The following is a 72,089-nucleotide window of genomic DNA, read 5'->3' as shown; positions in this document are numbered from 1 at the left end:
CTAGGGAAATCTAAGAGTTAATTTAAGCGGACCTAATTAACTTGGAACATTGTCATTCACAATTTATTGAAAGAACAACTGAAAATCAATTTAGGTTGCATATGTGTCATGTGTGGAGAAGAACCCTCTAGCTAGTCCGTCACCTATCATTTCACCTTAATTCATGCTTTTGTCAATTCTGTAATTTATTTAAGTTTAATTTACTTCTCGTAAAAACCAAACCCCCCCCCATTATTAAATTATATTATTAAGTTAGTTTTCATTGTTGTTAGTCTTTTAATTCAATTTCCGTCCATTTCAGTTCCTAGTGTCTAATTTGATTGTTTTCATTATATTGAGTCATTCTAAGTGTGTTTCGAGTTATTAGAGTTTTTAGCCTAGTTTTGTGTCCTTGAGTCTTATTTAATATTTTTAAATTAATTTAGAATAGATTAGCAATCCCTCCTAATCCTCGGCCTAGAACGATACCCTACTTACATCTATACTACAATTGTCAAAAAGAGGGTTTAATTTGTGTGTCAAGTAATTCTCGCATCAAATAATCCTACCTAAAACCTGGAGGGGCGCAAAACAGAAAGTGTGAGTGGGCAAAAATAAAGCTTTTCAAAATCATTTCATTTATCAAAAGTAGTAACCTCTCGCCGTAAAACCTGTATAATTTCCAGAAAATAGCATATACAATTATATCTCAAAATCATATTCAAAATAACAATCCATCGAATATACCATGTTAAATCTCAGAAGAAATAAGTAAGCTAGGTTCAATAAATCAATATCAAATAGCATGTCAGCCGGAGTCACCTAAAGTGACCTGTACGACTGGGTCCATAACTCATCAATCAAATTCTACACACGAGTCGGAACCACCTAAAGTGGTCTGTACGACAAGTTAGGTGTAAATAAATACACCCAAATGCTACGGTCACGTGAAGGCTGTGCAAAGTATCACAAGTCACCTAAGAGTCGGAACCACCTAAAGTGGTCTGTACGACAGGCTGGCACCTTCCTTGGATCCAAGGTGAGCGTGTGGTGCGGGAGGTGAACGAACACATGAAGGCTAGGCCCTGTCCTCGGGCGGAGCACTAACACCGGGGTGCAGGATAAATAGATCGAAATACATCTCAACACTAATATACTCATTACCATCACTACCATCAATATACTCATCTGAAGCTTACTTGAGCGTCCACAGCGTCGAGCAATAATATATATAACCATACTAATGCACAATTAAACACAGAGAGCATTTGACATGGCATTTCAAAGTATCAAACCATTTAATTAAGTTTTCTGGGAAAAATACCAAGTATATAGATATATACTGAGAACCAAAAGCCCACTCACAGATATGTGGAAGGGTTGTAACCCCTGAGCCTTACTTGACTGTGCTTGTCCTCAAGATAGGTCTCACCTATATGCGAAACAACTATTTCAACGTTATTTTGAAGCACATAAACAAAACTAGGTAATAACTTCTCATACCTTTCTCAATTGGGGTATTTGAATATACCACTGTGACCTCCTCAACCTCAGGAACATCCCTATATTTTTAGAAAAAATTTCCGACCACTCACGCACCGGCCAAGGCATGGCCAGACACGCAGGCACGTACGTGGCACACTGACGGATTCCCTAACGGCGTTAGGGAATATTCCGTTAAATATTAAAATATACCGTTAAATATACCTCACACTGTTAGAATATTTCTTCAACTTTGACGGAATATTCGCCTCCTTCTTCCTTGGTTCGCCAAAGTCCGGCGCCGGGGCCGCTGCGATTACCGATTTCTAGAAAAACTTCTAATCGTCATATCTTCTTCAATTCTTAACCAAAATTCATGAATTTTCTACCAAAATGAAGCTTGAGATGATAAGAACAAAACCTTACCACTTCGGTCCTAAATCCACCGGAAACTTGCCGGAAACGATAGTCTGGCAACCTCTGCAACTTACTAACTCGAGCTTCCTGAAGTAAAAAACACTTCAAATTTCTTCCATAAGCTTCGCAAAGACGTTCTAAGGCTCCCTAACACCCTAAAACTCAATGAAACCTCTGTGATCACGACGGGGTCACTGTGCACCTCATCAGGGTTTTGTATAACTCGAGTTTTACGAGTTCTCATGTCAAACCAAGGATATAAATGAACTCCTGAGCTCACAAGGAACACGAAAACCACCTCCTCGATGTCGATCCATGCATGAAAAGGTTGGTTGATGGATGATCCGTACAATTGTACAGGAAGTGGATGGAAGCCGGGGGAGAAAGAGAGAGAGTCAACGCGAGAGTGGTATGGGTGTGTGTGTGTGTGTGGTCCAGCTTTGGGCTACCAAACAACAACAAAAACTATTAACTTTAAGTTCTAAAAACTTAGGAATAAACTAGATTGGTCCAAAACCTAAGCTTAAACTACACCACCACACAATCTACTCAACGTCCAAGGGTATAATAGAAATTTCCACGCTCTCGATGATAAAATAATATATACATTCGGGACGGGATGTCATAACCTACCCCCTTAAGAAAATTTCGTCCCCGAAATTCCTTAGAATAAAGTACAACCGCTAATAACTGTAAAATATGCATGGATACATTTCCTGTATACGATCCTGTCTCCCAAATAGCCTCCTCCATTGAATGATTCATCCACAAAACTTTCACTAAGTGCACAATCTTATTCCTCAGAACCTTATCTTTCTAATTCAAAGTCATCATTAGCTCCTCATCATAAGTCAAATCTGGATTAATTTCCAATGGTTGAAAAGGTATCATATGCCATGGATCAGAAACATAATGACGAAGCATAGAAACAAGGAACACATCGTGCACTTTAGACAACTCTGGAGGTAACTCGAGCCTGTAAGCAACCTCACCGACTCACTCGGTGATCTAATATAGTCTGATGTACCTAGGACTTAGCTTACCCTTTTTCCCGAACCACACTACACCTCTCCATGGTGATAGCTTCAAAAATACCCCAATCACCCACTTTATACACTCGATCAGTGGCATGCCTGTCTGCTAGACTCTTTTGTTGATCCTGGGCCGCTTTCAGGTTATATTTAATTACCTAAATATTCTGAGTAGTCTCCTCTACAATCTCAAGGCCCACTAAAACTCTTTCACCAACCTCTGACCAACACAAAGTAGTACGACAAGACTTGCCATAAAGTGCCTCAAATGGTGACATACCAATACTCGAATGGTAGCTATTGTTATATGCAAACTCCATCAAATCTAACCGTTGATGCCAGGCGTCACCAAACTGCAATACCGAAGATCTCAGCATATCGTCCAACGTCTGAATAGTCCTCTCAAAGTGCCCGTCTGTCTGAGGATGATATGTTGTACTATAAGGTAACCTGGAACTAAGAGCCTCCTAAAATGATACCCAGAACTTAGAAGTAAATCTAGGATCCCGATCCGAGATAATACTAACCAGAACTCCATGATACTTAACAATTTTCGATAAGAACAATTCAGCTAATCGGCTTAAAGAATATTTCTCCCTCACATGAATAAAATGCGTTGACTTAGTAAGCCGATCCACTATCACCCAAATACCATCATAACCATTTTGTGTACGTGGAAGTTTGTATACAAAATCCATAGTAATATCTTCCCACTTCCATTGTGGCACGGGAAGTCGTTGCATCAATCCAAATGGCTTTTTCTTCTCAGCTTTGACTTGCTGACAAATGGCACACTTACTTATGTACTCAGCAATTTCTCTTTTCATACCCGGCCAATAATAAAATGGTCTAATAGTATAATACATTTTAGTACCTTCAAGATGCTTTGCATATGCCGATACATGCGCTTCATCAAGAATTTCTTTCTTTAAATCCGCATTATTCGGCACATACATTCTTCCTTCCTGCATAAGCATGCCATCCGATTCTCTAATCCTTAGATCTTTCTTTTTCCCATCATTTCTTGCTTGAATTAATTCTTGGGTTTCCTTGTCATTTAACTAAGCCACAAGCACTAAATCAATTAAAATTGGTTTAACCTGGAAATTAGCAAGTAAAGCTTCCTCTTGATTTTCCACCCCTAACTTCACTCCAATGCACCTTAAATCCCCAAGAAGAGGAACATGACAAGCGTACAAAGCATTAATTCTCGCTTGAGGCTTCCTACTAAGTGCATCTGTCACCACATTTGCACGACCAAGGTAATAATCATTTGCGCAATCATAATCACTGAGGAACTCTATCTATCTTCATTGTCAAAGATTAAGATCCCTCTGAGTGAAAAGATACTGAAGACTCTTATGATTTGTAAAAATCTTACATTTTTCACCATAAAGATAATATTTCCAAATCTTCACAGCAAAGACAATAGATGCTAATTCAAGATCATGAGTAGGATAATTCATCTCATAAGGCTTTAACTGACGTGAAGCATAAGCAATTACCATGCTACATCAACACACATCCCAGACCATTCAAGGAAGCATCATTGTAGATCTCAAAATTACCACTATCATCAGGAAGCGTCAAAACATGTGCATGCGTGAGACAATATTTCAACTTCTGAAAACTCTACTCACAGTTATCATCCCACTCAAACTTAACATCATTCATGGTCAACCTCATCAATGGTAATGCAATAACTAAAAAATCTTTAACAAACCATCGATAATAACCTGCTAGGCCAAGAAAACTCCATACCTCAGTGATGGTTCATGGTAGCTCCCAATTCTCAACAACTGCTACCTTTTGAGGATCCACTTGAATACCTTGAGCAGATATGACATGTCTCAAGAATGCCACTTGATCTAGCCAAAATTGGCACTTGCTAAACTTGGCATACAACTGGTGTTCCCTCAATTTCTTCAACACCAAAGTAAGATGTCGAACATACTCTAATTCCGACTTAGAGTACACCAAAATATCATCAATAAAAACAATGACAAACCTACCTAAATATTGCTAGAATACTCAATTCATGAAGTCCATAAAAGTTGCAGGTGCGTTAGTCAACCCAAATGGCATCACAAGAAACTCATAATAACCATATCGAGTCCTAAAAGCTGTCTTAGGGACATCCTCACTTATCATCTTCAATTGATAATAACCAGACCTCAAATCAATCTTAGAAAACACACATGCCTTGAAGCTGATCAAATAAATCATCTATACGCGGCAATGGAAAACGGTTTTTAATCGTTACCCAATTTAATTGCCTATAATCAATATAGCCTTAAAGTCCCGTCTTTCTTCCTTAAATAAAACTGGAGCTCCCCAGGGTGAAGTACTAGGTTGAATAAAACCTTTATCAACTAATTCCTGCAACTGAATCTTCAATTCCCTCAATTCAGCAAGAGCCATTCGATAAAGAGTCAAAGATATAGGATCTGTACCTGGAAGTAAATCAATGGTGAACTCCACATCTTGGTCTGGCGGCAATCCAGGTAAATCATCAAGGAATATGTCAGGAAAATGCCAGACCACTCGAACATTCTCCACACTAGTATGAGTTTTATCATTCAACACCACATGAGCCAAATATCCCTGACAACCTTTCTGTAACAATCTTTTAGCCCTTATAGCAGAAATAACACCACGCCTCACCCTACTACACTCACCCACAAATGTAACCTCAGGCAATCCAGGACGATGGAAAGTAATTGTTTTTCCGTAATAATCTATATTGGCATGATTATAATGTAACCAATCTGTGCCCAAAATAACATCAAAATCAACAATATCTAATAGGATAAGGTTAGCTGGCATAACAACATCCTCCATTAACACGGGACATCCTGGATAAACACAACTAACATAACATCTCTCTCCTCTAGGCACAGAAAACTCTAAATCATACCCTAGAGGTGTAGGGTGAGGTTGAGTCAATTGAGCGAACGTATGAGAAATAACAGAATGCGTAGCACCAATCAATTAGTACTCTAGCAAAATGACCAAGAATATTCAACATACCCATGATCAAATCAGGATTATTCTGAGAATCTTGTAGTGTAAGGTGGTGAATACATCCTTGAGCCTGATGTCGGCCTCCACGACCTCTGCTAGTCTGACCACTACGACCTTGCACATTACGCCCCTGAACCAGCTGGCTGGGCTGCCTCGATGATCCTGCACTACTAGAAGCAACCTCCACGTACTGGGACTGTCCTTCAGGGTACCATTGTGATCCATCAGCTGAATATGGCGGATATGGCATATAACCTCCAGAATACTGGGGGTAACCACTCTGCTGATACGGGTCCTGAGGATATTGATACTACCCTGTAGAATAAGGAGCTACATCACCCTGATAATGATAAGCACCTCCACGACCCGTCTGGGCATAACCATTAGGTCCTGAAACTTGCTGGGTCGGTCTTGGGGGTGGTAAGGAAGGTTGCTGGGGACTCTACTGATTATGAAGACAATGCATAGCCCTATGCCCCATTTTCCCATAAGTAAAACATCATCTACTACCTTGCCTGCACTCCCCAAAATGTCGGCTATTACATCTATGACAAAACAGACTACCATAACCACCAAAATCTCTCTGCCTCTGTAAATGAGGACCTTCTGAAAATCTACCACCTCTCATCTGACCAGTGGAACTCATACCTCCGCTAGAAGAACTAGAACTAGGGCCACTCCTCTTAAAACTTTGGGTCTTACGAGTCCTTGAGATAATTGACCCTTACCTTTATCATCTTTCTTCTAATTTCCATCCTTTTTCTTTCTCCTCACTCTCACTAGGCATAATCTCTTAATCTTCAATCCGCAGTAGAATCTCATAAAACTCCTGGTAAGTAGCACAAGGAGTCATGGTCGCCATAGAACGCCATTTCTTCCGAGTACCCAATCTGAAACGACGAAACATCTTAACCGGATTAGCAGCAACCTTCAGATCATAGCGAGACAAATCAGTAAACCTCCTGTAGTACTCATTAGCTGTCATCTTTCCCTGCTTTAGGTGCGTGAATTCTTGCTTCTTGCGATCTATATACTCTGAAAGAATAAATCTTTTCTGAAATAACTGCTTAAAAACTTCCCAATCAGCAGCTTTCTAATGTGAAAATTAACTTGACACACAAATTAAACCCTATTGTTGACAATTGTAGTAAAGATGTAAGTAGGGATCGTTCTAAACCGGGGATTAACAAGGGATGCTAATAAACACAAATAAGACTTAAAAACACTAAATTAGACTCTATAGACTCAAAACTGACTCAAAACACTCAAAACAACAACAAACAATTAAAAAAAACTCAATTCTAGACCTAACAAGTGATTTTTACAAAAATAAACTTAACTTGACTCAAACGATTAAAAGAAAATAGATTATGACTAACAAGACTCGATGAAAGGGGAATTGTTTTTGATGAATTTAAAACTTAAAACAGAAACTTTGCATAAAACACTTTATAAAAACGAATTTGGTGAATTGTAAAGGGTGAAAGGCTAGTTAGAGAGTCATTCTCCACACATGACATATGCATACAAACCAATTTCCAGTTATTATTCCTTTGGACTATGAATGACAACACCCCAAGTTAACCATGATAGCACAAATTAACCATCAGATTTTCCTTAATTCATTGAATTGGATGGAATACGTATCGCAACCAAATTATCCTTATCAAGTTCCCTAACTATGAAAAGCATGTTAGAAAGCCATATCAAAGGTCATTATGTTCTTTGAAAACCATAAGCATTGACGAGGCATTCATAACTATGAAAAGCATGATACTCCTGCCTAGGATTTACTTAACACAATCATGACTAGTAACTTTTACTACTTGTGAATATAAGTTCATAATGATTAGGTGAAACTCCTTATACTCTAGCATCAAGTTCATGCATGCAAATTAAGCATGCATCCTCAATCAACATACATAAACAAGTTTTGATAACTCAGATAAGCAAATCACATTCAAGACTCAAGAAACAATAACTGGATGTAATCAATTCATATAAAACATATAATCATGGCTTCGAATTCACCTCTAACTAAAAAGAAATTAGTTCTACATGTTCATAATAATTGAAAAGCAAAGTAAAATAAACATGGAAACGAAACAAGGGAAGGAAAAACTTTGAAAATCTCCAATGGTTGCAGGTGACTTGCGACACAACCCTTGGATGGTGGCACAGCAAAAATCTCTTCTTCTCCTTCCCTTCCTTGTTGTGGCACTTGATGAATTTTTGTGAATTGGTGTGAATTGTGGTGTAGAATTATATGGGGGTGGTGGTCGAAATTGTGGTTGAAAACATGTATTTATAGGCTAGGGTTTTGCAGCACAAGGCTTGGGCCTCAAGAAAAGGGTCATAGCCTTATTAATTTCTGAAAAGGCTTTGCAATCCAAATCCACAAGGAAAAAGGATAAGGAGGTGCGACAGGAGTTGGAAGGAAAGGGAATGGAGTGCAAGGCAAGGCAAAGGCCTTCTAGAAGGAAAGAGGCGCCATGTTTTTGGGGTTTCTAGAAGCAATATGTTTTATGGCAGAAATTAGGACTTCTAGAAGGGGAATAAGTGCCACCTTTCTAGGGATTCTAGAAAGGGTGGTGCCGCATATATTTAAGGACAGGGATAAGCCTTCTAGAAAGGTATTTGTGTAGGTTTCTAGAAGGGACAAGGGGGAAAGATGCGGCACCTTTTTAGAGACATGTTGTGGCTTCTAAAACCAAGTATTTAGGTCCACTTGCAGCTGATTACTCATCTTCCAAGACTTGAACTAATTTCTCTATCTCTTTAGCACACTCCTAGCTTCATTTGATCTTCAAAAACATACATTCCTTGTGCTCCACATGCATGCAATCCAATCCAGCCCAAAATTGCTCTAAAATGCTCCAAAATGCGCTTTCTTGTTAACTTTGCCAATTAGACCTACAAACACACGAAAATAACTTAAATCACTTTAATAAACACAAACTAACTATGAAAATGCAAGAAAACAAGCTAACTAAGTCGCATAAATATGCTCCTATCACTTTCTCTGGTGATAACTGATAAGACTCCTGTCTCTACCAAGATGCAGGTTCCGGACCTAGAAACCAGGTAGTCGTCTCGACCCACCTATCAAGAGGAAGACTCCACTGACTCTGCATCACTCGGAAAGTCTTTTCAATATGATTGAGCCACTGCTCTGCTCCTTCATGTCCTTCATTACCCATGAAATGATTCAACTTCAGATTATACACAGTATCCAGATGTGTCTTTTGGGGAAGATGAAGTGAAGATTGAACAACATTAGCTATAGCTTCCCCTAACTAAGCAATATTAGGAAAACTAAGCTCAGCTGAATGACATGGCTCTCTACGAGGCGACATAATTCTGACAGAAGACACCAAGATAATTAAAACATTCACAAGATATGCAAGACTGCAAACCTAGGCTCTGATACCAAACTGACACACCCCGAACTAATATCGAGGCATGTTGGCCGTCACGTGAGAGTGACGTAGCCATGTGCAAAGTGTGGAAGCAATAATGATATAAAAAGAGCGAATAAATAAAAACTAACTGACTAAAACACTAAATGAGATAAGGTGAAAGTGTGATATTAAAAGTGACTACACATAACCAGAGCGTAAGTAACCTAAGTGCAATCCAGCAAGACGAATACTAATTATACAATACCAAAGATGGTCCTACAATAGTGATAATCTGTCAGAGCTGCCGTGAATTTCTCGTGAGCCACTAACGAGCACTCCTACCTAAAACCTGGAGGGGCGCAAAATAGAAAGTGTGAGTGGGCAAAAACAAAGCTTTTCAAAATCATTTCATTTATCAAAAGTAGTAACCCATCGCCGTAAAACCTGTATTTCCTAGAAAATAGCATATACGATTATATCTCAAAATCATATTCAAAATAGCAATCCATCGAATATACCATGTTAAATCTCAGAAGAAATAAGTAAACCAGGTGCAATAAATCATTATGAAATAGTATGCCAGCCGGAGTCACCTAAAGTGACCTGTTCGGCTGGGTCCACAACTCATCAATCAAATTTTGCATACCAGTCAAAACCACCTAATGTGGTTTGTACAACAGGCTAAGTGTAAATAAATACGCTCAAGTGCTACGGTCACGTGAAGGCTTTGGGAAGTATCGCAAGTCACCTACGAGTCGGAACCACCTAAAGTGGTATGTACGATAGGCTGGCACCTATCTTGGATCCAAGGTAAACGTGTGGTGCGGGAGGTGAATGATCACGTGAAGGCTAGGCCCTATCCTCAGGCGGAGCACTAACACCGGGGTGCAGGATAAATAGCTCAAAATACATCTTAGCACTAATATACTCATTACCATCACTACCACCAATATACTCACCTGAAGCTTACCTGAGCATCCACAGCGTCGAGCAACAATATATATAACCATACTAATGCACAATTAAACATAGAGAGCATTTGACATGGCATTTCAAACTATCAAACCATTTAATTAAGCTTTCTGGGAAAAATACCAAGTATATAGATATATACTAAAAACCAAAAGCTCACTCACATACATGTGGAAGGGTCGTAACCCCCGAGCCTTACTTGACTGCGCTCGTCCTCAGGATAGGTCTCACCTATATGCGAAACAACTATTTAAACGTTATTTGTAAGCACATAAACAAAACTAGGTAATAACTTCTCATACTTTGCTCAATTGGGGTATTTGAATATACCACCGTGACCTACTTAACCTTAGGAACATCCCCATATTTGTAGAAATTTTTTCCAACCACTCACGTGCCGTCACGCGCCGACCAAGGCACTGCCAGACGCGAGGCCCACGCACAGGCACGTGCGTGGCACATTGACGGATTCCCTAACGGTGTTAGGGAATATTCTATTAAATATTAGAATATACCGCTAAATATAACTGACGTCGTTAGAATATTCCATCAAATTTGACGGAATATTCGCCTCCTTCTTCCTTGGTTCGCGGGAGTACGGCGCCGGCGCCGTTGCAATTGCCGGTTTCTGGAAAAACTTCTAATCATCATATCTTCTTCGATTCTTAACCAAAATGAAGCTTGAGATGAGAGGGAAAAAAACTTACCACTCTTAGGTCCAAATCCACCAGAAACTCGCCAGAAAACCCCACGATAGTCCGACCACCTCTGCAACTCATTAACTCGAGCTTCCTGACATCCAAAACACTTCAAATTTCTTCCCTAAGCTTCGCAAAGACATTCTAAGGCTCCCTAGCACCCTAAAACTCGATGAAACCTCCGCGATCACGATGGGGTCACTGTGCACCTCATCGGGGTTTTATATAACTTGAGTTCTACGAGTTCTCATGTCGAACCAAGGATATAAATGAACTCCTGAACTCACAACACCTCCTCAACGTCGATCTGTGCATGAAAAGGTAGGTTGAGGGATGATCCGTACAATTGTACGGAAAATGGTTGGAAGCCGAGAGAGAAAGAGAGAGAGAGAGAGAGAGAGAGAAAGTCAACGGGAGAGTGGTATAGGTGTGTGTGTGTGGTCCAGCTTTGGGCTACCAAACAACAACAAAAACTATTAACTTTAAGTTCCAAGAACTTAGGAATAAACTAGATTGGTCCAAAACCTAAGCTTAAACCACACCACCACAAAATATACTCAACGTCCAAGGGTATAATAGAAATTTCCACGCTTTCGAGGATAAAATAATATATACATTTGGGACAAGATGTCACATGCAAGGTTTTATGTATATAAGGAACATTTACGCTACGTGTGACAGTTATATGTCTGATGGGTTGCTAGTTGTTAAGGTGCAGCTCTTCTTTGTTCTTTTCGCTCATATAGTCGCCCAACATTACCTGTTGAGAGTCAAGTCTCAACCATGCCATTAGCTTTGACACAAACTTGTTCCCAACCACCATTGCAGCCTTTTACGTGTGGTGTTATAGAATATGTCTTCTAAGTTAATATAACTTGTTCATGGTAGGAGGGAGAGGGTAGTATTACAAATTCAGTTATGAAAATAAACTCTTGAAATAAAAAATAAAATAAAAAATTAACGAGAAACTTGTACCTCAAGTGGATAAGCATTTATTTTATATATGAGATTGTATACCCAATTCATCCCTCTTGCAATATCGATCAAATTAAAAATAAAAAAAATAAAAAGCTTTTTGGTTTGGGCTGCTACTAGAAAAACATCTTGAAGATAGCATAAAATTTCACACATGTAATCTTACAGTTGATCGGACACAATATATGCTATTTATTTATATACTAAAACACACGATTAAAATTCGCAGGACTCATGTAGATACATCATCAAACTCACAAAAATAAAAACCTTTGTTCTTCTAAATAGTGTAGAGAAGATGTTACCTTAAATAATGATCTAATTAGCCTTTATTTGCCGTTTCAGTTACAAAATATATGTGTGTGTATTATGGATCTTTATAAGAACAAAATGAGCTGAATTGGTGAAATAAGTCCTTAAAGTGGGCGGTCTAAAATCCTATCCTATGGCTTGCACTTTTGACCAATTGGATTCGAAATATACCTATGTGGATTAATTTATTAATCCATAGTTATTACTTTGTGCTTTGGTTCCAAATAAAGGCAGTTCTTGATTGTTACTACCATAATCCACATTTGTACATGGGTGGTAGGAATGTCCATGATTGAGACTATTTAGTATAAAATTACTGGAGGCTAAGATCTTATTAGTGTATCTCATTTTACTTAATTGGAGCTTTCATGAATAATCCCCTTTGGATACTTTAAACTTTATTATGTTAATTTTTGGAAAGGAGTATTATCTAATAAGAAAGAAAGGGGTGTAAATTTCTTGATGAATGCCTCTGAAGGGTGTAACAGCTTTCAGTAACGTGGCTCCCTTTTTATATAGTTATTTTTTGTGTTCCTTCAGTTCTGCTCCTTGAAACTTTAATATGAAGAATGGCATAAATGTTATTTCAGTAAGTTGTGTGTTCTTACTAGAATCAGCAATCATGTTGTACTTGTAATGTTTTGGAGAGACGATCCTGGTTGTTATTGGAAAATATGGAGTGACTGTGGAATGTGGGTATTGGAATTGGATTGAATTTATTTGTTATTTCAGCTTACCCAAACGAGTATATGCATTGTCTAAAGTTATATATATAACACATATAGTAGTTTGCATTTGTGGCAACACTAAGACACCGAGTGCATTTCCTTCAAGCCAATCGACATTATATTTTTGAAAGAAAAAAATCGTCTGTGCATTGGTATTTTGAGCAGCCCTAAAACCATATCATTTGTGAATTGGATTGAATTTCTAAATGTTGTTGCTGCCGTATCACAACATATATATACATTGAATTTTTTTTCTAATTGTGCAGATGTCGCATCTTATTAGAAGTCGTAAGGCCGTAACGACTGCACCTCATTCGATTCCCCCGCCTCCTACTTCAGCCGCCACTGCTCCAGTAGAAATGGACCCAAGGCCGGTTAATCTGTTTGAACTGGTTGGTCCCCAGGTCTCCTAGGCACCGGCGTCATTAGCCTCTTCAATGGTGCTACCTGTTACCGCCAAGCGTGGTCACCGCCGTCCTCGCACACCCAACACGACATCGGCATCCACTACTAATGCCTCGGGGTCACAACCAAGTAAAAATAACTCACTTTATTTCCTTGTGAATTTAGTTATTCATATATTAAGTTCAATCAAAATTGTTACATACTGCAATTGTGCGTTTCATCCAAATTTGGCTTATTCAACTGTTGTGATTGTTGTTGGATATCATATATTATTCATTACAATGTCCAGGGTTTGGGAAATGTTATAACTTTAGGGGAGGTTCTACCGAAATTTTGGTATAACTTGTAGTGTTTTTTACTTTTTTACTTTTTTTCATCAAAGAAAAATACCCGGGCACCTTGTCGCCAATTGAAGACGGTGAAGGCCAACCGGGTGACCAACGAACATATCACAATCGGATACGACGATCGGCATTGGGCTACACCAACGGCGGAGTGGCATAGCGCATTGGCCCACGACATTGGTCACGTCGTTCGGACCTATTGCTCTATGTGATGGAAGTCTTGGAAAGCGATGCCAGACGAGGTAAGGACTAAGGTGCGCGATTATTTATCAGTAAGTATCCTGACTTTTAAATGCTTTTCCTTTAAATTTTATAAATTTGTATTAATTAATGTTTGTAATTAATTTGTTACATTGTAGACGAACTACAATTTCGACAACATTAATGACAATATGTTGGCGTACTTCAACATGCTCTTCGCTGAATGGTACAAGCAGTGGAAGAGCAACATGCACCAATATTTTCAGACAATTGATGACCGCAGGTCGCTCTTTAGGAGGGTTGCCCGAAGGAGTTTAAGGACCGGGAAGAAATTTGGGTGTGGCTATGCAGTCATTTTCAGGAGCCTGGCTATGTGGTACGCTTTTTATATTAAGTCTAAAAGTATTATGCGTTTCTTACTAATGTTTATTGATTTTTTTATACTTCATTTAAATAACAACTAATACGTTTATTTTGTGTATACAGAAGAAGGCGAAAGCCAACAATATCAATCGGGGGAAGAAGACTATTCTCCACCATTCGGGTTCGAGGCCCTTCTCATAAGGAATGGAGACATGGCGGCAAGTAATAATAAAGTTTTTCATATTCAATTTTTAACATGTCAGTAATATTAATTTCATATTAACATTGTTCTTATCTTGTTCTATTCAGGGGGGTTCAAAATTTCCAAAGATCAATGTCTTTGCAAACGTTTATGTTCAACCCAAGGATGAGTTGGCCGAGTCCCTTCATGTAAGTATTCTTCAATTGTAATTACTATCTTACACATTCAAGTATCATGGTTATTATTTCAATGTTATTATTAATATTTCATGTTATATTACACAGATAACGATGATGGAGAAGAGGCAGTATGTTCTTTAGGAGTCCGTCTCCCAGCTTTCTCCCAAGACTTCGATCAAGTCCGTGGATCCCCCCGAGGATGTGGGGTTTCAAATCTTTACAGACACCTTGGATCAGACTCTCGAGTAGAGGCTGGGTACACATTGTAAAGAGATGGGGAATGCCCGAAGGTGGGAACCTAGAGCCTCTTCATCCTCGCAGTCAAAGGGCAAGGTGACAGGTTTGATAGAAAAGGTGGCCGACCTTAGGACTAAGCTCGCCTCATATAAAAGTCAGATGTCACTAATCGTAAAGGCCCTTAATGAGTTCGGCATTAGTCTCCTGGATATTCGTACCCCGTCGACGTCCGAGCCCCTCTAACCCCGAGCATGCCCAGAACTCCGCCCCTTTGACCTCTGAGCCCGTCCTCATCCCCGAGGCCTTCTTGCCCCAAGCTTTCCAGCCGCTTGTGAACAATGACCCTGTAAATTATTCCACATTCTTTTCTTAGTTTTTTACAACCTTACTTTTTAAAAAAAATCCTTGTAAGTACATTTTCTTTTTATTTTAAATAAATTATTTTCTCTTCATTACATATTTTTATTGCAATTTAATTTCATTATTTTATTACAAAATTAAAGCCAGAACAAAAAATAAATTTAAAATATATATATATATATATTATTTTTTGTGCAACGAATACCTTCGTCTTGCATAATTTTTTGCGACGAATCCATTTTCGTCGCACAAGAATAACAATCGTCGCGCAAAGTTCTTAGAGATGAAGATTAGTCATCCCATGTATGTATCACGACGACTGCTACTTGTATCCCAGTATTTTGTGCGACGAAGATCTCCGTTCCTAAACATTTGTTGCAACAAAGGCAAAACCATTGCGCCTTCTTCTCTGTGACCAATGTATTTATTCATTGCGCAAGTCTTTCTTCACGATCTTTGCACGACGGATTCTGCACAATGAAGTTTTCGTCGATTTGACGTTTGTGCGATGTGGATAAGCTTTGCGAGACCAATTTGTTTTGTCGTGCTAAATGTTAAACATAGTAGTGAAGGCTGTATGGTTTCGAAGTAGCTAATCTAGGTTTGCTATTGGTTTGATAGTTATGCAAGATTAAGGAGGCTTATTGGAAGGCTTAAGATGAAAGGAAGGCTTATCCCTAAAGAACTAGGGTTTGTTGCACTTAGAGAAAGTTTGTCTCGCGTGGTGCAGTCTTGCCCTTGTCGTTCTTCTTCCCCCCACATTGTTATGTCTCCCCTCTGATAGCATATTGATACCTTGTATTAATAGAAGCAAAGATCCTTCCATGCTCCAATTGGGGAATCTCTTGGTTTCTTCTCCTCTTCCAAATCAGCTAAGTCTTCATTCATATTTCCATGGCTACAACTACAGGTTTCCTTTTTGGTATAACGATGTAGAGGGTAGGAGCCCCGTGAAGCCTATTTAAGCACACTGCCCAAAGTTTCTTCTTTCCTGAACCAAGTCCCACAACACCTTTCTTGGACCAAGTTCCACAACATGCGTCCAACTGTAGTAACGCTTATTCCTGCTTTTTGTCTTCTTTTTCCTGTGTGGGCTTCTTTCTGCACAATAAAAGAGGCACAGGAGTCTAGATAAACATGTGGTTTGATTCTGATTTGGTTAGCTCGGCTTTGGGTTTTGGTTGTTTCCTAAGTATCCTAGTTGGTTTGCAAAGGTAAGGATAAAAATGTTCTCTCTCAAGCCTTCCCACGTGAAGCCAAAATCATAGGCTTGGACTTTTGGTGCTCCCAAGCAGCCTAAAAGTCTTCCAAAATTCTAATTCCATGTAAGCTTAGTGAAGTTCCGTGACCATTCACACCAAAAATCACTCGGCAAGGCTTGGGCTCATTTAAGTGTGTCGCATGCTTGGCGTGACTCGTATTATAATATTAACGTATTAATATCATAGTACTGCTTGGCATGGTAGATATGCGTAATTTGCATGAGCTTAGCGTCTATTAAACTATTATTTTACTGACATGGCATTATCGTAAAATGACATATTCTCCGCTTCGTACTTTATGCATGAATTTAAACTTGGCTTGTGACGCTTCCACAACGGTTAGACTTTGAGACATGGTTGGGCTTGTAGATGATATTTTGGACCCTAACACAATAAAATAGTGAGATTCAGTGAATCACCATCATTTTAATGTGGTGAAAAAAAAATAGGGAACTGTTATTTACACTCCAAAATACACTCCTCACAAGTGTATTTTTCTTGGCTTTTTTTATTAACACACCCCATAATGTTGAATACACCCCACATTAAAATTTAATATTAAATGACTTATATACCCTATTATGCAATGACAATTTCGACCTTATAAGATTTTTTAAAAAAATAAGAAATTTCTAAATACACACCGAATCACTTTTAAAGTATAATTATCTTCAATTCTCAAAACCCCTTTCACCCTCCATTGTAAAATAAAATTCTAACCAATGAAACTAATACGTTGATTGAGATTTTTTTTTTTTTTTAAACACGAAATCGATGTTTCAAAAACTTCTCATGAGATAAGACTCCATATTTTTCATTTTTTTAGTGATTTCAGTGACATCTCCCTATATAAAGTGAGAGATTAGTCTTTCGATAGAGATAATTTAGGGTAGGATCAGATTCGTTTGATGAACGATGAAACTTTAAGTATTCCGAATTTGTGAATTACAAATACTGCAAATACTTGCATGCGATTCCTAGGAAACCATAATATTTTGTTGTGTGTTCAAGCTCTTAGAAGGAATTTAAGGTTTTATATCATATCATTCCTAGTGCCTGCAGTCATGGGTTGTATTTGCACCATGGTCATGTAGAACCCTCCCAACAATTTCAAGAGAAAATAATCAACATAAGATATTTGTGATTATTTTTCTCCTTCGTTTCCCTTTTTTACTGGGTTTTCTCATACCCTCCATATTTTATGCATGGTATTTTCATGCATTCTCATTTTTGTGATTCGAAATGAAATTGTAGAAGTCCGAGTTATCTGAATATATGAACGGGGAAGTCTTCTGTAGTGAGTCTTTATATGTAGTGAGTATTTTGTAGTCAAAACCCTTGACAGTAGAACACTTTGAGATGCAGACACCAGTTTGCTCCTTAACTTACTTATATCTCTGAGTTGATCATTTGATGACCTAATTTAGAATGTCGATCAATTCCTACCAGTCATCAAACCTTAGTTGCTCAGAGAGGGTTTTACTCCCAAGTCAAATTAGTTTACAATAATTAAAAATGAGTATTATAAGATGTGAATGATGTGGGGTGTATGTAGAAAATATAAGGTGTGTGTTAAGAATGTGGGCTATGAGAGTGTTATGGGAAAGGATGAGGGATGTATTAAGATAATTGTTAATTAAAAAAGCAAATATGAGGTGTATTAACTTTGTGGGGTGTATTCAATAATATGTGGGGTGCTAATATAATAAACATTTTTCTTTCTAATTATAGAAAATTTGGAATGCAAAATGAGATTTTTAGAATGTAAAAGAGATTTTAAGAATGCCAATAACAATTCTCTAAAAATATTTTCAATTTAAAATACCGAAGCTGAAATCAGGCAGACACTATCAACGCACACAAAATCCCAATCAGGCAATCACCAATCAACCGATGACTAATCACATAGTTTGGTTCACCCAAACGACACGTAAATATCCTTTTTATTATAATTAGCCGAGTAGGAAAGTGTGTCTTATTCATGACTGGGGTTCTCTTGTTGCCTCGTGGAAAACTTATGGCGGGCTGTGATTGGCGGACGGTGACAGCCCCGCCAATTGTACGTTGAGCTGCTTGGAAGGTGGCGGATGCTCCACGGAACCCAGACCACGTCTCACTGAATTCCTTGAGTTGGACACGTGTCCACTAGGCAACCACTCACCAACTGTTTAGATATTTTGGTCCTTAAAAAATAAAAATTATTTGCTCACCCTCTTTTCCATCGCGTGACACACACACTCTTGTAGCATCATGATTCATTAGTGCCGATATGTCCGCTAAATAATGTTAGAGAAATTAAAATTTTAAATTAAAATTGCAAGTCAATTGATATGTTTTAAAATATATTAATCAATGATTAAGTAATGATCTAATCATTAACAACTACATCATTTAATTTACAAATTTGATCTTTCTAATATTCTCCATGCCCCTATGTTTAGACAAAGGTACATACAACTTGGGCTTGAAGTTGCACACACGTCCGCATGCGTTTTTGGGACTGCCGGTTAACAACTGGGTTTTCGTTGGGAAACCAGCACTGAAAAGCATAAGTTCCTACGTGGATAATGAGATATTTTTTATAATATCGGGAACACATCTTGGTACATAAAGTGTAATAATAGATTGGTTGGATATTCAATGAATTTTTTTTTCCAACTAATCATATAATGATATTTGGTATACCAGACTGTATTTGCCGCACACTAAAAAATTCTCGTAAATAATGTGTACTGACTCTATTTTTTAAGGCTCGTTCAATGTACAATTGAATTAGATTGGATCACTCGTGATATGTAGGGTATGTTGAAGTAATAAACAAGTAAACTTTGTCCATCTTGTAAGTTAAAGATGAAGTACTTGTGAATGTTTCATTTTGATCCCCGCACAATCAAATATCATTCACCCATATACCTCCATCGTACCTTCAATTAGGGAACTTTAACGAAAAGCTCCAAACTACATGTTGAACTTTTTAGCTATGTAGGCCTTGTTGAGGTTCTTAAATTATGACTTTAAATTTACCACTCGTTTCAAGTCCACAAATGTACTTTTATGTCTGTACGAGATATTTTTTTCAAGTATCGTGTATTCAAATAGTACTCCAAATGTCATTACATAAGTGAAGAAAATAATTTATTTTTTTATTTCCGTCCACTTGTTTTATACTACGTGAAGTACCATTTGAATATTGAACACTTCAAAAAATCTCCCTTTCGCACAACTTGAGTGACGATATTATATAACTTTCATTCTCAAAGTGCTCATTGTGTACTTAAGCACCCCATTAGGATGGAGAATAATAATAGCCTCATGGAAATATGATAGTGATTCTTTGGTATTATGAGCCAATGTCATAATCATATTAAAGGTACGAAATAACCAACAAATGGACCAATAGGACTTTGGTGATTGTATGTAGCAGTCGAATTTTTTTTTTGGTACCACAATTGAAAGAAAAAAAATGATGATTAAGATCTCTAATCCAAGGATTAGGTTTCATCACCAAAAGAAACTTCCATTAACAATACTAATTAATTTGCTTATAACTAATGTTGGCTTTCAGTTCATGCCAAAACGAGAAATAGTTCCCTTTTGATTTGGCTTTGCTTTTTGCTAAACCTAACACAAATATTAGCTGACAATAAAAATATAATTTAAAAAAAAAGAAGTAAAATAAAAAAAAAAGGAAAGGAGATTTTTTTTTTCTTTTTTACAACGATAATGTTAATAGATTAAATTATTAAATAATAAAAGAAACAAATTAGTGAAAATTGGTTTCCAAAAAAAAAATTATTGAAAATTGAATCATACCAAGATCAATAAACATTATTACTTTTTACCAAAAAATAAACATTATTACTTTTCTCTATTACGATAAAGAGATATTTGGATTAAAAAAATAAATAAAAAGAGATTAAGATATGAAAATACATAAAAGGCACGAATGGCTTATACAAGCATTCGGTGACCGTGAATCGAATTAAAAACTGGATTCTTGAGTTGAAATATTGGTACATAGAATAGAATGGTATAATTGAATAGTTGGTCTCCAAAACCTTCTACTAGATGGAGGCACCATTTTTACCATCACAAGGTGACCTAGTGGTTGACGACGAATTTCAGGCTCGTACTCCACATGGCTCGTCCTGGGTTCGATTCTTGGCTCTGGTGCGTCACACAATGGTGGCCAAAAGAATGCTAAAATGCCTCTGTAAATATTTCCGGTCCCCCAAAATGTGTACTGGCCTAGCAAAAGCACTAGTGGATCCCCTTCTAAAAAAATAAGTTAGGTACCATTTTTGAACATGTAATAATTAAGGAAACTGTTATTAGCACTCCAAAATTTTCATTTGGCACTCCAAACTTTCTATAATTAGAAAGAAAAATACATTTGTGAGGAGTGTAAAATGAGATTTTTGAAGTGCTAATAAAAATTCCTATAATTAAATGGTTAATTAAGTTTTACATAAGTCAAAAGCCTTTAAAGTATTTTACTTACTCAATCATCGACCTTTCAACTAAAAAATGGATAAATTAATTGGGGGATTAGAAAGAGTAGAATGCCGGTAATTCAATAGTAATTAAGGTGTTTGAGAAGGTAAGGCAAAGGCAATGAGGTCAATGTAGGGCCATATAAAGAATTTACTTTAATCTAAACGCAAGACTATCGTATATATAGAATATACTTTTCTCCTTTTGTCGTTTGAAATTAAAATACGTATTTGAGATTTTTCTAATCATTAATGATCCCTATGTTTTTTTAATTTTAATATGAGATTTGATTGTGTCTCATAAAGTTAGGTGTGTACGTATCACATTGTTTATAATCTTTAAAGCATTATCTCCTAATTATTTATCTAACAAAACATAAATGGATCTTTAGCCTAATGATTATTAGGTCGTCATTATATCATTGTTGTGTTGCCGGTATGTCATTATTGTGTCATTGATATATGACCAATATATTGTCGTTACTAAAAAAGAATCATTTCCGTAAACTGAATGTTTATTTGTTGCCATTTTCCCAAAAATTTATCATTTTATTCTCACATGTTTTCGATGCTTTCTTCATCCCTTTGGCTTCTATTAGAGTGATAAAGAGGGGGCTAGTTAGAACACTGAACCTCAAGTGCATGGATGAATATTATGTGATTACTGTTTAAGCCTTCATTGCTCTTTGGGATATAAACAAAGGTTGGTTGGAAAATACTTCTTAAAACATGTGCTCCTTTTAGTAAACACTTGAAGAAATATAAAAAATTCTTTTGATTTTTTATGCTACACATGGTCAAAAACGCTTTTAAAGGAACTTTTAATTATATTAACTGAATTTCCTTAAATAGCATGTTTATTATGGGCGTAAACAAGTTAAATAGTTGCATGGCCAATATATAAAGACGCCCTCAAGAAATTTTTTTGAGAAAAATGTACAATATTTATTAAAATGAAATGAAGCGTACAAATAGGAAGATAGTGGTGCATACATGAGCGTCGATAAAACACAATCATTGATTATTCATATAATGGCAGTAATGTTAAAAAGTTGTACAACAGTTTATCCAGTTCAGCATTTAATTCGAAGCATTACTAATCCAATAGGTTTGCTGAAACCAGGATGCTTAATTAGAGAGTTAAAGTATCTTGGGACAAAGACTAATGAAAATTTTATGTTGGTGTAACAAAATTAATAATGAGCATATAATCTAAATAAATAATTGGGATTGATTGGATCTTCAAAGCTCTGAAATAACCACCATCTCACCTACCTACTATCATGTTTCTCAATACGTCGTGATATCGACTGTACCTCTACACTCAAATAGGCAAAGTTAGAAAAATATATAGATCTACCAAAATTAAACCAATTGAATAATAACGCTAGTTCCACAAAAAATAAAATGAAGACTATATAGCTTGACTGTATACTTGCTCAATTAGGGTAGTGCATGGACCACAACACTTATGGCTAAGAATGTCTGAGAAAACTCGGATTTACGTATTCACACGCTTCTTAAAATTTGTATGCAACTCTGTTTTATAATTTGACAAAAATTGTACTCAGTTAATTCCTCATCATTTTTAGTTGCAAATAATAAGCAATTAAGTGGCAATTTTTAACTAGAAATGAAAGAGCAATTTTAACTCGGAAAAAGGAAAGGATGAGTAAAACATTTTAATCCAATTCAAGAAAAAATAAAAGTTGTAGTGAAAAAAAAGAAGAAGTATATTCACACGTATCAAACTGAGAATCCAAGTATTTTTCAAAAACAAAATAAATTAAAAAAACAAGAAAAATAGAGAGCAACAAGAAAGGCAGGGGGACCATTTTGCCAATACCATGTACATGTAGGTACACAGTTCGCCATAAACGCCATACAGCACCCGCGCTCCGGACCTAATCTTCTCCTACGGGCCCCACGAGGTTGCGGACCACACCTCTAATTGATTAAGCCGGCGGCTGTCAGAAAATTCTCAGTGGTCCCGCTTCTCAATATCTCCACGTGTGAGGCCAAGATCTACTCATCTTAGCGCGTGCTTCGAGCTGGTCCCCACACAGTGGTCCAAGGGAGGGCAGCGCGACGCGTGTCCAGTCGTCGTTTTCCCGCGAGCGCCGGCGAGTGGAGCGACGCAATTCGTGGTCCCCTAATCCCCGGCCCTTCCCTTCTTTCATGCGTTTACCGGACACAGCCTGACACCTGTAAAAGCCGATGATGGCGGTGCTGGTTCGTCACGCTAGCTAGGATGACGTGGAGGGCACGCTCCACGAGTTGTGGGATACTTCTAATGAGTGGCTAAATAAAAAATAGTTAAATAAGGCATTTTCTAGATACAGTTTTGTACTTTCGTTTCGTTGTTGGGGAAGTTTCTCTCTTTACATGCATATGATGGTCACGTGCATTGGCACGTGTATGTAATTTTGGACCTTTAAATGGATGTTCAGTGAATCTCACGATGATAATAAAAAGAAGGCTGAAATACCTTTTGAGTTTTTTTAAAAATGTGAATTGGTGTGACAAAGTCATTATTAATCACATTTTTTTTGTTTTTTATTTTTTTTGTTAAAAAACAAAAAAAAGATGTTTGGTGGTAGAGTTGAGGTATAGCTTTGGTCTAGCAATGTCTGCATGCCACTATTTGCAATTGGGAATAGGGTTTTGGACGTATCGAGTTGAAGATAATATTTCAAATTTCAGATTTTATTCATCTTTGGAGGGTTCTAAATTTTGCCCTGAGCCTTAAAATTCTAAGTTAAAGATAAAATCAATTCATTTATCTCGGGGGGCATCATTTGAAATTTCAAAAACTCAGGACCGACACTGGATCTTGTTTTTGATTAAACCATAATTTTGTTTGGGCTACTCATGGACAGTGGCGGATCTAGGAAATAATATTAGGAGGGTCAGTAAGCGCGCAAATTTTTTTTAACAGAAATAGCATGCATATCGTCATTTCATCGACTTCTGGTAGGCCTGAAGTCATTTGGAAATATATATTGCACACCTGTTAATGCCTCATTTGCGTGGATAACTAACATGTTCCAAGGCCACTCTCATATAAATACTTAACAAAGGAACACACTTATCTTGAACACACTAACAATGTTTGATATCATTGCATCTCATTAATATGTTTTTCCAAGAATGATGATGCTTTGTTATTCTCTGAGATCACCATTTCATTTACTTTGCATTTTTGGATAGTTTTTTACTTGGTTCTTTTTTTTTTGCCTACAATTGTAATTACAACCAACAAACAAGTCATAGGCAAATAATTTTAGGATTAGATTGTAAAGGGGCAACACCTCTCTAATGCATTTTATCAAGCAGTTGAAAGACATATATTAAGGGCAACTTCAACCTTTAAAGGGGCAGCACCTAAGTCATCTATGGACATTCACCGAAATTCAGAGGGTCAACATTCAAGTTATCCCTGAACATTTACTACAGTTTGGGGGGTCAGCTGACCCCCTGCCCCTTAATGCATCCGCCAGTGCTTATGAATGCATGTATAGTAAAGGGTTAAAAGTTGGAACTATATGGTTGTACATTTTGTTTCTTTTACGAATCATGGCACTAGGAATTAAACACAAGACCTCAAATGCATGAATAAATAATACTGTTATTGGCTTGAGCTACAAGAACTTTGCCTTGTCAACGTTTCAAAATGATATTATCAACTTTCATTTAGAGGAAATGATAAGAATTTATTCACATATTCCATAGTCATAAACCAAAGGTGAATGAGATCATCAGATCACATATTATTACTTAAGTGTTGAATGTGATTATTTTTTTAGCTTTTTATCCAAAATAGTTCATGAGATTTGCATAACTCATCACTTTGGTTCTTGAGATTTGAAATCAATAAAAGTGATCACTGAGTTTGTCCATCATCAATAATTTTGGTCATTCCTTGAAAAATTAAGAATCAAATGACAAAAATACCCCCAATTTTTTGACAAAAATTGAGGATGTTTTTGTCATTTAATCTTTATTTAACGGAGATTTTTCAAGGAATGACCAAAATGATTGATAGTGGACAAACTCAGGGATTACTTGAAAAATTAAGTAATCCAAAATTAAGGATCAAATGACAAAAATACCCCCAATTTAATAAACAATAGGCCAAAATGATTTGACAAAAATTGAGGATGTTTTTGTCATTTAATCTTTATTTAACGGAGATTTTTCAAGGAATGACCAAAATGATTGATAGTGGAAAAACTCAGGGATTACTTCTATTGATTTCAAATCTCAGGACTGAAGTGAGCAGTTATACAAATCTTAGGAATCATTTTGGTTAAAAAGTCTATTTTTTTATTAGTGATACATCATCGATTACAAATTTGATATAAAAAAATTGATTTATTCAGCATTACTCATACGTAAAAAGCCTGTGCAAACGGACAAAAGCTTCTCTAATTTTTTTGTTTATTTCTTGTGTTTTATTACAAAGTAAACATCTACATCAAATCATTAATTATTAAACTAATGCACGTTGGTGATAATAATATGCCAAGGGTTTCATTGAGTTATCTTTTTGCTTTTTGTTTTTCTTTCCTTCTTGTGATGCGAACTCTTAATTGTGAGTTTTAAAACGTAAACATAATGTCTCATATGAATGATGCCACATTTATTATATTTTTTATATCATACTTATATTATATTGTTTTAATAAAGATAGGATTTATCAACATATGTAAATTCCATGTGAAATAAAAATGCAATAAAAAATAACATTTTTATAAAGTAAAAGAGATCCCAACTACCCCCATGGTAAGAACACAAATCCTCTCCGGATCGTTGAAATTTGATTCAACGGCTATAATTATTATAACTTTTAGAGGGGTCCCATGTTTGTAGCTATTGGATCAAATTTTAATAGCCCGAATCCATTGATCCCCGGGTTCCGGTTGCATAGATCCGAAGAGGATCTGTGTTCCCATAGTAAACCAACTTATGTTAAATTGGAATTATAAAATACACCTTTTTAATAAAAATTTCGCTTATCAAAACCAAATATTTGCTTCTTTGACAAATCTTTGCTCATACCATTATTTTTCTTTGATAAGAAATTAAAATATCAATATATCCTAAGTTTACTATTTTCCAACAATTTTATATTTTTTTATATTATTAACGAGGACTCATCTTTAAAAAAAGTTCAGTTCCACGTAAAACTAATTCGCAATACATAGATTAATCTAACTTTGACATGATAGTAGTTCAATTATTTGATGTTCAATTTACACACCCAACACATCCTCTTACATGCAATACATTTTTAAAATTTAAATTTAGGAAAATGATATTTACACATTTATTTTTACCTCTTACATACTCTTATTAATTTTTTATCGTTTATACTTTTCAGTTAATTCGATACAACGGCTAAAAATTAAGACAGATAGATAAAAAGTAAAAACGAATATGTGAACAAAACTATCTTAAATTTAATACTTCTTATAAACACATTCAAAATTTTCAAATTTTCAAATGTGAGATTCTTACTATTACCCGGCTTTAATAATTAATTAATAAACCTGACAAAAAAATCCCACCATTTTTTCCTTGGAAAAGCAGTTTCTCGAGCACATTTTTGCCCAGACTGAAAACCACTCTGTGCAAGTCCTCTCTCTCTCTCTTTCTCTCTCTCTCTCACTCTCTCTCTTTGTCTGTGTAAACAGCTTCACCATATCTAAGCTATCAACCCTTAAAGCTAAACCCTTTCAATCTCTCTCTCTCTCTCTCTCTCTCTCTCTCTTTCTCTGAAAGCTCTCATCTTTCTCTCTCTACATTTCTGAAAACACAGAGACTATATAGTCTACAGAGAACAGAGATATATATATATATATATATATATATATATATATATATATATATATAGATATACAAATCCAGCCATATATCGTTGTCTTGTTGTCTCCCCTCACAGAGCTTCCAATTCTTCATCCATGTCCTCTGAATTTTCTTCTCCTCTTCTCTTCTCCTTTTTTAATTCATTTTTCAGTCAGTAAAGGGAAAAAACAGAGCGCCTCTGTTTCTGCCTCCGTCTGTAAATTGGTGTACCCAGCTGCACCCAGCTGATCATCCGTATTCATGGCGTACCACAACCACCTCTCCCAGGACCTCCCTCTCCACCACTTCACCGACCAAACCCACCACCAGCACCAGCAATATCAATCGGACCAACCAGACCCGAACTCCAAGCCCCCAGAGCCCCACCACTCATTTCAGCCCGCCCCCAATTGGCTCAACTCCGCCCTCCTCCGCAACTTCACCAACACCGACACCAACCCAACCAACAGTAACAACGCAAACAACAACGGTGGCGGCGTCTCCAATTTCCTCAACCTCCACGTCACCGCCTCCGACTCCGCCGCCTCCCAAGCATCCAACCAATGGCTCTCCCAGTCCCACCGCCCGATCCTCCACCGCAACCACAGCGACGTTATTGATGACGTCACCGTTGCCGGCGACTCCATGATCGCCGCCGCGTTGTCCCACGACTCCGCCGACCTCAAGCCCGACAGCATCCTCAACAAGAACGAAGGCGGAGGAGGAGACGGCGGGGTCATGAATTGGCAGAACGCGAGACACAAAGCCGAAATTTTGGCGCACCCGCTGTACGAGCCGCTGCTGTCGGCGCACGTGGCGTGCCTGCGGATCGCGACGCCGGTGGACCAGCTGCCGAGGATCGACGCCCAGCTGGCTCAGTCGCAGAATGTGGTGGCGAAGTACTCCGCCTTGGGGAACGGCATGGTCGGCGATGACAAGGAGCTTGATCAGTTCATGGTAATACTCTTTGCCTTTTTTTTTTTTTTTTAAATGACTTGTCTTTGCTTTTGGATTGTTATTGTAATGGCCAATGAGTCATCAAATTTGGGTAATTGGCTATAAAAATTGAAAGGCTTAAATTTAATTAAAACCAAAATTAGTCGATTAGTAGGAGATATTTGATCGAATTACTCGATTTGGTTTCACAATTCAGAGTTTATTACTGGTGTCATGCTCAATTTTAAGGGGGTTATATCAAGCATACTAATTATGTATTAGGTTTTATTAATAATTATGTAGTCTAATGACACTAGATTAGATTTTAGTTTGTTGAAGGAAGTCTTGATTTTTTGTATATGGACGACAATTATTGAATAAAAAAAATTGGCCCAGGATTTAATTTTCGTAGTGGATTGGAGATGGGGTTCTTCATTTTTATTTGTAAATTGAATGAAAATTCAAATTGATAAGATTAGTTGGATATGACAAGTTTTTCTCTAATTTGGTTTTCAAAATTCAAAATTTATAACTTGTGTCATACTCATAATTCGAAAAGGTCTTGAATTAAAAGATGATGAATGACAATTATTAAATTAAACAAAGGATGAGAAGAAAGTATTGGTACAAAGGAAGAACTTGGTACACAAAGAGATGAGATGGTTGAAGATTTCAAGGAACATAGGGATCTGAAAAATCATTAGGGCCACAAGGGAGGACAGTGCTTGCTGAGTGCTGACACAACAAAAGCGAAGCCTCGGTAAAACCACAGTTCCGAATCCCCCAAACGTTTTTCTTTTGGTTGAAAAACATGCGGGAAGACAAAAGCTGAGATTTATAGTACAACAACTCTTGCTCTCTGCAATGACACTGGCAAATTACACTTCTCCATTCAAAGATCCAAAGGTTAAAAAAATATGGAACAAAGATACGCCAGAGCATCGTAGAATTATTGTTCAATTTCACATCTACTTCTTCTAAAGAAACTCGTCGCTCTAGTTTCTAGCACCTACTCATTTTTAAGCATTCGGTTTATACATTAACTAGGTTATAGTTTCTTTTATTAAAGAACATACTATTAATATTATGTTGATAACATTGGTAGATACGTCTTAATAATTAAATGAACCAGCGCGTTATTGATGCATCATCGATACAAGAATTCACCCTTTAACAAAGGACGAACGTTCTCAATGGAGAATTTCCATATGGGATACGTATAATATGAATTTTAGACCTCATTATTTATTATGAAAATTTTGATTTGTTTGTGTTGTTGATGATATAGAGGAATTATGTTTTGTTGCTTTGTTCTTTCAAAGAACAACTGCAACAACACGTCCGGGTGCATGCAATGGAAGCAGTAATGGCTTGCTGGGAGATTGAACAATCACTTCAAAGCTTAACAGGTAAAATTTTGTGATCATAGTGATTCCATGGCTCACGAGCACCAAAGTTATATTTTTTCTCATACAAAATTGCGCCAACAGGAGTTTCCCCCGGTGAAGGAACGAGTGCTACAATGTCGGATGACGAAGATGACCAAGTAGATAGTGATGCAAACTTGTTTGATGAAGGTATGGAGGGTCATGACAGCATGGGATTCGGCCCCCTTATCCCGACAGAGAGCGAAAGGTCCTTGATGGAGCGCGTGAGGCAGGAGTTGAAGCATGAACTGAAACAGGTACAAAGTCATGAAACTGTTGGTTGTGAATCTGTTACATTTTCTCTCTTACTAATATGGAAATATTTTGCAGGGTTACAAGGAGAAAATCGTAGACATAAGAGAGGAGATTTTGCGCAAGAGAAGAGCCGGAAAACTTCCTGGTGACACCACCTCTGTCCTAAAAGCTTGGTGGCAATCACATTCCAAATGGCCATATCCAACTGTAAGTTTGAGAAGCACTTTTAGTTTTAATTTTAATCATTCGAAAATTCTGTTTAATTTCAGCCATCCTAAACCCTATACTCATTTCATGAATCCACAAATATTTGTTTTTAACAAGATTTTCTTCAAAAAGAACACGTTGTAGCCTGCGTTCACATTTTGCTCATCGATATCTAAATTCCCATTGTGTTCGTATCAGGAGGAAGACAAGGCTAGGTTGGTACAGGAAACCGGTTTGCAATTGAAGCAGATAAACAATTGGTTCATCAATCAGCGGAAGAGGAACTGGCACAGCAATCCTTCTACCTCCACGGTTTTGAAGAGCAAGCGCAAAAGGTATACCCATTGAACCATTCATTCGTCTTAAGTTCAGTTTTGCATGAGCTTTACACCAACCTTAATTTGAAAAAAAAAAGTAATGCAGGTGAAAACAGCAGTGGCGAGCGGTTCATATAAATTGGAATAGGAAATGAGAGCCAGTCGAGATATCGTTTGTGCGCTTCCACTACATTTACAATTCGAAGATAGAAACTCTGAATAGCGAGAAGACTTCAGGGTTCCGGTGAAAACAATCATATTGGTTTCTTCAGAAAGAAAAAGGCTCACTCTGATTCTGAGGTTGCGATTATAAACCCGATATGAGCCGTTACACAGGTATGCTCAAAGGATGCAGATGGTCGAAGCGTATGGAATATCATATATCATTAGGAATTCAGGAGTATTTAGGAATTGTGTTACTGAAACAGTGAATTGGATAGTCCACCAGAGGGCTTACAATTTTTTGTTTATATCTTCATTTTTGTGAATAAGGTTAGTGAGGGGTTGTGGGGGTGTACAAAGCAATAACATGAGCTTTTGGTTCCTTACATTACACTAGTGATTACTGCTTTTTGTTGATGAGATAATAAATTTGTTAGTAAATTATGTAAAAATGTTACAATTGTATCGTTGACGCTATTTCGTGATTTATAAATTAAGTCATTCAACTCCTCTTCGAGCATTGCTCAAACAGCCCTCAAGCAGAAGCTCACATTCTGATTGACTGTTTACAATTCTAAACAAACAACAACAAAGCCTTTTCCCACTAAGTGGGGTCGGCTATATGAATCCTAGAACGCCATTGCGCTCGGTTTTGTGTCATGTCCTCCGTTAGATCCAAGTACTCAAGTCTTTTCCTAGGGTCTATTCCAAAGTTTTCCTAGGTCTTCCTCTACCCCTTCGGCCCTGAACCTCTATCCCGTAGTCACATTTTCGAACCGGAGCGTCAGTAGGCCTTCTTTGCACATGTCCAAACCACCGGAACCGATTTTCTCTCATATTTCCTTCAATTTTGGCTACTCCTACTTTACCTCGGATATCCTCATTCTCAATCTTATCCTTTCTCGTGTGCCCATACCTCCCACGAAGCATCCTCATCTCCGCTACATCCATTTTGTGTACGTGTTGATACTTCATCGCCCAAAATTCTGTGCCATACAACATCGCGGCCTTATTGCCGTCCTATAAAATTTTCCCTTGAACTTCAGTGGCCTACGACGGTCACACAAACACGCCGGATGCACTCTTACACTTCATCCATCCAGCTTGTATTCTATGGTTGAGATCTCCATCTAAGTCTCCGTTCTCTTGCAAGATAGATCCTAGGTAGCGAAAACGGTCACTTTTTGTGATCTTCGCTAGATTGCTCCGGTCATTAGTGTGGATAAGTATATAAATGGATAGAGATAGGAAAGCAAACACAAGATGTACGTGGTTCACCCAGATTGGCTACGTCCACGGAATAGATGAGTTCTCATTAATTGTGAAGGGTTTACACAAGTACATAGGTTCAAGCTCTCCTTTAGTGAGTACAAGTGAATGATTTAGTACAAATGACATTAGGAAATATTGTGGGAGAATGATCTCGTAACCACGAAACTTCTAAGTACCGAAGTGTGGTATCGTCTTTACTTGCCTTATCTGTCTCATAGGTAGATGTGGCATCTTCTCTGGAAGTACTCTTCCTCCATCCAGGGGTGGTATCTGTAACTGGTGGAGATGCACAAGGTAATGTATCAATTTCACTTGAAGCTTACTTGTAGTTTCAGGCTTGGTCAAGTGCGATACAAACCATGTAGTAGGAGTCCCCCAAGTCGCCGAGCTAGGGGATCTGCTGAAAGAGGTGACAGACAAGGTAAGCAATCAGAGCTCCGGCTGATTGTTCACATTCTCCCTATCTTGCAGGCAGCATGAAGGATAAAGAGAAGAAAAATGAGAAGAGATGATATGGCATACTTTTGCTTTTGAAGAAGTAACTTTCCACAGGCTTATTCTTGAACTGAGCTGGAGGGTTTTCTGGTTTCCTCCAGAGTATAAGGCCGACTGAAGAATTTGAGGGTCAAAACAAGTCCATCAAATCTAGAGTACGTTCGACCCTGCTGATATGGGATACTTTTGCTTTTGACAGAGTAGTGGATGTATCGGCACGTGTGCTGTTACGCTTGTCTCCACATGCTTCCTTGTATCCTTCTCACTTGCCCTATCTGTTCCTCAGGCAGATGCGGTATCTTCCCTGAAAGCATAAGATGTTGAAGATGAGTACTCGAGAGCAATGCCAGGTAAGTAATCAGGTAAGGGGTTCCAGGCAGTCAGTTCCTGGCTGGAAGCTTGATTCCAAGTGCTGACTGATTGCTCTCATTCTCCTTGTCTTGCAGGTAAGAACAAGGCCAAAGGAAACGACAGGGAAAAAGCATGATATGGGATACTCTTGCTTTTAACCCTGATGATATGAGATATTCTTGCTCTAGTATAGCTTGTTTACAAAGGTGTTATCGGGGGGAAAGAAAGCTGAATATTTCGAAAGGCTTCGTTGGGAGTGCCCTCTCAGATAAGAGGAAGAGTTGAGCATTTTTGCAGGTCTGCCTGTCTGTTGGGGATGGAGGTCGACATATATAGGAGTCTCCCTAATATCAAGTAATAATGCTATTCCTTTACCCTGCTTGGTCATAGCACGGTAGTGGGAGCTGCCAGCTTCACATGTTTTAACTCTGTCAGAGCACTTTGAAAAAGTGGTCTGTGGTATCTGGAAAGCTGATGTTGCGTGTGAAGATTACAGACAAGCTTTATCCAATGAGATCCAGCTCTTGAAGTTGGGAAAGTGGTGCCTCTTCGGTTTTTGAACAAGCAATCCTGTCGGGGATCTGGCTCTCGAGATTCGGAGAACGATGCCTCTTCGATTTTTAAGAAAGCAATCTTGCTGGGGTTCTGGCTCTCGAGATTCGGAGAGCGGTGTCTCTTCGATTTTTGAGAAAGTAATCATGTTGGGAGTCTGGCTCTCGAGATTCGGAGGGCGGTGCCTCTTCGATTTTGGAGCAAGCAATCTTGTTGGGAGTGTTTTCTCGAATGTGAGTAAAGGTTGGGCATGTTTGCTAGTCTACCTTGCCACGAAACACAGAGGTTGACACACAGGGACTTTCCAATTATCCAGCAGTGGTACTGTTCCTTTACCCTCTCTTCGATTTTTTAGAAAGTAATCATGTTGGGAGTCTGGCTCTCGAGATTCGGAGGGCGGTGCCTCTTCGATTTTGGAGCAAGCAATCTTGTTGGGAGTGTTTTCTCGAATGTGAGTAAAGGTTTGGCATGTTTGCTAGTCTACCTTGCCACGAAGCACAGAGGTTGACACACCGGGACTTTCCAATTATCCAGCAGTGGTAGTGTTCCTTTACCCTTGTGGGTAATAATATGGTAGCTAGACCTTCAAAATTTATGTGTCTAAACTTTGTTAGTGTTGTTTCTTTGTTATTCTTTTACCCTTCTTGGTCAGAGCGATGTAGTGGGAGCTGCAAGCTTCACGTGTCTCAACTTTGTCAGAGAACTTTGGCAAAGTTATCTGTGGTACCCATGAGCTACTGTTGCGTGTGGGAAGTGGGTGATTGAACAGTACGATTCATGTGCTTTCTATTTTGCCAGAAATCTTTGACAGAATGCCCATAATTTCCGCAAAGCTGAGTGTGCGTGTGACAGGTGCTGACAAGGCTGGAAAAGTAGATGCCTCTTCGATTTCTGAGATTGGCCCTCGTGGTCTCTGAGCAGCCCAGCTTTTGGGAAAGCAAGCCTCTTCGATTTCTGAGATCGGCCTTCGTGGTCTTTGAGCAGCCCAACTTTTGAGAAAGCAAACGCCTCTTCGATTTCTGAGATCGACCCTCGTGGTCTCTGAGCAGCCCAGCTTTTGAGAAAGCAAACGCCTCTTCGATTTATGAGCAGGCGCCTCTTCGATTTCTGAAGCTTCGTCGAGTGCAGATTTTTATAAGGGCTGACATTAAGTTCCAAAGCACACTTGAATATCCACCAGTAGAAGCTCCATTCTTGCACTTCTAAGATCTTGATTTGTCCGACCTCTTCTCTCTTCAACACCTTTGAAAATGTCTGGCCCCTCCGACCGTCGTTTTGACTTGAACCTTGTTGAAGAGGCAGCCTCGCCTTCTCCAGACAACATATAGCGCCCATCCTTCGTCTCCCCTACTGGACCTCTTACCGTTGGGGATTCCGTGATGAAGAATGATATGACCGCTGCAGTAGTGGCCAGGAACCTTCTCACTCCCAAAGATAACAGACTACTTTCCAAACGGTCTGATGAGTTGGCTGTTAAGGATTCTCTGGCTCTCAGTGTTCAGTGTGCAGGTTCTGTGTCTAATATGGCCCAACACCTATTTGCTCGAACCCGCCAAGTTGAATCATTGGCGACTGAAGTGATGAGTCTCAAACAGGAGATTAGAGGGCTCAAGCATGAGAATAAACAGTTGCACCGGCTCGCACATGACTATGCTACAAACATGAAGAGGAAGCTTGACCAGATGAAGGAATCTGATGGTCATGTTTTACTTGATCATCAGAGATTTGTGGGTTTGTTCCAAAGGCATTTATTGCCTTCGTCTTCTGGGGCTGTACTGCTTAATGAAGCTCTAAATGATTAACCTCTGATGCCTCCTCCTTCTAGGGTTCTGTCCAGTACTGAGGCTCGGAATGATCCCCCTCCGGTGCCTTCTCTTTCTGGGGCTCTACCGACTCCTGAGACTTCTCCTAAGCAACCTTTGTGAAGGCTCCCTCTTGTTTGTTTATTTTGACTCAAGTATATGTACATATTTGTAACTTATCGGGGATATCAATAAATAAGCTTTCCTTCATTTCAACGTATTGTGTTAAATACACCAAAGCCTTATTCGCTAAGTTCTTTGAATTTTCTTTTGTTGAAGCTTGTATGTTGAAGCTTTGTGAGTGGAGCATGTAGGTTGAGGTAGTGTTCCCTTAATTTCCCGAGTGAGGAAAACTTCTCGGTTGGAGACTTGGAAAATTCAAGTCACTGAGTGGGATCGGCTATATGAATCTTAGAACGCCATTGTGTTCTGTCCTGTGTCATGTCCTCCGTTAGATCCAAGTACTCTAAGTCTTTTCTTAGGGTCTCTTCCAAAGTTTTCCTAGGTCTTCCTCTACCCCTTCGGCCCTGAACCTCTGTCCTATAGTCGCATCTTCTAATCGGAGCGTCAGTAGGCATTCTTTGCACATATCCAAACCACCGTAACCGATTTTCTCTCATCTTTCCTTCAATTTCGGCTACTCCTACTTTACCTCGAATATCCTCATTCCTAATCTTATCCTTTCTCGTGTGCCCACACATCCAACGAAGCATCCTCATCTCCGCTACACCCATTTTGTGTACGTGTTGATGCTTCACCGCCCAACATTCTGTGCCATACAGCATCGCCGGCCTTATTGTCGTCCTATAAAATTTTCCCTTGAGCTTTAGTGGCATACGGCGGTCACACAACACGCCTGATGCACTCTTCCACTTCATCCATCCAGCTTGTATTCTATGGTTGAGATCTCCATCTAATTCTCCGTTCTTTTGCAAGATAGATCCTAGGTAACGAAAACGGTCGCTCTTTGTTATTTCTTGATCTCCGATCTTCACCCCTAACTCGTTTTGGCCTCCATTTGCACTGAACTTGCACTCCATATATTCTGTCTTTGATCGGCTTAGGCGAAGACCTTTAGATTCCAACACTTCTCTCCAAAGGTTAAGCTTTGCATTTACCCCTTCCTGAGTTTCATCTATCAACACTATATCGTCTGCGAAAAGCATACACCAAGGAATATCATCTTGAATATGTCCTGTTAACTCATCCATTACCAACGCAAAAAGGTAAGGACTTAAGGATGAACCTTGATGTAATCCTACAGTTATGGGAAAGCTTTCGGTTTGTCCTTCATGAGTTCTTACGGCAGTCTTTGCTCCTTCATACATATCCTGTATAGCTTGGATATATGCTACTCGTACTCCTTTCTTCTCTAAAATCCTCCAAAGAATGTCTCTTAGGACCCTATCATACGCTTTTTCCAAATCTATAAAGACCATGTGTAAATCCTTTTTCCCATCTCTATATCTTTCCATCAATCTTCATAAGAGATAGATTGCCTCCATGGTTGAGCGCCCTGGCATGAACCCAAATTGGTTGTCCGAAACCCGTGTCTCTTGCCTCAATCTATGCTCAATGACTCTCTCCCAGAGCTTCATTGTATGACTCATTAGCTTAATACCCCTATAGTTCATGCAATTTTGTACATCGCCCTTATTCTTGTAGATAGGCACCAAAGTGCTCGTTCGCCACTCATTTGGCATCTTCTTCGTTTTCAGAATCCTATTGAAAAGGTCAGTGAGCCATGTTATACCTGTCTCTCCCAAAACTTTCCACACTTCGATTGGTATATCGTCTGGGCCTACTGCTTTTCTATGCTTCATCTTCTTCAAAGCTACAACCACTTCTTCCTTCCGAATTCTACGATAAAAAGAGTAGTTTCTACACTCTTCTGAGTTACTCAACTCTCCTAAAGAAGCACTCCTTTCATGTCCTTCATTGAAAAGATTATAAAAATAACATTTCCATCTGTCTTTAACCGCGTTCTCTGTAGCAAGAACCTTTCCATCCTCATCCTTGATGCACCTCACTTGGTTTAGGTCCCTTGTCTTCTTTTCCCTTGCTCTAGCTAGTTTATAGATATCCAACTCTCCTTCTTTGGTATCTAGTCGCTTATACATATCGTCATAAGCCGCTAACTTAGCTTCTCTCACAGCTTTCTTCGCCTCTTGCTTCGCTTTTCTATACCTTTCACCATTTTCATCGGTCCTATCCTTGTATAAGGCTTTACAACATTCCTTCTTAGCCTTCACCTTTGTTTGTACCTCCTCATTCCACCACCAAGATTCCTTTTGGTGTGGGGCAAAGCCCTTGGACTCTCCTAATACCTCTTTTGCTACTTTTCGGATACAACTAGCCATGGAATCCCACATTTGGTTAGCTTCCCCCTCTCTATCCCACACACACTGGGTGATTACTTTCTCTTTGAAAATGACTTGTTTTTCTTCTTTTAGATTCCACCATCTAGTCCTTGGGCACTTCCAAGTCTTGTTCTTTTTTCTCACTCTTTTGATATGTACATCCATCACCAACAAGCGATGTTGATTAGCCACGCTCTCTCCTGGTATAACTTTGCAATCCTTACAAGTTATACGATCCCCTTTCCTCATTAGAAGAAAATCTATTTGTGTTTTTGACGACCTACTCTTGTAGGTGATCACATGTTCTTCTCTTTTCTTAAAGAAGGTATTGGTTAAGAAGAGATCATATGCCATTGCAAAATCCAAGATAGCTTCCCCATCCTCGTTTCTCTCCCCAAAACCATGGCTACCATGAAAACCTTCATAGTTGCCTGTCTCCCTGCCCACATGTCCATTTAAATCTCCTCCTATAAATAACTTCTCCGTCTGAGCAATTCCTTGCACCAAGTCTCCAAGGTCTTCCCAAAATTTCTCCTTCGAACTCGTATCCAACCCTACTTGAGGTGCGTACGCACTAATCACATTGATAAGTTCTTGTCCTATTACAATCTTGATTGCCATGATTCTATCTCCTACCCTCTTGACATCTACAACATCTTGTGTCAAGGTCTTGTCCACGATGATGCCAACACCGTTTCTCGTTCTATTTGTGCCCGAATACCATAGTTTAAACCCTGAGTTTTCTAGATCCTTTGCCTTACGACCAACCCACTTAGTTTCTTGTAGGCACATAATATTTATCCTTCTCCTCACCATAACTTCTACTACTTCCATAGATTTTCCCGTGAAGGTTCCTATATTCCACGTTCCTAAACGCATTTTGCTCTCTTGAACTCTACCCTTCTGTCCTAGCTTCTTCACCCTTCCCCGTCTAATAAGATCAAAGTACTTCTTTTGTGTGTCCCGTGTAAAGTTGATAGGAGCATATGCTCCCAAACAACTTTGAGTGGAGTCGTTCGAAAAAAAGTTTCTATAGCCCCCTTGCTCATTTAACACTGCATCCGGGTGCCGATGGAGATACAGCGACCCTTGCTCACTTATCACTGTGCTCGGGCCACACAGCGCGCCACTTACGGGTGACGCCCTAGCTTTAGCGTGATTTCGTTCTGAATTCATTTTCATAAAGATTCGACGTGATCATGGAGTGCCGGCTGTCGACTATTTGACGCCCTCCCCCTCCTCCTTTATCCGGGCTTGGGACCGGCAATGTAAGATAAACTTACACGGCGGAGTTACTGTTTACAATTCTAAAAGTCGAAGAAAACGCACTATGATTCTTTAGCAGGTCCGAAACTTGGCTCTATTTTTTCAAAATTTCCGAATAAATTGCGGCTACAAATGCATGCATATTCGGTTCATACCAAGCGCATACGTGCACGTGCACGTACACTTGTAAATTCGGCATTTTTGTTCATCTGATTGCTCGACTCAAAACTGGAAGGAAAAAGAAATTATGTGCGTACATGCCCAAAAAAGCCGATGTAACGGAAGTTTCAGCCATGAATGCAGAGCAAATCTATGCAATATGGCTTGGAGATTAAGCAATCTCAAAAAGAAAAACTAGTGGCAAAACTCCGCTGTTCATAAATTTTGAAATAAAACAATCAAATCAAATCAAAGAATTAGTAATACACAATCTCTATAGCTAAAGAGAGTTTGAAGATTTCTTCAATTTGTGTTTATCTTTCTATCTTTGTGACAGATCAGAGAGAGTCGGACATTGATTGTGTTTTGAGTTATATGTGTTAGGAAATTGCGTGTGCCGGCCCTTTGCCATTTCCCATTTCCCATTTCCCATTTGCAGATGTGACTTGTGTGGTACTTGTATGACATCTGTTAATTGACAGTTAAAAACAGACCAAACTGTTGTTTTTTGTCTTTTTCTATTTTTGTGATTGGGTACACCGTACTCAAGTTCATCAAATGTTCAGAAAACACTGTAAAGAGTCATTGTTTAAGCTTTGTATTGCTTCGAGTGTAGTGAAACTCTCGACGTCATGTGTGGTAGTAGTACCAAACCAAATACAACAAGTAGTGGGGTCTTGAGCTAAGCCTTGGCTAAACCTAGGCCTGTCATTTTTAACCCAACCCGTTAACCCGACCCGACCCGTTAAAATTAGTATTCGGGTGGGTGGTTAACGGGTCGGGTGGTTAACGGGTCAACCCGTTAATCACCCGTTAAATAACGGGTCAGTTTGGGTGAACCCGCGAAACCCATTAACCACCCGTTAACACTCGTTAGTAAGGATTTTTGTGTAATTTCAATAGATTTCAAAACCCTCAGGTTCCTACTAGGTCTCTCGCTGGTAGCTTGTCACTGCCTCCCTTGCACGCCGTTCGCTGCCTCATCTTCTTCCCTCAAAAATCTTACTGAACTCCACCACTCTCTCTCTGGTAAGCTTCGATTCCCTTCCACCTTTTCTTTCATTTCGATTACTTTTCGTTTCTGCATATTACATTCATTTATTTTTTCTCAGATTAGATTCGATTTTAGGTGGACTCTGCAGATTAGATTCGACCCTTTTCAGGGTTTTTTTTTTGTTGTGTTTTGGATATTGGGTTTTGCTTTTTGTTCATGGGTTTTGTGTAAAATTTGTTCATTTGTATATTCTCCAATTAAAATTTCCATTTTTGGGTAAATTGGAGCTGTTAATTCACCCCCATTAAGTTAAAAGTATTGAGTTTGGTTTGTTTTGGTTGGTTTTTGGATTGGAATTGGGTTGTTGGAGTATTATCACTCTGGCTACCGGTCGGTCTAACCAATTTGAAATTGGAACGTCATGCCCTGAGCAGAGATTATTTCCTCATCCAGTTCCCGTGAAAGGCATAAGGTTTAACAATTTAGAACCATTGCTACTAGCAATTTGCTAGATTGAAATGATTGCCAACTTTTGTGTAACTCGTCATTACATATGAAAGCAGAGGGAAACTACATTAGACTTGAATGTTCCAATGTAATCCCCTCACAAGTTCGCTAATTCTTGTTAACCCTTTTAGAGTTAAGTTTAGGTGTCTCGTTTCGTTTTTTTGTATGTATACTGTATAATGTGTAGGGATCTGTCCATAAGAGCTCTGTTGGTTTCTATAGGTTTCGTTTTTCTTCTGCATTGCGTCTTTGCTTCCTTAAGATTTAGAGTTAGTGTCCGTATAAATAGTCTAACATTGATTAGTCTCTTTGTTCCGTAGTTCAGCATTGTCCCAATAGCTTCTTAGGTAATCTTCTTTCATTAAACTCTCTGCTTTTGCTGTTATAGCCTTGTTTGCCTTCACATTGTTTGAATCCTGTTTAGATTGAAATGTGATCAATCTACTAACAGCATATGAATCCTGGTCAAACTTCCGAGAAGGCTCTTCCCTTCAGTATATATATAGTAGTTAGTTTTAGTTTGTTGCATTTGATTCTTCGGGTTATTATCCCGGTTTCAAGATGTTTTTAGTTCTAAATTTTGGGAGATTTTGGTTCAAACATGGTATTGGATTGCAGATATAACAGTAACTTAGCAAGTATATGGATTATAGAGTGTAGTCCCCAGAAATAAAGATTTCACAGACAAACCATATATCAAAGCATAAATAAGTTTGGAGACAACAGCGGCTAAGTTCCCTTATTTAGCAATCTTGTTATAGTTCTCGCCGTGGGGATTAAAGCTCTACAATATACTTCAGGTCATTTCAACCCAAGATCCCGAGTTTCAATGGAACATAACAATATCCAACTGTATTTGTTTTGCTCTATGAAATTTAACAAATACGTGTGAGTTGTAACACGGCTCATGATTCATGATTGCCTAACTGACCTACTTTCCTCCCCAGCCTAAGTAAACCTTCTTCTGATTTGTTATGTAATTTTGGGTCTGAATTATGATTTGGTTTCTTTCTGAAGCTGTGAAATTTGTCATTGGTTCAGTCAAATTCTGCATCTTCCATTCACGTCTTTTCATTTATGGTTAGTGCAGATGGATATTGATGAAGAGAACACTGAGGCTATGGAAATGTCAACATTCAATCTAAGTGATACGCAAGGTACAATAAGTGCACCAAGTCCTTCAAAGAGAAAGGCTAAAGGTATGCGAGTAGGTAAGATACGTCAAAAGAGATCCCGTGTTTGGACTTTGTTTGAAGAATTGCCTATGTCCTGATAATAAACAACATGCGAAGTGTAAAAACTGTGGGATAGTTTACGTATGTGATAGTAATTGTGGGACGAAAAACTTATTGAATCATATGGATATGTGTAGTAAAAAACATCACATTGATATGAAAAAATTTCAAGTTGGATTGCGTTCTCCTCAGTTTAACCATATTAGTTTTTGTGAGCTATTGATTGAGGCTATAGTTAAGCATGATTTGCCTTTTAGGTTTGTTGAATATGAGGGCATTAGAACTTTGTTTACATACATATCTCCTGATATCAAACTGCCCTGTAGAAATACAGTTAAGAAACATGTGTTGAGGATGTTTGAAGATGAAAAGATAAGACTTCGAGATTGGTTAAATACAGTTGAGGGAAGAATTTGTTTGACATCTGACCTATGGTCTTCTGCTACAACTGATGGATATCTCACACTCACAACTCACTTTGTTGACAAAGAATGGAAAATGCACAAAAGAATTTTAAATTTTTGTCGCATGCCTCCTCCACATACCGGGATTGCTTTGTCTGAAAAAATTAACGCCTTATTAGTTGAGTGGGGGATTGAAAACAAACTGTTTTCCATTACTTTGGATAATGCCTCTGCAAATGATTGTTCTGTTGAGTTATTGAAGAAACAATTAAATTTTAGAGGTTTGCTATTAATGGATGGAAAGTTCTTCCATGTTCGTTGCTGTGCTCACATTCTAAACTTGATAGTCCAAGATGGACTAAAGGAAATTGATGGATCAGTGACGAAAGTTCGTGAGTGCATCAAATATATAAAGTGTTCAGAAGGGAGAAAAAATAAGTTTTTTGCTTGCGTTGCACAAGTAGGGTTGGCAGGTAGTAAAAGAGGGTTGAGACAAGATGTGCCTACTAGATGGAATTCGACATATACAATGCTTGATAGTGCCATTTTCTATCGTCGTGCTTTTCTCAATTTGGCACTTGTTGATTCTAATTTTAGTTCATGTCCTTCCTTGGAAGAGTGGGATAAAATAGAGAAGATTTCCAATTTCTTGGGGTATTTTTATGAAGTTACTTGCTTATTTTCCGGAACAAATTACCCTACATCAAACTTGTTTTTCCCAAAAGTGTTCAAAGTCCATTATTGTATTCAAGATGCCATGGAAGATTGTGATTATTTCATGAGACGGATGGGGAGTTATATGAATTTGAAGTTTGAAAAGTATTGGTCAGAGTATAGTTTGATCCTTGCCATTGCAGTGATACTTGATCCTCGCTATAAATTGCAATTTGTAGAGTGGGGTTATGACAAGCTTTATGGTAAGGAGTCAAGAGAGTTGAAGGATGTTAGTGACACATTGTTTGCACTCTTTGGTAGTTACATGGACAAGTTCTCTCATCTTCTTGTATCCAACCCAGTTAATCAAACTCCTACTCAAATAAAAGTTGGAGACAAACTTTTTGAGGTAGTATTTATATTTGTTATTCCTCTTTTTATACTTTTTATATGCATCTTTATATTGTACGTTGATCTTTGTTTCTATTTTGTTTTTATATGTAGGAATTTGATAATATTTATCAAGATGGGTCAACTTCAGTTGAAAAAACTGAATTACATCTATATCTTGAAGGAAAGAGACTTGATAGAAAACAAGAGTTGGATATTCTTTCATGGTGGAAACTGGAGCAATTTCGTTATCCCGTACTTTCTCGTATGGCTTCTGATGTGTTAACAATTCCTATCTCAAGTGTTGCCTCGGAATCAGCATTTAGTATTAGTGGTAGGGTGCTTGATCAATATCGAAGTTCTTTGTTGCCTGAAACTGTTCAAGCCTTGCTATGTACTAGAGATTGGCTTTTTGGCAAAGAAGGTAAATTTCATATTTCTTTGTATTTTTTTGTTTTTGCTTATATAATAGTTTATAATTGTTTTTCCCTTTTTCTTTTTATGTTTAGCTTTAGAGAAAGAGGGTGCTGACTTGGAAGAACTTACTGAAGAAATTTTTGACATGAGCCTTAACGAAAACTCGGGACAATGCTCCAGTAGTATTAGTCTTGTGTTGCATCCTCTGCTGCATTTTTGCATTGATTTGGATGAAATGTGTAAAAAAACACAAAAAAACCAAAAAAAACCAAAAAAAAAAAAAAAAAAAACAACAACAACAGTAACGGGTGAAACGGGTGAAATGGGTGACCCGTTAAGACCCGTTAACTTAACGGGTTGGGTTTGGGTGACCCGTTAGCTTAACGGGTTGGGTTTGGGTGACCCGTTAGCTTAACGGGTCGGGTTAAACCCGACCCAAACCCAATAAACCCGACCCGTTTACAGGCCTAGCCTAAACCTAGAAAACCTTAATGCCATAATGCCTTACCGCTATTTTTTCTTGGATTCCGGGGGAGTTCACAACATTTTTTCTGGCGTTCTTTTCTATTGATGAACAGGTGACCTTGTGCTCCCCGTTTCTGGTGTGCCAATCACCTTTCAATAGCTCCCTTACTTATATGAAGGAATTCCTCTTTGGAAGTGCCAATAAATCACATAATTTATATGGATAGTGCTATTTTTGCACCTATTTTTGGTCATTAACCTTATTCACTTCATTCGATCTGACAGTCAAAAATTGAGAAAGGTGTGTGAGAAGTAAAAAAGGTGTGTGGATAGCACTACTCCATTTATATTTTAGAGTTAGTTCGTAATAATAAACTTCAGATGAGAAAGAATGACTTCTTATATGTAAGGAGCTAAACAGTATTCTAACTTATAATTAATGAAATTTTGTGACCAATTTTTGCTCAGAAGACCTTATTTTTCTAACATTAGCCACTTTGTTAGCTATAATTATAGGGTTTTTTAATTTGAAATTAATCCAGATTTTTGTCATATTTAATACTCGTTTCCTTTTCTTTGTTCGCTTGGTTTCTTCGTGCTTGCCACTTGCAAATACCTTATTAATATATCTTGTGTAAACTTATAGCCATGACAGTGGTTTAGGGTATCCGATTATTTAATTATACTAATTATGATTCATCATTGATTACTACAGTCTAGCGATTTACTTGTAAGTAAAATGTCTCATGTTCGAATCTCGTGGATGACGACTTCATTATCAAATTAGGCTGCCTATTGTATGACTTAATCAAACTCCCCAATCTTAGTATAAAATATATCGCTGTACTAAAAAAAAAATTATAATATGTCTCAAATTAAAAAACCCAAATTTCAATTTCTCGTAAAATTATTTAATTAAACAACTACATAATAAGGAAAAAAACAATACGAGTTCCTGGCCTTATCAGCCCAGCTTTTAATTGGAAGAGAAATGGGCTTTAAACTCGTCTAAAATGTCAGCCGAACAGGCCAGCCCAATAATCAACTCTGAAACCAAAAAATCCCACCGTTTCTGGTCGTACGGAGCCTCGAATTCAACCGAAAAATCTCATCCGCCATATCAGTTGCAGATGACGACACACTTGTAATTGCATTATCAAAACATAATTAATCTTTAGCTAAACGCAGCAATCTCCGGACGCAACGGCGAACACTTGGTAGGCGGAGGCGCCGTCGTCAAGCTCTGCTTCGGCTGCGCCAGCAACCCCCCGAACATTCTGAGGGAGATAATCTCGTCAGCTCGGTTCACGTCGTCCTCGAAATTCCTGGCGTAGCTCGACGGCTCGTAGCTGAAGTCGGCCGAAGCCAATGAGTGCCGGCTTCTCCCTCGCCTCCTCTGAGCGACGCCGCCGTTTGCTCGGCATTTCACCTCGTTATCCTTATCAGCAGCCTCCGCAGCGAACTCTTCCTCGTTCTCCAAAATTTCGTCGAGCGCATTGCGGCTCACCTTCTTCTCGAGCGGCGTCGTCGGGACGGACGATGCCGAGAGCCGAGCCGAGAAGCCGTTGACGAGGAGCTGATCTTCGGCCTTGCCGGTGTCATCCTCGAAGTTCAGGGCGTAGCTGGACGGATCATAGCTAAATTCGGCGGAGGCGTTGCGGCGCCGTACTCTCCCGGACCTGACTCCGCCGCCGATCTTTGATATAAGGTGCATGCAGCGGTCTTTGATCTCCGGCAGCGGCGACCTCGGCGGAGGAGTGCGGGCCCTCTGGCTGTTGCAGTTGTGGTAGTGGTCGGCGTCGTTGTCGAGAACGTCGAAGGGGTGAGTGCTCATGCTGGAGAAGCAGGCGGGGAGGCAGATTGATCGGGAGTGGCGCTTGTGGTGGTGGAGAGGCGACGTCGGCGACTGAGACCGGAGTTCCTCGTTCAGCATCGATAGGATTGGAGTTTGGAGTATTTTCTTTCTTTTTATTTTCTCTGGAAACAAACAAGTCTCAAATTTTGGTTGTTGATGGAGAGGGGAGGTGGCGGGTGGAGGCATATTTATAGGTTGAGGGGGAGTGAGTGGTGGGGGATGGGGAAGCGACATTTGCGGTAGCTGGAACACCCGAAGAAGCCGTGGGTCGTGCGTGGTACCGGTTTTTGGTTTTTTTTTTTAATTTATTTTAATTTAATTTGAATTATTTTTGGATATTTCGGTGTGAGAGCCGCGCTGTGGACAATTGGTGGACTCGAAGAGAGTTTGATTTTGTTTATTTATTATGGAACTGTCATTAGTTTGTAACATTTTCATAGAAAAGAAAGTGTAAACATTGGTTGTACCATGGTCAATGGTGTCCAAGTGCTACATGCGTTACTCTGTAATGATGCGAAAATTTTCTTAACACACAAATTAAATCCTCTTGTTGTCAAATTGTTGTATAAATGCAAGTAGGGATCATTCTAAACCGGGGATTAGAAGGGCTTGCTAAAACCTCTATACTGACTTAAAAACATATAAACAAAGTTAAAAACACTAAACTAGACTCAAAGAACTTAAAACAAACTCAAAGGACTCAAAACAAGCTAAAAACGTTCAAATCTGCCTAAAAACACAAACTGGGTAGATTTGGACTCTAACACACTTTTGGGACACCTAAAAACACAAATCAAAACAGATTTTGATTAATAAAACACTTTAAAGTAAAGGGGGTTTTGGTTTTGACGAATTTGAAAACAAAACAAGTAAATTAAAGAACTAATGAAATCTGCACGAATTTGAGTAAATTGAATGGATGGAAGGCTAGCTAGGAGGTTATTCTCCACACATGACATACTTGCACATAAACCAATTTTCAGTTGTTCTTTCGATCAATCATGAAACTCAACACCCCAGGTTAATTAAGTCTGCTTAAATTAACCTTCAAGTTCTCCTTAAGTTATTGAATTGGATGGGAAAGCGCATACAACAATTCAAGCATTCTTCAAAAGTTCTTTACGTGAACAGCACAATAAAGATACAATCAAAGATCATTAAGCATTATGAAAACTATAAGTATTGACGAGGCACTCGTTACTATGATGAGCATGAAACTCCTGCCAAGAATTTATTTAACGTGATCGTTTATAAGCGACATCCACTACTTGTGAATATAAGTTTGTAACTATTAGGTGAAACTCCCTTATACTCTAGCATCATATTCATGCATGCAAACTAAGTGTGCACTCTTAATAAACATACACGAATAAGTTATCAATCAAGCAGTTAAACAAATTGAATTCACAACTTATGAAATCACAACTGAAGGTAATCAAATCATATTGCAAGCATGAACATGGTTTCGAATTCCCCCTAGCTAAGGGGGGTTTAGTTCCTCATACTCACAAAGCAAAGATAAACAAATTTAGACATTCAAAACAAAAGAATGAAAACACCTAAAAACGCTCCAACAATCCAACTTGAATGGCAAGCACGTCCAAGGGTCCTCCTTCTTCTCTTTGTTGCGGCACAAGGTGTGGTTTGATGGATGAGTGGTAAATTATGGTGGTGGATGGATATAGGTGAGTTATGGTGAAGGGTGGATGGGTGGATTGTGTTCTCACCCAAGGAATGAAAGTGTAAGTGTATGGAGTTGTGAGATGTGAATGTAGTGTCTTTGGATGGATATTTTCTCCTCCCCTATTATGGTGAAGGGTGGATGTATTTATAGGCTAGGGAGAGGACCACCATCTAATTAAGGTGGTAGTGGTGTATGTTGTGGTAATGAGTGGATGTAATGGGTGTAGTGGGTGAGTGTTTGGTAATGAGTGGATGTAATGGGTTAGTGGATGAGTGTTTGATAATGAGTGGATGTAATGGGTGTAGTGGGTGAGTGTTTGGTAATGAGTGGATGTAATGGGTGTAGTGGATGAATGTTTGGTAATGAGTGGATGTAATGGGTGTAGTGGATGAGTGTTTGTAGTTGTAGGTCAACACACTTGCACACACACATGTTGATTTCTAGCCTTCTAATCTTAAAAAACGTCCATCCTCATGTCTCCATGCTTGCACTATCCAATCATGGCCCAAAAATGCTCCAAAGTGCTCCAAATAGCACTTTGTTGCCAACTTTGTTATTTGAAACTACAAACACACGAAAATAGCTTAAAGTACTAAAATAACTAGAATTAAACTAAGTAAATGTGAAGAAACAAGCTCACTAAGTTGCATAAATATGCTCCTATCAAATTCCCCCACACTTAGCTTTTGCTAGTCCTCAAGCAAAACAAAAGAAACAAAATGAAACAAAACAAACAAAACACAACCTAACCTTCCAACATTTGCCTCAGGGATTTCCAATGCACATGACATGTTAAAAATCATCATTCCCACAGATTTTGGTTATCTTCACACTTGAGCACAAACTTAATCACAGTCACTACTTACTAGTTTACAATTAACCAATTAAGACAATGTTTTGAATGTAGTAACATGCCTTAGAGAATTTGCTCAATTCCTTACAAGATACTCTCTATTTTCACACACATTTTCTGACTACACACCCTACACTAGTATATGTGAGAAGATTAATGTAAACACGAAAGACTAGGACTCACATATGTTATAACAAAGAAAGCAATTTTCTGGAGTTATTAAGCATGTTTAGATATGATCTCATGAATGGAATGCTACTACTTAGATGCGAGAACCAGTGACACCATATGCTCATACCAATTTCGAACTCCACAAATTGAAACACATAACACTCAAGATTGAAGTCAAGGGTTGTAACAGGGCTTGGGGGTAATGGCTAATAAAGAAAGGATAGGAATAACAAACGTTCTTAAAGCGATAGCAAGCAAAGCAATGAAATAGACACTTGGAATTCACTTTAGAATGTAGAATCAACTTTTAAATACAAAGGGAAGATTCATGCAACACTTAGGGCCAAATTCAATGTTTTGGACCCTTTTTTAACAAACTTTTTTCTTTTCACTCTTTTTTTTTTCTTTTCTACCCGTGCCTTATTAAGGACTTTGGCACACACACACACACACAAGAATCACTTCCCCCACACTTGCTTTATGCAATACATTGATAAAAAAAGAGTTCATTTTAAGTCATGTTTTACTATGCTTTACGAACAAGGGTATGGATGGTCCTAAAACTAGGCTAGGTAAGGATAGTGTGGTTTAACAAAGAACATAGGCTTAAAAAGGCTCAACGGGGTTAAACTTAAACACATAATGAAATAGGGGCACGGCAATTTGGCTTTGGTGGTCACTACACAACTTCATCTTGAAAATGTGTTATGCAAATCAATAGCATGCTTTGAATGAAATAGGCATGAGTTCTAGCATTTGGAACTAAATGATGAAACGCCTTCTACGTAGCAACCAAGCAAAGAATAATGAGATCATGCAACGACTTTAGAAAATAATGATGCACATATTATTAACTCTCCAAATAAATGTTTAGGCTCAAGTCTCACAAGGTTGTAGTGTACATTTGAGTTCTTTCTTTCAAGCATGTTACAAAACTGATTTTTCCTTTATGATTGCATGTGAATTCATAAATTATAACCACAACTAAGCATACACCAAAGAGTAAATCAAATTTTCATCCATGTTTATAACTCTCTTTAACAGTCATGTAATTAAAAACCAAATCCTCATCATTGTGTTGGAAGGCACCCTAAGACACAAATAAACATACAAAAACAACTCTTTTTGGGGTTTTCAAAACAATTTTTCAAAATTTTATGAGATTTTCGGATTTTTATGTCAAAACACACTGAAACACTCCAAAACAGCTTAAAAACACTTAAAACAGCAAGGAACAACACTAGAAGTAATGGGTGATAAACTCCTACGAATTTCATGCAAAACAATGGTTAGCTCCCCCACACTTAAATCAAACATTGTCCTCAATGTTTCAAGCATAAACTCACACAAAAAACAAGCAAACAAACAAACAACGAATAAACATGATAAGTATGGCAAAGTAAAAACCAGACAGAGTAGAGTTTAAGAACGCAAATATGGTTTTGGAGATAGATGATCTTCTTGTTTTTCCACATCTTTGATCTTGAACTGGTTTGGAATTCTGAGCGAGGAATATGAGAGTTCCTTGGTTTCAATTCAGACTTCTTCTGCTGGGTTGATTTGATTGTGCAGTCTGCATTCTTCTCTGCTTGTTTCTTCTGCACGGCAGGCAGGCACGAGGTAGAGGTGTTGGTCTGTTTCTTTCTTCAATCTTTCCAAGTGCCCACCTTTTGCTTTCTTTCTCCTCGTCCCTAGCTGAGGATGAATTGGCAAATTGTCTCCACATGCTTCGAGGTATCATTTTCACTTCCCTTATCTGTTCCCCAGACAGATGTGGTAGACGAAGAGGAAGCATAAGATGATGAAGATGAGTATTCGAAAGCAAGGCTAGGTAAGCAATTAGGAATGGGTTCCAGGTAGTCGGTTCCCGATCGGAAGATTGATACCAAGTGCTTGCTGATTGCTCTCTTTCTCCTTGTCCCAAAACAACGACAAGGAGAAGGATAGGGAGAAAGCATGATATGAGATACTCTTGCTTTCAACCTTCATGATATGAAATACTTTTTCTTTGGATGAGTTGTTTGCAGAGGTACCCCAAGGAATAAAGAACACTGAGTGACTCGAGAGGGTTTGTTGGAAAGGCATTCTCGGAGAAGAAGAAGGGTTATGTATGTCTGCCTTGCAATGGAGGGTGAAGGGTGACATTTATAGGAATTAATAACCGGTACTATTCTTTCACTCTTGTTAGCAACCGTTGGATGATTTAATAGTAAACTTCACGTGCTTTCTACTTCATAAGAGATCTTCAACAGATTGCCTGTAATTTTCGCAAGGCTGAGTGTGCATGTGACAGACGCTGACACGTCTGGAAAAGCTAGTGCCTCTTCGATAACTGGAATCGGCACTTCGACAAACTACCCGTGATTTTCGCAAAGCTGACTCTGCATGTGACAGATGCTGACACGTCTAGAAAAACAGATGCCTCTCCAATATCTGGAATCGGCGCTTCGACAAACTGCCCATGATTTCCGCAAAGCTGACTCTACATGTGACAAATGCTGACACGTCTGGAAAAGCAGATGCCTTTCCGATATCTGAGCTTGCCTCTTCGATCTCTGAAATCCCGTCGAGTGCAGAGGTTGCATGTGACAAGTGTGGATAATTTTGGAAAAGAAGATTGGCCGTGGTTTTTGAGCAAGCCTAGCTTTTGAGAAAGCTAGCGCCTCTTCGATTTTTGAGTTGGCCTCTTCGATTTTTGAGCTCGCCTCTTCGATCTCTGAAATCCCGTCGAGTGCTGATTTTTATAGAGGTACGCAGGACGTTCAAAACACACTTGAATTTCTGCCTGTAGAAACTCCCTTCTTGCACTTCTACGATCTTGACTTGTCCGACCTTTTCTTTCTTTAACACCTCTGAAAATGTCTGGCCCCTCCGACCTTCGTTTTGACTTGAACCTTGGTGAAGAGGCAATCCCGCCTTCTCCAGACAACATATGGCGCCCATCCTTCATATCCCTTACTGGTCCCCTTACCGTTAGGAATTCGGTGATGAATAATGATATGACAGCTGCGGTGGTGGCCAGGAACCTTGTCACTCCCAAAGATAACAGACTACTTGCCAAATGGTCTGATAAGTTGGCTGTTAAGGATTCTCTGGCTCTCAGTGTACAGTGTGCATGTTCTGTGTCTAATATGGCCCAACGCCTATTTGCTCAAACCCATCAAGTTGAATCATTGGCGGCTGAAGTGATGAGTCTCAAATAGGAGATTAGAGGGCTCAAGCATGAGAATAAACAGTTGCACAGGCTCGCACATAACTATGCTACAAATATGAAGAGGAAGATTGACCAGATGCAAGAATCTGATGGTCAGATTTTACTTGATCATCAGAGGTTTGTGGGTTTGTTCCAACAGCATTTACCTTCGTTTTCTAGGGCTGTACCGCATAATGAGGCTCCAAATGATCAACCTTCGATGCTTTCTCATTCTGGGGCTCCGCCGACTGCTGAGGCTCCGCCGACTACTGAGACTTCTCCTATGCAGCCTTTGTGAAGGCTCCCTCTTGTAGCTTTTTTCTGCTTAATGTTCCCTTTTTTTTATGAAAATGAATGTAAAAATACCTTGCATAACTGTCAGTGTTTTAAAAATAAACCCACACAAAAAACAATTAAACAAGTAACAAATAAAAATGACAATCATGGCAAAATAAAACTACAGAAAATGGAAGGTTTTTAGGAATGCAAAACCAATCGTGGAGCAATTCAAAAATCTTCCTTATTTGAATACATGGGTTGCCTCCCAAGAAGCGCTTGCTTTAATGTCTTTCAGCCGGACGAAACTTCCTTCTAAACTTGGATAGGGCCCATAGCATGGAATTGATCCTTGAATGGAAGGTGATACTTGACGTGATCCGACAATGGTTTAAATTCTAGTGTAGGTGCCTGAATCATCAAAATCAGCAAGTTAGTATTTAATAAAATCGAAGTTGGAGAAGATGGCTTACTTGCTTGCTCCAACACAAACTCAATTACGAACATCACATCTTTGAAGGTTGCAGGGATATGGGACTTGGCCAGATTTGGTGTTTTGAAAGTTATGACTTGTCCCGTGTCATAAAATCCAACTTCTTTGGGAATTTTCGTCTCAAATGTATCTTCTTTGATGAATTCTAGACATTCCCCATCCACTTCTTGCTCTTGATTCGTTGGAAAGGTTTTGAAGATGCCTTTCTCACCCTCTTCTTCCTTGGATTGCATGATCCTACAAGGAATAAGGACGTTTGGTGAAACGGGGTTAGGACAAATTGGATTTAGGCTTACCTTGGTTGTAGTGGACGACATAGATGGCATATGGGGCTGCGGCAAAGGTGGTTCTTCCCTTGCCGTGGCCTTGTTATTCTCTTCTTCTTCGAGCAGCAGTTGTTCATCCATGTTTTGGCTTGGTTTGGATGTCTTGGGTTCACCTCCAACCTCCATAGCACTTCCCAAAGTGATAACATCATGGATTTCAAAATCTTCCTTCAAATTTTCAATAGTTGAGTTGGAGAGTTCACTTTGCTCTTGAATTTGTGCCATGAACTCCATAATCTGCCCAATTTGCTTCTCCAATTCTCCCGTCTTCTTGGCTTGATTTTGCATTTCTTTGTTTCCATTTTCTACTTCCTGGTTCAAAGAAGTGAGTAACTTATTAAACATATCATTATCCAAAGACGTACCTGAATTGAATTGGGCAGATTGTTGTGGTGGCTGCATAGGTCTTGAACAGAATTCCTCTTCTTGCTGCCAATATCCATCTTGTTGAAATTGTTGAGGTTCTCCACACATGTAATCTGAATAATCTCTCCAATCCGAATTGTAAGTGTTGGAAAACATGTTGTTCTTTCGATCAATCATGAAACTCAACACCCCAGGTTAATTAAGTCCACTTAAATTAACCTTCAAGTTCTCCTTAAGTTATTGAATTGAATGGGAAAGCACATACAACAATTCAAGCATTCTTCAAAAGTTCTTTACGTGAACAGCACAATAAAGATACAATCAAAGATTATTAAGCATTATGAAAACTATAAGTATTGACGAGGCATTCGTTACTGTGATGAGCATGAAACTCTTGCCAAGAATTTATTTAACGCGATCGTTTATAAGCGACCTCCACTACTTGTGAATATAAGTTTGTAACTATTAGGTGAAACTCCCTTATACTCTAGCATCATATTCATGCATGCAAACTAAGTGTGCACTCTTAATAAACATACACGAATAAGTTATCAATCAAGCAGTTAAACAAATTGAATTCACAACTTATGAAATCACAATTGAAGGTAATCAAATCATATTGCAAGCATGAATATGGTTTCGAATTCCCCCCTAACTAAGGGGGGTTTAGTTCCTCATACTCACAAAGCAAAGATAAACAAATTTAGACATTGAAAACAAAAGAATGAAAACACCTAAAAACGCTCCAACAATCCAACTTGAATGGCAAGCACGTCCAAGGGTCCTCATTCTTCTCTTTGTTGCGGCACAAGGTGTGGTTTGATGGATGAGTGGTAAATTATGGTGGTGGATGAATATAGGTGAGTTATGGTGAAGGGTGGATGGGTGGATTGTGTTCTCACCCAAGGAATGAAAGTGTAAGTGTATGGAGTTGTGAGATGTGAATGTAGTGTCTTTGGATGGATATTTTCTCCTCCCCTATTATGGTGAAGGGTGGATGTATTTATAGGCTAGGGAGAGGACCACCATCTAATTAAGGTGGTAGTGGTGTATGTTGTGGTAATGAGTGGATGTAATGGGTGTAGTGGGTGAGTGTTTGGTAATGAGTGGATGTAATGAGTGTAGTGGATGGATGTTTGGTAATGAGTGGATGTAATGGGTGTAATGGATGAGTGTTTGGTAATGAGTGGATGTAATGGGTGTAGTGGATGGATGTTTGGTAATGAGTGGATGTAATGGGTGTAGTGGATGAGTGTTTGTAGTTGTAGGTCAACACACTTGCACACACACATGTTGATTTTTAGCCTTCTAGTCTTCAAAAACGTCCATCCTCATGTCTCCATGCTTGCACTATCCAATCTTTGCCCAAAAATGCTCCAAAGTGCTCCAAATAGCACTTTGTTGCCAACTTTGTTATTTGAACCTACAAACACACGAAAATAGCTTAAAGTACAAAAATAACTAGAATTAAACTAAGTAAATGCGAAGAAACAAGCTCACTAATTTGCATAAATATGCTCTTTTCATGTAACATTTTCTTAATCGGTCATGGTTGTTTTTGCGTAAAAATTATGATATAATAATAGTTAGATATTACTTTTCTTATATACAAATAATATTTGCCAGAGAATTCGAATATGAGATTTTTGTATTTTTTTTTAAATGTAGACAATTGGTAGCAAACTACAGAAGTTGGGAAGATTCACAAAGTTTAATGACATGATTAGCATCGATTCTAGGTTGAATCACCAGCTGATTAATGATTAATCAAGATGGGAAGATAACGACAACAAATAATTAAAAATTAAGGAATGGGGTTGACTGTTTTAGGAGAAACCAGCGACTGGTTTTCTTAGGGGAGTCACACTTCTTAAGTCTGATTTAAATCTTATCCTATCTACTAATCAAAAACTGGATGTAGCCAAAACAATAAGAATAGAGTTTTGTAGTATTTGATCTCCCGCTTTCATGTGCATGCATAGAAAGATGCCATGTGTTCGGATGTTATTGGAGGACAGTAATAACTTATCACCGGGCACATGGAAGGCGGTGGTGGTGATTCAGGTGAAGCGTGTTGTGAAGTTCCCACACAACTTCCTTCAGCCGTCCAATGACGTGCCAAACACGCCTTCGTGATTTTAATTAGGGGTGGGTTCGGAGATGAGCAACAGTTATAACGGACGAGTAATCGTGGTTATTTACCTATAATTGTTTATATTCATACCCGCATAACCGTTTACATGTTGGGTGATTGCATAAACGGTTATACCCATACCCATAACCGTTTATAAACGGTTAATCATACCTATAACCGTGTACCTATTTAATCATGACCGTTTACCCATTTAAGCATAACTGTTTACCCGTTTACCCTTTTTTTCACCCGTCTACATGTTTTTTTTATTTTTTTTAACAATTTGAAAATTACAAAAGAAAAATTTGTCATAATTTTCGTTTTCTGACAATTAAACACCGTTATAGGTACACTTTAGCATGCATTTTTCTATTTTAATCATTTAAGTCCTCATACAATTCCAATAATTGAAATAATAGTTTATGAACGATATTTTTCTGCTATACCCAAACAAGTCTTTAATTATAATTCATATGATTACAAAGTAAAGCTTCTAAAAACAAAAAGTAGTAATTATCTTGAATACTAGATGATTCAAAACTCCAAAATATTCCGAAACTCAACACTTGCAAACACCAATGCTTTAGCACATTTAATCACAAAGTTTCATCGACTTGTTGTCACCAAAAGAGGCCTACAAAAGAAATGTATAAATTGAATTAGTATCCCATTTAGGAACACCGACGCCAATTAGAATGAATCCAATATAAGTAAGTGATCACAGAAGATTTACATTGTACACTCAGTTATCAGAAAGAAAAAAAAAAGCAAACAAAAGCGGAGTACCAAATCAATTGAGTTAGTATCACCATTCATCAATATGCATAAACAGAAGGTTTACATTCCATGATTTTTCACACACCCATATGCATAAATTGAATTAGTATCACCAATAACTCCAAAGTTAAAAACAAAAATAAAGTAATCTGGATAGTGCTAGGATTTCTAAAGGTTGCTCTAAAATGAAGATTTAGGGACGGTGTACGATTTCCTGTCTCATTAATTAGTTGTTCATGTAAAGCACATATAATTTTGGTGTTCTTTCAGCAGCATAGAAAATTGCTTCATTGGAGAATGTGTTATCTTCGACGATAGAAATTAGGATAACGTTTCTTTTTTCTAACAAGTAATTTTTCGGTCCAACATCACGTAATGTTATTACCAAGTAATTTTTTGATAAGACGATCATTTGCACCTATGTTCGAATCTGTGTCCCTAATCCCGAAGATAACCTCCATAGCCACATGAGAAATTAACACGATTTGAGTGAAAAGTATAATATAAAATTTGGTTGTCAAATAGAATCCATTCCCTTCACCAATGAGATTTAACAGGATCCCTACTAAAAAACATCAAACTAATTTCAAATTTAGGGTTTTTAATTTTTTTTTTTTAAATTTTACATATATTAAATTAAATGGGTAAATGGACTCGTTATAACTGCAGGTAATGCCCATAACCGCCTATTTAAATTTCATGGATAAACGATTATACCCACAACCGTTTGTTCGTCTAAATGGTTACCCATAACCGTAAAAGTGAACTTTAAATGGGTAGGTAACTGCGGTTACCCAAACCCTTGGGTATTTTGCCCATCCTTAGGTTCGGTTCTATTTGTGTTAGATCCCACATCGCCCAGGGGAGTGGATCCTCTATGCCTTATATGTACATGCCCACCTCCATTAGCACGAGGTCTTTTGGGAACTCACTGTTTTTGGATTCCTTAGGAACTCCGAAGTTAAGCGAGATCACAGCGAAAACAATCCCAAGATGGGTGACCCACTAGGAAGTTCTCGTGTGAGTTCCCAAAAGCAAAACCGTGAGGGCGTGGCAGGGCCCAAAACGGACAATATCGTGCTACTGTGGAGGTGGAGCCCGGGATGTGGTGGACCCCAGGATGTGGTGGACCCCAGGTCGAGATGTGACAGTTTGGTATTAGAGCCAATTCATGGCCGGAAGTGTGCCGACGAGGACGTCGGGCCTCTAAGGGGGTCGATTGTTAGATCCCACATCGTCTAAGGAAGAGGATCCTCTATGCCTTTTATGTACATGCCCACCTCCATTAGCACAAGGCCTTTTGGGAGCTCACTGACTTTAGATTCCTTAGGAACTTTGAAGTTAAGCGAGATTACAGCTAAAACTTTGAAGTTAGCACACGAGTCGGAACCACCTATTGTGGTATGTAGGACATGGCTGGGTGTAAATATGCATGCTCAAGTGCTACGATCACGTGAAGGCTGTGCGAATAATTGCGGGTCACCTACGAGTCGGAACCACCTATTGTGGTCTGCACGACAGGGTTGGCACTAAACTTGGATCCAAGGTGAGCGTGCGGTACGGGAGGTGATCATCATGTGAAGGACTGTTCCCTGGCCTTGGGTGGGAGCATTAACACCAGGGTGCAGCCATTATGAGCTCTAAATAAATATATGCATGCTCATATAATTCAACAATTTCAATCACATAATAACCCACCTGAACTTACCTGTGCCTCCGTAGGATTATTTGACATAAACACAAATCTAATCATAATGCAATATTTAAATGTAACACATTTAAATCATGGCATGCTATGCATAATCAATTTAAAACATATCTGGAAAACTGTAAGATACACACACACACACACACACACACACACACACTATAAAAAGGAAAAAGAACCACTCACCTGAAGTCTGCGCTACAACTCCCTAGCACGAATATCGAGGTGTCACAAACGATCGGCGCCTAGAACAATGATCAAATCTCGTCTTAGAACTCTTATCAATAGAACACGTAACTTACATATCCTATTTAGGAAGACCTATGCGTCGGATTCCTGATCTGTAAGTTTCTAATATCCTCAAATATTATTTACTATAACTTATCAAAGTTTGGTGACGATCCAACGGTCGGGTTGTCGATTGTTGGAATAATCAAGTGGCGGACCTTAATGGAACTAGATTCAAACAACAAAAATTCATCAATCAGACTTCACATATGAAATTAAAGTATCAAATTTAGCCTAGGAAGGTTAGGGGATGCCTCGGCCCACGAGCCGCCGTACACAGCAGTCGGCCACCCTGACTTGCTGGAAAAATAGACTATTTCTAAAAATTACCAAATTTTTTAAGAATGTAGATCTCAATGAGGGGAGTAATTTTCATACATGTGGCTAAGGCTAATTTGGCCGAGAAAAAGCCCCAATTTCACGAAAACCCGTCGGAACCTTAGATTTGGGTGTTTCTTGATTCAACTCCAAAATATCTTCGATGCCTCAACCAATGCATGGGCTTTGTTCCTGAGGTTGAGAGGAGCCTATTAGTGGTGGTGGTTGATGGAGTTAACTTCGGATTTGATGGATTGCCATCCCAAAGCCGACGCACCCACCGTTGCATTTCTTCCCAAATTCGAATCCAATCTCCTTAAATTTGATGTAGAAATGGTAGAGGAATAGTCAATATGAGGATTGAGAGTGGTGGTTCAGCTCAATTTGTTAGAAAAACGATGAATTTCACTAGAGAAACCCTCCGACTACAACCAGGTTGCGTGTCGCATGGGTTAAAGGTTGATTTTGTGCTTCTCATTTCTCTCTCTTCCCCTCCTTTCTCTCATCTCTCATTGGTTCTCTCTTTTCTCTCTTCTTTCTGATTGGGCATCCCGCTCCTCATTTCTCTCCTTTATCTATCATCTCCACTGTCCATCTTTTCTTCCTTTTAAGCCACACACGTGGCTTTCCAGATTTTGCTCCAAAAATCTGGAGCTTCCTTGAAATTAATTAATTTACTAAAATGGCCCCAACTATAAACGTTAATATCTCCTTTGTTATAACTCCAAATTGTGTTCCGTTTGCGCCCACGCGTAGCGATGAGTACTACAAGGATACGCCAAGAAAACGATTCTTACGTGACATGACAAGGTGGTCAACAAAAGTCAACATCTTTGCCTCGAAGGGCATTTTCATGAATTCACGTATTAAAAATTATAAAGACTGTGATTTTTGGGGATGGGTCGTTACAATATACCCCCTTAAGAAAATTTCGTCCCCGAAATTTGAAATAACTTGCTAATTGTAAAATACTGGGAAATAAAGGGAAAGTATGTATATAAATAAATATATATAAGGAAGAAATCAAGTTAGAGCAGTTGCATAAAAAAAGATGCCATTTCGTCGCGATTGGATTGCAATTATTCTTCTTTCGTGCCTCCAAGCTTATACATTCTTTCTTCCTCGATAATATAGTAGTATAATACTCGTATAAATGGTAAAGTTGAAAACACCAATTATAATAACATAAGGTAAAAAATATATACATATAATAATAAAAAAAATAGATATATATAAAAACTTATGATTCAAATATTTGTGTGAAGTTGAAAATCGAAAATAAAGATTAACTCATCCAACATTTGAAATGGCAAAAATACTTATAAAAATAATGTAGTAAGATAATATTTGCACGGAAAGTCAAAATCCAAAATGAAAATGGACCTCGCTAAAACATTCATTGTGTCACGAACTTTGAGAATGAGTCCGAACCATAGCTAACTAGTAAGTGTTGTCGTAGATGAGCCGTCTTGCCCACTTGCTTAGTGAACCCAACAATTAAGCCATCGATATTGCAATCTGCAACTTGTAATGCCGATAACTCATTGTTGTCTCAATAAGCTAGTGAGAAGTTCCCACGGATGCCAAAATATCGTTTTGCTCCTCATGTGCGAATATGCCTAGATCGTCCGATTCATGCCTTGATCGCGATACTGTACTATTCTAGAGCACACCAAACCAGCTGCTAGAAGTGTTTCGACTTCCACGTTCCCACAACAATAAGACCCTGGAGTGAAGCAATGGAAATATACGTAGAGATGAACACATATTGCGAAAAGCTTCCTTCGTGACCAATCATTAGAGTTGCTCTCCAAATCGAAGGGTAGAAGATGTGAAAGCTTAAATTACAGAAACAATATCTATGATGACATTCTTCGAATGATAGTTGCAGTTTCGAGCCACACTTGAAAACTAACGCCACAATCGCCAAGCTTATAACCTATGTTCATACCTTCACCAATACCATGCTAAAATATTGCTTAATCCTCAAAGCCGCTTGGAAATTTTCTTGGTAAGTCTGGTAAACTCGCAAGAAGATTATACTCCAATGGTTCTTGGTAGCATCAATATGAAACTGGTGCACGCATCTGCCGATTCAACCTATCATGAATTCCTCATTGATTGAGCGAGAAACCATGTTGAGAAGGCTAAAAGAACACTCAAGAATTTGAGAGTCAAAACAAGTTCATCAAATTTAAAGTTCAAGATATCTAGATTGATTGCCTGCCATCACAATATAAAAACAACTTTCGGAATATTCATTCACCAACGGTAACGATCCATTCAACGAAGTATTTGACAGGTGATTGAAGAATTAATGCTCACAACTAGATTTCAATATCCAAGCAATTCTTCTGAATAGTCTACCTGTCTTCGGAATAATATGAACTGCAGTAGAGTAAACACGTACCCAAAGTTGACTAGAATGCAAGGTTCTAAAAAACGCTAGGCACTAGTAGGGCGGTGGGCTAGCGCCTAGCGCCTAGGAGGCGAGGCAGAGTCTAGACGGGCGCCTAGGCGGTCTAGGCGGATTTAGGTAAATTTCTTGTATATCTTGTAAGTAAGTGCATATTAACACTTATAAAAAATTATACTTGTATGAAATTCATGAAGACAATTATAAATAAATAATAATAAAATGCAACACTAGTATCCAAAGTTCAAAATTTATAAACACACATATACGTTATATTAGTTAAGATATTTTGAATAATTATATCTAATTTTCATTAAAAATAAATAAATATTCCACGTGTGTGTGTGAAGAGGTGCATGCATCCTCCTCAATTTCAAAAAGCACTATGTGTGTGGTGTAAGGGTCACCCCTAATGGAAAAATACATCGGGCATTATAAATACAGATAGCCATTTAATGTGGATATCATGCTAATATTTGGAATGTCAAGCAAGGCAATATAGGCTGTAACAACCTAATAGGCTTGTCAGCCTGGTTTGAGAGAGAGAGAGGGGGGGAGAGAGAGAGAGAGAGAGAGAAAGAGGGAGAGAGAGAGAGAGAGAGAAATTTTTTTGAATTGAAAGATCTGAGCACTTTTTATGTTGCTTACATCTTGCTCCCACCCTAAACGTCAGTCAAGAGACTCTTTTACCCCTTGAAAACCGAAAACTTTTATTCATTTTGATTCTTTGCTTTTTCTCATCGTCTTCCTCGTCTTTGCTTTTCACTTCTTCTTTTTTTTTTTTCCATTTTCCTTTTGTGCTTTCTCTTTTTTTTTTTCTTGAGTCGAAACAGTGGAATTTCTTCCTAGGAAACCTCCACTCCCCCTAGACCATCGCCCAGATCACCGCCTAGATCGCCACCTAGACCGCCTAAGCTGCCTAAAAGTGCCTAGGCGAGCGCCTAACAGCTCCCCGATTTTTCTGAACGATTTGGACCTAATCACATCGGTACCACCCCACCCAGCTCCTAGGCGGCCGCGTAGGCCATCTTTTAGAACACTGCTAGAATGTCTTTCCAGCACAAATGAGTGAATATGGAGTCATAGTCAGAAAAAATGATGATCGAAATGCCAAAAAATCCGATAAATTCAAGAATGGGTAATTTTACCAAGTGGTCTAAAATGTAGTCATGGACCAATGAAAAATGGGTTGACTTGTCAAATCGATCTATAAACATAGAAACATCATCATAATTTCCACATGTACAAGATACCTCGTACCAGGAGCTTATGGTGATATTTCCCATTTGCATTTGGATACAAAAAGTGATTATAACCATTCAAACGATTTCTTGATGGGTTAGTGGTAATGTCATATCGATAATCATGAACTTCAACTGGAATGGGATAAGGAAGACTGAAAATGTTTAAGGGTAGAAACAACTCTTACTACGGTGATTAATAATTACGTTTGCACAACCAGAATGATCCACGATAGTGCAATCATAGACATTGATTTAGTTCTTCCAATGCTGCCGTCAGAAACTTAGCTCTTTCCAAAAGTAAGTGAAATTGGGAAGTTCCAAGGTGAATAAAGATTTTAGACATATTTCTCCATAGAGAAGTACCATTTGGTTTTTCAGATGAAAATGACAACTGTTGACTCTAGGTCATATATATGATGGTTCATTTTAAACGATTCTATTGTTGGGAAATGTAAGCGATAATCCATCATACTGCCTCTACACATTTGAAATATCCAAGGAATACGTCATCATGGATCTCCAAAATGATCAACGTCATCGAAAAGTGTAAAGCGATGGTGAGGTGAGAACAACAATTCGGTTGTCAGAAACTTTGTCTATAATCAACACCTCAAGCTTAACTAACTTTCCTTGGCCGATAAGTGAGGAAAAACACTATAGCCGAAAATCGCTAACCAATTGTCGATAAACTCGACAAGACTAAGGATATCTCAAATCTCACAACACTTTGTGAGAATTTCAACCTTCTTCCTCTAAACTCTTTTTGGAAAAAGAAAAGAATATCATCTGCGAAGATCATGTCTCCCAAGATAAGTACTAATCTAAACAAAACTAATGTTTGAGAAATTTGGTTTCACTGCCGAATTAGATGAGAAAGTCTTGAAAAGACTACTATGAAGTCGTCAGGTTATGGAAGAAAACTCGAGTTAGAAAGGATGGGTCGGCTAGACCATCAACTCGAAGTAGGGGATAACAGTTTTTATTCGTCACCCGAGGAAGTTTCTAAAATCTAGGTATGACCCTAAGGTTTGAAGTTCCCTAGATAAAGGGCTTGGTTGGATAAATTCCTAATCGGTAAGCTTTGGTAACTAAGTTCTTCTAAATGGTAGGAGTTGCTCGAAAAGATGCAAGGAAACTAGTGTAGTATGAGAAAGTGGATCAATGATAATATCTCAAGTAAGACTTTGGAATATAAAGCCTGAATGTATGTTGTCCAAACGTACCATAACACTTCCTCTCACTACGCCACATGCTAACCGCTTTCTTGATACTTAATTCACACTAACTGTGAGAAATTAACTCGTACTTCGATTTTACGGTCTGCCTGTGGAAGTGATTGAAAAGGTGGCTAGTCAAAGAGATTATGTTTATCTAGATAGGTGATAAGGTAAAAAAAAACAACTATGAGGTTACTATCCTAATACAAAGCTTTCTCTTAACTTTCCGAGATTTAGTTTCTTTAGCTCTAGCAGTCATTATTAATCAGTCTATTAGTCGCGCGCTATTTAACGGATTTATGACCTTTTGATATTATTCGTTACCCTAAAACTGTGAACCGACATTCTGGTATAAATGTATCACACCCAGATACCAGCACATGTGTCTGGTATCAGAAATCATACCGCTTGAATATTGGTTAACAGTTCCTGGATATTGGACAATATCGTCAATTAGTAGCGCCACTATAGGTTGATTACAGACTCGAGCCCGCTTGGGTGGGTGGTTTTTGGATGACTGATAAGGAACTAGTCATGTGAGGGGGTTCCGTAATTCTAGGGGAAAATACTCACTACTTCGAAGGCTTTATACTAATCATAGGTATAACAACTCGTACTTTGTTGCCTATACTCATCGAAATGACAAGTAGATCACCAAAAGAAATTTGGAAACTCGTATTGGTTAAGATGTCCTAAAGCTGGAAAAAAGAATTTACTAATAATCTACTTTAGAACGGGCTTAAACGGAAGTCGATCTTTCTCCTGAAGATCCGAAATGATAACTAGTGCGTTTAAGAAGAATTGTACTAACAGGGACCAAAGTGACTGTCCCCCAGATGTTTCTTTCGTCGAGTGCTACCTTTTTAGCACCAGGTTGTCACTCAAGACAATTTTGGAATCTTGACGAAGTAAACTTTATAGGAATCCTATTAAATGGTATGCTAACGGGTATTGTCAAGAAATCAAAATCAGTTCTGGTTTCCTATCTCGAAAATGTTGATAATGATGGCGTGAAAATAATGATGGGATTGATTTATAGTTCCCTGGTGATACACTGTTATCAATACATTAGCCCTGCTTTAGGGCAATCAACTTGTCTCACATTTACATCTTTCCTTGGCAGGGAAGTTCTTCACTTTAAATCTAAAAGCGTTTGCCAAAGTGACCTTCTAAAATGTAGACAAGTCGACAAAACTGCCCAAAATTTAGGAAAAGCTAACATATTTTTCGTATTCGACGAGGTGGCAAGATTCGAACATTAGGCTCAAGAACTGAGAATGCTTACATCAAGCGTATGATGAACGTAATACTGCCCAACTTATACTCTGATACCAAACTGACACACCTTGACCCGGAATGTCCACTAGGACTCCGAATCGAGCTGTGCTAGCCGACATCTGGAAGGTGACGAAGCCATAAAGTATAGTGATGTGGAAAATGTGAAATTTAAACCTAAAAGTTCCTAAAAACAAGAGTGCGCTGTGAGCGGGAATGAACCCATTTCACACGCGATGTCAGAGTATAAGTAAGTACAATAGTGTGGGTAAGGATCATACCCTCAAAGGTAGCCACCTATACTAAGATTTACCAAGAATCCTCGTCGATACGAACTTTCGGCAGCTAAAACTTGGAGGGGTGAAAAACAAGGGTGAGTGGGCCTGAAAATAAAGTTTTAATAAAAACCTTTTGAAAATGTTATAATCCCTCGCCGTAAAACCTGTATAGTTTCCAGAAAAATAATAATACATAAGTACGAAAATGAATGCATAAGTGCAATGAAAACAGAAGCATGACATGCCACAATATCTCAGCAATAATAAATGTAAGCCAGGTGTGAAATCAGTCTAAACTAGCATGCTAGTCGGAGTCATCCAATGTGACCTGTACGACTGGACCCATAGCTCATCAATCTAGGCTAGCACACAAGTCAGAACCACCTATTGTGGTCTGTACGACAGGGCTGGGTGTAAATATGTACGCTTAAGTGCTACGATCACGTGAAGGCTGTGCAAATAATCGTCGGTCACCTACAAGTCGGAACCACCTATTGTGGTCTATACAATAAGGCTGACACCAAACTAGGATCCAAGGTGAGCGTACAGTGCGGGAGGTGAACATCACGTGAAGAACTATGCCCTGGCCTCAGGCGGGATCACTAACACTGGGGTGCAACCATGATGAGCTCTAAATAAATATATGCATACTCATATAATTCAACCATTTCAATCACATAATAACCCACCTGAACTTACTTGTGCCTCTGTAGGATTATTTGACATAACCACAAATATCATCATAATGCAATATTTACATATAACACATTTAAATCATGGCATGCTATGCATAATCAATTAAAAACATTTCTAGAAAACTGTAAGATATATATACACACACACACTATAAAAAGGAAAAATACCCATTCACCTGAAGTCTGCACTACAACTCCCTAGCACGAATATCGAGGCGTCACGAACGATCGGCGCCTAGAACAGTTATCAAATAACGTCTCAGAACTCTTATCAATAGAACACGTAACTTACATATCCTATTCAGGAAGATCCATATGTCGGATTTTCGATACGTAAGTTTCTAATATTCTCAAATATTACTTATTATAACGTATCAAAATTTGGTGACGATCCGACGGTTGGGTCGTCCATTGTTATAATAATCAAGTGGCAGATCTTAATGGAACTAGATTCAAACAAAGGAAATTTGTCAATTGGCCATCCCGATTTGCCGAAAAAATCAAATGTTTCTAAAAATTACCAAATTTTACAGGAATGTAGATCTTAATGAGGGGAGTAATTTTCATACATGTGGCTAAGGCCAATTTGGCCGGGAAAAGCCCCAATTTCATGAAAATCCGTCGGAACCCAATTTCACAAAAACTAGTCGGAACCTAATTTCTTGATTCGACTCCAAAACATCTCCGATGCCCCAACCAATGCATGGACTTTGTTCCTGAGGTTGAGGGGAGCCTATTGGTGGTGGTGGTGGTTGACGAAGTTAACTTCGGATTTGATGGATTGCCATCCCGAAGCCGATACACCCATCGGTGCATTTCTTCCCAAATTCAAATCCAATCTCCTCAAATTTGATGTAGAGATGGTAGAGGAATGGTCACTATGAGGATTAGGAGTGGTGGTTCGGCTTAATTTGTCGGAAAAACGATGAATTTCGCTAGAGAAACCCTTCAACTACAACCGGGTTGTGGGTCGCACGAGTCAAGGGTTGATTATGTGCTTCTCATTTATCTCATTTATCTCATTTCCCCTCATTTCTCTCATCTCTCATTGGTTCTCTTTTTTCTCTCTTCTTTCTGATTGGCTGTCCCACCCCTTATTTCTCTCCTTTATCTATCATCTCCACTGCCCATCTTTTCTTCCTTTTAATCTGGGCCACACACGTGGCTTTCCAGATTTTGCTTAAAAAATTAGGAGCTTTCTTGAAATTAATTAATTTACTAAAATGCCCCCAACTTTAAATGTTAATATCTCATTCGTTATAACTCCAACTTGCGTTCCGTTTACGCCCACACATTCGTAGCAATGAGTACTACGAGGATACACTAAGAAAATGATTCTTACATGACATGACAAGGTGGTAAAAAAAAGTCAATGTCTTTGCCTTGAAGGGCATTTTCGTGAATTCACGTGTTAAAAATGATAAAGACTGATTTTTGGGGACATGTCTTTACAAACACCACATATACTCATCAAACCACTATCTTCATCTACAAATCACAACAACAATTATATTAATTTGGCTAAAGTTTAAATAACTAACAACCCCACAACACAAAAAATCGAACAAAATCTGCAAACTGGCTTACTCTTTTTCTTTGGGGTTTCACTCGGCAAGTGTGGGCAAAGTATAGGGTTTGCAGGACTTGTGGGCTACTATTGATGCAACAAAATACGAAGAGGGAGAAAAAAAGAAGAGGATGATTAGAGAGAAAAAAGAATGAAGGTCCGGCTAGGGAGGAAAAAAGGGAGAGAAGAATGAAGGTGTGGCTGGAGTCTAGGAGAAAGAAATGAAAGAGAGAGACATAAAAGAAAAGGAAAGAAAGAAGGTGGAGAAATAGTAAGGTAAGGCTTGGGTGAAAGAAAAGAAGGGGGTGAAATAATACGTTAGAGCTTAGAGTTACTAAAGGATTTTTTTAATATTTTGGGCTTAAAATTTGGCAACACATTGAGTTTTAGCACATTTAGACTTACAAATTGGGTTTAAAAAAATAATACCCAAAACAGATAATTAAATAAATAAAATAATAAAAAATTAATTTAATTAATTCAGTTCGATTCGTTTCGGTTTCTAGACCACTGAAGTCGAAACCGAACCAAAAGAATCTGGTTTGGTTCCGTTTTTCAATTTGGTTTGGTTTTTTTCGGTCTCAGTTTGGTGTTCGGTTCAGTTTTTTGAATCCATCCCTAATTTTAACTAAGGTGAAATTCGAACGGGTTGGGCGGGTTCGACAATCAACTCAATCGTAATCTAAAATTCTTAATTCATGTATAGGTTGAACTCGGGCTCATGCGGGTTTATTTGGGTTCGTGCTTACTACGGTTGGATTTGGGTTTGTCCAATGGTAACACATTATTTTATAAAATAAATCTCAAATTTTGAACCAAATAACACTAAACTATTTAAAATTCAATTTTATGCATCACCATCCATACAAAAAATAAACCAAATAGCGTGAGATGCATTTCTAAAGTTTCAACCATGCAAAGTTAAAATAAAATGACAAGACAATACCAATGTTTAACCCAAAAGAAACGTAAAAGCAACACTATAATCGAGTTGAAGTCGGATTTTTCAAATGAAAGCCAAACATCAGACTTCGAGTGTAGTCCTCCCAAACTTGGGTATGTAACTTATATAATTTGAAGTGAGACCATAAATATGTGCATGAGCAATTCGGGCTAGAAATCAGGTTGGTTTTTGGTTGACATGGACAGGCAAAGCATCAGCCCAACCCAACTCAATAAATAATTGAGTAGAAGTTGGATTTGAGCGAATTTTTACATCATTTTACCTGTTTGATTAGGTTCAAAATTAGGTTGGGCATAGGCGGATTTGAGTTGACCTAACCCAAGTTATACCGCTACGGATTTGATTTGAAGTGTTTTATTTTTAGCTAAAGATTTTTTTTTTCTAATTTTTTTGGTTATTTGAATGTGTGAGGATCTTTATTGGATGACTAGTATTATAGGAATGCTTCATGGATTTGAAGATTCTAGCCATTTCTTTCATTGTTTTTCCATTTAATCGTTTTATTGTCTACCGGATCTTCACATATGATACAACTGCACCAAGGTTGAAGTTAATAAGCCTTTACCAATATCCATATTTAAGAAAAAAATTCATGGAAAAAACCGAACCGGACCGAAATCGAACCGAAAAAAACCAAAAAACAAAAAAAAAACCGAACCCAAAAAAACCAAAGAAAAACCGAACTGAACCAAACCAAATAGTAATTTCGGTTTGGTTTCTAGTTTTAGGCCAAAAAGCAAACCGAACGGAACCAAACCCACCCCTTGTTGGGAGTTGTCTATGCACGTGTGATGACTGATGATTGCTTCAGTTAAGTGCAGTTCAAGTTGGCCAACATATGTTGCTCTGTCAAATCAATTATGGTTTAGATGAGTTTTTTAAATTTCAAAATTTGCGTAGTACAAAAAGGCATTCACTACCATTCAAGGGTCGTGAGCCAAGATGCACTCTTACAACCGAAAAAACTTGATTTCAACCTTAGTTTTTAGTAAGTCACGTTCTTATAGATCACAAGGCCTTAAGAAACCCTAGTCAATCACCGTCCAATCTTATCCAACGTTAAATGAAAAAGTACAACAAAAATTAAATGACAACTTACCAACAACAACAACAATAAAGCCTTTTTTCCCACTAAGTGGGGTCGGCTATATGAATCCTAGAACGCCATTGTGCTCGGTTTTGTGTCATGTCCTCCGTTAGATCCAAGTACTCTAAGTCTTTTCTTAGAGTCTCTTCCAAAGTTTTCCTAGGTCTTCCTCTACCCCTTCGGCCCTGAACCTCTGTCCCATAGTCGCATCTTCTAATCGGAGCGTCAGTAGGCCTTCTTTGCACATGTCCAAACCACCGTAACCGATTTTCTCTCATATTTCCTTCAATTTCGGCTACTCCTACTTTACCCCGGATATCCTCATTCCTAATCTTATCCTTTCTCGTGTGCCCACACATCCAACGAAGCATCCTCATCTCCGCTACAGCCATTTTGTGTACGTGTTGATGCTTCACCGCCCAACATTCTGTGCCATATAGCATCGCCGGCCTTATTGCCGTCCTATAAAATTTTCCCTTGAGCTTCAGTGGCATACGACGGTCACACAACACGCCGGATGCACTCTTCCACTTCATCCATCCAGCTTGTATTCTATGGTTGAGATCTCCATCTAATTCTCCGTTCTTTTGCAAGATAGATCCTAGGTAACGAAAACGGTCGCTCTTTGGTATTTCTTTATCTCCGATCCTCACCCCTAACTCGTTTTGACCTCCATTTGCACTGAACTTGCACTCCATATATTCTGTCTTTGATCGGCTTAGGCGAAGACCTTTAGATTCCAACTCTTCTCTCCAAAGGTTAAGCTTTGCATTTACCCCTTCCTGAGTTTCATCTATCAACACTATATCGTCTGCGGAAAGCGTACACCAAGGAATATCATCTTGAATATGTCCTGTTAACTCATCCATTACCAACGCAAAAAGGTAAGGACTTAAGGATGAGCCTTGATGTAATCCTACAGTTATGGGAAAGCTTTCAGTTTGTCCTTCATGAGTTCTTACGGCAGTCTTTGCTCCTTCATACATATCCTTTATAGCTTGGATATATGCTACTCGTACTCCTTTCTTCTCTAAAATCCTCCAAAGAATGTCTCTTGGGACCCTATCATACGCTTTCTCCAAATCTATAAAGACCATTAGATTAAAATCAAATGCTTAATGACCACGATTTTTTTGGGCCTGAACGCTAGTATACACACTTGATTGGAAGAGGTAAACCCCTTTTTCCCAAAATTAGAAAGGTTAAGTCCACGAGTCGAAAGCTTAGGGCTTGTTTGGTATCTTAATTGAAAATTTTTATAATTTTTCAAAACATTTCTTAAGAATTTTTCTTGAAAACAATTTTATTTAAGACTCAAAAACTTATTTGGTATCCGATTTAAAATTTTTAAATCTTACAACTTAAACTGGAAAAAAAGATCTATAAAAAGGGGGTCGAGAGAGAAAGAGGAGAGAGGAGAGAGGAGGAAAAAAAGTAAGAGATGATTGGAGGAAAGAGAAAGAAGTGAGAAGATCGGAAGTGATAGAGAGGAAGAGGAGTGAGAGAAAAAATTGAGAGAATGAAGAGAGCGGATTAGAGGAGAAACGAAAAAAGTAAAAAAAAAAAAAAGTAGAAGGGGGAGAGAGAAGAAAAGAGAGAGATTTGGAGTGAGAGGGGAGGAGGGAGAGAAAAGAAATGAGTGAGTTTAAGTTTAAAAACTCTAAAAACTCATTTTTTGTGTTTTTAGATAATAGACTATATTTTTTAGTTAGTCTTGAGTTCAGTTTTTTTAAAATAGTCCTACCAAACAAGTTTTTAAGGCTTAAAACTTGAAAATTGTTTTTGAGTTTAAAAAGTTGGATTCAAGTAGAATACCAAATAGGCTCTTAAATATTAGGCAATTTTGACATATTACTAATTTGTATATAGTAATCATATGTACATTCAAAATCAATCTGGAGGTGTGGGTATTGTGGTCCGTGACCATCTTGGCCATTTGGTCGCTGCGAGAACTATGGTTTTTGAGTATGTTTGATCGCCTCTTCATATCTAAAGCTCTTGCGGCTCGGAAGGGGTGGTTGGCGGCTCAGAGGGGATTTCATAATTTTATTATTGAGAGTGATGCACCCCATTTGTCTCAGCTCTTTGCAATGGCCATCCTTTGACTGACTTTTGATATTTTATGATCCTAGCTTGCTGGGTTTGGGGAATCAAGAATGGGAAGTTAAAAGAGAGATGGGAAATAATCCCAACTGATGTAAGTAGACGTGTGAAAGGGAGAAGTTTACAGAGCTTGGCAGTTATCTCTCATTCAACAAAACTACTTCATTCAGAACTCTAGTTGCACGTTCTTTTCTTTTGAAGTTAATTTCTTTTGTTTTTCTTCTTTTATTGTTTTTTATTATCTGTTTTATCACAAAATTACCCTTTGAACTATTAATGATTAATTTTCGGCCAGTTATAGATTTTTTTGTTTGAGGGGTGTTTTGATACGCTCATATGTATATATACTAGCATATGGGCACACATAAAGTGTGTGAGAATTTTTTTTTATTTTTGTTTTTGAAATAGAAGGAGAGAGGAAGAGAGTGATAGAGAATGTGGGAGTGAGAAGTTTTTATTTTTCATTTTTTTAAAATTAAAGATATGTTAGGATTACATGTAGGTGAGGCTTTGAAAAAAGAAACAGCAAAATTTGGTTGTGTGAAATTACATTTTTGCCCCATATTTCTTATTCATGTTCTGTTTTAATTAGAGGGTTAAACTGGTAATTTCATAGGATTTTGGTTGACAATGAGTGTTTTATTAATTAGTAGAGATATTTACATCAAATCACCTGTCTTTTTTTATTTAGTTTTTTATATTTTTGAGCTATTTATTTGTCTTTGTGTTTTGTAGGATTTTCAAGCAAAGAAGAGAAAAATAGCACAAGTGAGATTTTAAATAACAAATTCATCAAAACTGCCTGTGTAGATCAGTTGACTTTGGCAGCGAGTTGCGAATAGCTCAGAATAAATCAGAGAATGAGCCTTATATGCTTGGAAATCTATAGATGTCTATTTTCTGGAGCATTTTAAGGCTTGTTAATATCATTTTTTAGAAGAAGTTATGCTCGTTTTAACACTAAAAAGTTCCCAATAGGCTGAGCAGTTTGTAACTGACAAACAAGCAATAAAAGGAATAAACACAATAAATCCTAGCAATCAAAACTGATCCAGCCAAGAAAACCACAAGTCTCACTACTAATTGGCTTTAATTAGGATTGAATTGTTATGATGTGGAAAATTTTACACCTTTTGAAGGTTATGAAAAGGGGAGAAAGGAAGCTAAGTTAAAAAAGAGGAAAAAAAAGGGCAGTAAGTAGCGTTGGGAGGGGAAGGAAGGAGAGAAGATGAGACATCACTTGATTCTTTTGCTTCTATTGT

General features: G+C 38.3%; 3 protein-coding genes across 4 annotated transcripts; 2 read left to right on the top strand and 1 right to left on the bottom strand.

Moving 5' to 3' along the window:
* The first annotated feature begins 26,663 nt into the window (after positions 1-26,663).
* LOC126632211 (homeobox protein knotted-1-like 3) lies at positions 26,664-30,726 on the top strand. Of its 2 annotated transcripts, none has more exons than XM_050302508.1 (6): positions 26,664-27,869; positions 29,137-29,257; positions 29,339-29,532; positions 29,606-29,737; positions 29,936-30,072; positions 30,161-30,726. In XM_050302508.1, exons 1-6 carry the CDS (start codon positions 27,174-27,176, stop codon positions 30,162-30,164), a joined length of 1,284 nt encoding a protein of 427 aa, XP_050158465.1. In that variant the 5' UTR covers positions 26,664-27,173; the 3' UTR covers positions 30,165-30,726. The 2 variants fall into 2 exon arrangements, with proteins under 2 accessions (XP_050158465.1, XP_050158464.1); XM_050302507.1 differs by having other exon boundaries at positions 30,153-30,726.
* Positions 30,727-40,994: 10,268 nt separating this feature from the next.
* Positions 40,995-43,699, top strand: LOC126631400 (zinc finger BED domain-containing protein DAYSLEEPER-like). The gene is made up of 5 exons (XM_050301539.1): positions 40,995-41,185; positions 42,507-42,676; positions 42,772-43,081; positions 43,167-43,313; positions 43,653-43,699. Exons 1-5 carry the CDS (start codon positions 41,065-41,067, stop codon positions 43,697-43,699), a joined length of 795 nt encoding a protein of 264 aa, XP_050157496.1. The 5' UTR covers positions 40,995-41,064.
* A 715-nt stretch (positions 43,700-44,414) lies between these two features.
* Positions 44,415-45,574, bottom strand: LOC126631153 (uncharacterized). The gene has a single exon (XM_050301311.1). The coding sequence runs from the start codon at positions 45,470-45,472 to the stop codon at positions 44,714-44,716; it is 759 nt and encodes a 252-aa protein (XP_050157268.1). The 5' UTR covers positions 45,473-45,574; the 3' UTR covers positions 44,415-44,713.
* Between the last annotated feature and the right edge of the window lie 26,515 nt (positions 45,575-72,089).

The sequence above is a fragment of the Malus sylvestris genome, chromosome 8, assembly GCF_916048215.2.
Source record: "Malus sylvestris chromosome 8, drMalSylv7.2, whole genome shotgun sequence".
NCBI lineage: Eukaryota > Viridiplantae > Streptophyta > Magnoliopsida > Rosales > Rosaceae > Malus > Malus sylvestris.
Note: the sequence above shows the minus strand (reverse complement) of the source record. Positions and strands in the feature narration are given on the sequence as shown.

Excerpts from the sequence above, each read along its gene's own strand:
- LOC126632211 (XM_050302507.1), top strand. The coding sequence starts at position 27,174 with ATGGCGTACCACAACCACCTCTCCCAGGACCTCCCTCTCCACCACTTC. Across the intron at positions 29,533-29,605 it reads TGAAGCATGAACTGAAACAG|GGTTACAAGGAGAAAATCGT; the intron begins GTACAAAGTCAT and ends AATATTTTGCAG. Across the intron at positions 30,073-30,152 it reads TTGAAGAGCAAGCGCAAAAG|TAATGCAGGTGAAAACAGCA; the intron begins GTATACCCATTG and ends GAAAAAAAAAAG.
- LOC126631400 (XM_050301539.1), top strand. The coding sequence starts at position 41,065 with ATGGATATTGATGAAGAGAACACTGAGGCTATGGAAATGTCAACATTC. Across the intron at positions 43,082-43,166 it reads TTGGCTTTTTGGCAAAGAAG|CTTTAGAGAAAGAGGGTGCT; the intron begins GTAAATTTCATA and ends TTTTATGTTTAG. Across the intron at positions 43,314-43,652 it reads CATTGATTTGGATGAAATGT|GTGACCTTGTGCTCCCCGTT; the intron begins GTAAAAAAACAC and ends ATTGATGAACAG.
- LOC126631153 (XM_050301311.1), bottom strand. The coding sequence starts at position 45,472 with ATGCTGAACGAGGAACTCCGGTCTCAGTCGCCGACGTCGCCTCTCCAC.